Below are 72,089 nucleotides of genomic sequence, written 5' to 3'. Positions count from 1 at the left end.
AAGTGTCCCGCAATTCTTCTGGCCACCGACAGCATCTCTTGCACGCCCCTCTCGTTTTTTAAATAATTCTGCACCACCAAATTCAAGGTATGTGCAAAACATGGGACGTGCTGGAATTTGCCCATATTTAATGCACACACAATATTGCTGGCGTTGTCCGATGCCACAAATCCACAGGAGAGTCCAATTGGCGTAAGCCATTCTGCGATGATCTTCCTCAGTTGCCGTAAGAGGTTTTTAGCTGTGTGCGTATTCTGGAAAGCGGTGATACAAAGCGTAGCCTGCCTAGGAAAGAGTTGGCGTTTGCGAGATGCTGCTACTGGTGCCGCCGCTGCTGTTCTTGCGGCGGGAGTCCATACATCTACCCAGTGGGCTGTCACAGTCATATAGTCCTGAGTCTGCCCTGCTCCACTTGTCCACATGTCTGTGGTTAAGTGGACATTGGGTACAACTGCATTTTTTAGGACACTGGTGAGTCTTTTTCTGAGGTCTGTGTACATTTTCGGTATCGCCTGCCTAGAGAAATGGAACCTAGATGGTATTTGGTACCGGGGACACAGTACCTCAAACAAGTCTATAGTTGGCTCTGCAGTAATGATGGATACCGGAACCACGTTTCTCACCGCCCAGGATGCCAAGGCCTCAGTTATCCGCTTTGCAGCAGGATGACTGCTGTGATATTTCATCTTCCTCGCAAAGGACTGTTGGACAGTCAATTGCTTGGTGGAAGTAGTAAAAGTGGTCTTACGACTTCCCCTCTGGGATGACCATCGACTCCCAGCAGCAACAACAGCAGCACCAGCAGCAGTAGGTGTTACACGCAAGGATGCATCGGAGGAATCCCAGGCAGGAGAGGACTCGTCAGAATTGCCAGTGACATGGCCTGCAGGACTATTGGCATTCCTGGGGAAGGAGGAAATTGACACTGAGGGAGTTGGTGGGGTGGTTTGCGTGAGCTTGGTTACAAGAGGAAGGGATTTACTGGTCAGTGGACTGCTTCCGCTGTCGCCCAAAGTTTTTGAACTTGTCACTGACTTATGATGAATGCGCTGCAGGTGACGTATAAGGGAGGATGTTCCGAGGTGGTTAACGTCCTTACCCCTACTTATTACAGCTTGACAAAGGCAACACACGGCTTGACAAATGTTGTCCGCATTTCTGTTGAAATACTTCCACACCGAAGAGCTGATTTTTTTGGTATTTTCACCAGGCATGTCAATGGCCATATTCCTCCCACGGACAACAGGTGTCTCCCCGGGTGCCTGACTTAAACAAACCACCTCACCATTAGAATCCTCCTGGTCAATTTCCTCCCCAGCGCCAGCAACACCCATATCCTCCTCATCCTGGTGTGCTTCTACACTGACATCTTCAATCTGACTATCAGGAACTGGACTGCGGGTGCTCCTTCCAGCACTTGCAGGGGGCGTGAAAATGGTGGAAGGCGCATGCTCTTCACGTCCAGTGTTGGGAAGGTCAGGCATCGCAACTGACACAATAGGACTCTCCTTGTGGATTTGTGATTTCGAAGAACGCACAGTTCTTTGCTGTGCTTTTGCCAGCTTAAGTCTTTTCATTTTTCTAGCGAGAGGCTGAGTGCTTCCATCCTCATGTGAAGCTGAACCACTAGCCATGAACATAGGCCAGGGCCTCAGCCATTCCTTGCCACTCCGTGTGGTAAATGGCATATTGGCAAGTTTACGCTTCTCCTCCAACGATTTTATTTTAGATTTTTGAGTCCTTTTTTTACTGATATTTGGTGTTTTGGATTTTACATGCTCTGTACTATGACATTGGGCATCGGCCTTGGCAGACGACGTTGATGGCATTTCATCGTCTCGGCCATGACTAGTGGCAGCAGCTTCAGCACAAGGTGGAAGTCGATCTTGATCTTTCCCTATTTTTGGAACCTCAACATTTTTGTTCTCCATATTTTAATAGGCACAACTAAAAGGCACCTCAGGTAAACAATGGAGATGGATGGATTCTAGTATACTTATGGATGATGAGTGACTGCCGACACAGAGGTAGCTACAGCCGTGGACTACCGTACTGCATCTGCTAGTATAGACTGGATGATAATGATATAAAAAATATATATATATCACTACTGCAGGACAGGTATATATTATATAATGACGGACCTGCTGGACACTGTCAGCAGCAGACTCCTAAACTACTAGTATGAAGAAGATAGAAAAAAAAAAACCCACCACAGGTAGGTATACAATTATGGACGAGCACTGCCGACACAGAGGTAGCTACAGCCGTGGACTACCGTACTGCATCTGCTAGTATAGACTGGATGATAATGATATAAAAAAAAATATATATATCACTACTGCAGGACAGGTATATATTATATAATGACGGACCTGCCTGACACTGTCAGCAGCAGACTCCTAAACTACTAGTATGAAGAAGATAGAAAAAAAAACCCCACCACAGGTAGGTATACAATTATGGACGAGCACTGCCGACACAGAGGTAGCTACAGCCGTGGACTACCGTACTGCATCTGCTAGTATAGACTGGATGATAATGATATAAAAAATATATATATATCACTACTGCAGGACAGGTATATATTATATAATGATGGACCTGCTGGACACTGTCAGCAGCAGACTCCTAAACTACTAGTATGAAGAAGATAGAAAAAAAAACCCACCACAGGTAGGTATACAATTATGGACGAGCACTGCTGACACAGAGGTAGCTACAGCCGTGGACTACCGTACTGCGTCTGCTAGTATAGACTGGATGATAATGATATAAAAAATATATATATATCACTACTGCAGGACAGGTATATATTATATAATGACGGACCTGCTGGACACTGTCAGCAGCCTACTCCTAAACTACTAGTATGAAGAAGATAGAAAAAAAAAAACCACCACAGGTAGGTATACAATTATGGACGAGCACTGCCGACACAGAGGTAGCTACAGCCGTGGACTACCGTACTGCGTCTGCTAGTATAGACTGGATGATAATGATATAAAAAATATATATATATTACTACTGCAGGACAGGTATATATTATATAATGACGGACCTGATGGACACTGTCAGCAGCAGACTCCTAAACTACTAGTATGAAGAAGATAGAAAAAAAAACCCACCACAGGTAGGTATACAATTATGGATGAGCACTGCCGACACAGAGGTAGCTACAGCCGTGGACTACCGTACTGCGTCTGCTAGTATAGACTGGATGATAATGATCTAAAAAATATATATATATCACTACTGCAGGACAGGTATATATTATATAATGACGGACCTGCTGGACACTGTCAGCAGCAGACTCCTAAACTACTAGTATGAAGAAGATAGAAAAAAAAAACCCACCACAGGTAGGTATACAATTATGGACGAGCACTGCCGACACAGAGGTAGCTACAGCCGTGGACTACCGTACTGCGTCTGCTAGTATAGACTGGATGATAATGATATAAAATATATATATATATATATCACTACTGCAGGACAGGTATATATTATATAATGACGGACCTGCTGGACACTGTCAGCAGCAGACTCCTAAACTACTAGTATGAAGAAGACAGAAGAAAAAAAACCCACCACAGGTAGGTATACAATTATGGACGAGCACTGCCGACACAGAGGTAGCTACAGCCGTGGACTACCGTACTGCGTCTGCTAGTATAGACTGGATGATAATGATATAAAAAATATATATATATCACTACTGCAGGACAGGTATATATTATATAATGACGGACCTGCTGGACACTGTCAGCAGCAGATTCCTAAACTACTAGTATGAAGAAGATAGAAAAAAAAACCCACCACAGGTAGGTATACAATTATGGACGAGCACTGCCGACACAGAGGTAGCTACAGCCGTGGACTACCGTACTGCGTCTGCTAGTATAGACTGGATGATAATGATATAAAATATATATATATATATCACTACTGCAGGACAGGTATATATTATATAATGATGGACCTGCTGGACACTGTCAGCAGCAGACTCCTAAACTACTAGTATGAAGAAGATAGAAAAAAAAAAACCACCACAGGTAGGTATACAATTATGGACGAGCACTGCCGACACAGAGGTAGCTACAGCCGTGGACTACCGTACTGCGTCTGCTAGTATAGACTGGATGATAATGATATAAAATATATATATATATATATCACTACTGCAGGACAGGTATATATTATATAATGACGGACCTGCTGGACACTGTCAGCAGCAGACTCCTAAACTACTAGTATGAAGAAGACAGAAGAAAAAAAACCCACCACAGGTAGGTATACAATTATGGACGAGCACTGCCGACACAGAGGTAGCTACAGCCGTGGACTACCGTACTGCGTCTGCTAGTATAGACTGGATGATAATGATATAAAAAATATATATATATATATCACTACTGCAGGACAGGTATATATTATATAATGATGGACCTGCTGGACACTGTCAGCAGCAGACTCCTAAACTACTAGTATGAAGAAGATAGAAAAAAAAAAACCACCACAGGTAGGTATACAATTATGGACGAGCACTGCCGACACAGAGGTAGCTACAGCCGTGGACTACCGTACTGCGTCTGCTAGTATAGACTGGATGATAATGATATAAAAAATATATATATATATATCACTACTGCAGGACAGGTATATATTATATAATGATGGACCTGCTGGACACTGTCAGCAGCAGACTCCTAAACTACTAGTATGAAGAAGATAGAAAAAAAAAAAACACCACAGGTAGGTATACAATTATGGACGAGCACTGCCGACACAGAGGTAGCTACAGCCGTGGACTACCGTACTGCGTCTGCTAGTATAGACTGGATGATAATGATATAAAAAATATATATATATCACTACTGCAGGACAGGTATATATTATATAATGACGGACCTGCTGGACACTGTCAGCAGCAGACTCCTAAACTACTAGTATGAAGAAGATAGAAAAAAAAAAACCCACCACAGGTAGGTATACAATTATGGACGAGCACTGCCGACACAGAGGTAGCTACAGCCGTGGACTACCGTACTGCGTCTGCTAGTATAGACTGGATGATAATGATATAAAATATATATATATATATCACTACTGCAGGTATATATTATAATATAATGAATGACGGACCTGCTGGACACTGTCTGTCAGCAGAATGCGTTTATAGAATAAAAAAAAAAAACACCACACGAGTGTTTAACTTTTTCAGGCAGACAATATACTGGTGGTCACTGGTCAGTCACACTGGCAGCAAAAGTGTGCAATGTTATGTACTCCTGCTATAACTGCTCCCCAGTCTCCCCCACAATTAAGCTGTGTGAGCAGTGAGCACTCAGCACAGTCAGATATACATAGATGATATTATCATGCAGCACACTGAGGCTGAGCACAGATATGGTATGTGACTGTGTATCGTTTTTTTTCAGGCAGAGAACGGATTTTAAATAATAAATAAAACTGGTGGTCACTAGTATAACTATCAGCAAAACTCTGCACTCTCTGAGTACTCCTAATGCTCCCCAAAATTACTAAAATTAAATTACTAGTAAATCAAGTGTCTCACTCTCTATCTAAACGGAGAGGACGCCAGCCACGTCCTCTCCCTATCAATCTCAATGCACGTGTGAAAATGGTGGCGACGCGCGGCTCCTTATATAGAATCCGAGTCTCGCGATAGAATACGAGCCTCGCGAGAATCCGACGGCGGGATGATGACGTTCGGGCGCGCTCGGGTTAGCCGAGCAAGGCGGGAAGATCCGAGTCTGCCTCGGACCCGTGTAAAAAGGCTGAAGTTCGGGGGGGTTCGGATTCCGAGGAACCGAACCCGCTCATCTCTAATTTGACCGCCGTTATGGGGGCGCGGTCCAGCCAACGCAGTCGTGGCCGGACCAGGCGGGTGTGGGCCGCAGCAGCCGCATGATATCACACGCAACCGCTGCGATCAGAGGCAGCGACGATCAACTCTCGGCCATCCGCAGAAGCTGCGCTGGCCGGGAGTTACTCCACAAGTACAAAAGCATCGCCGCTGTGCGATGCTTTTGTACTTGTGCGGGGGGGCGCCTGACTGACATGCGGGGCAGACTTGCCCTGTGCTGTGCGTCCCCCCGCATGTCAGGGAAGATGATCGTAGCTGTGCTAAATTTAGCACAACTAAGATCAACTCAGAATGACCCCCTGAATTAGAAAGAGTTTCTGGTCTCACAACAAGTAATATTGTGAGTTTACTCTGATTAACATACTGTATGTGACTTTGCTAAATCAAATGTAAGCTAAACAATAAATGCAAGGGCCAATTCATACTATATGCCCTCAATGTGCTAAACTGGCAATCTTTCTGAAATATTGGTCTAAGCAAGGTCTGCTGTGACAAAATTAATTACATGACTGGCAGATTTGTTATATTTCACACTATAGGAAAACATATATATACAGTAATCAGCTCAAGTGCTATACAGATTTCATATATATGACAATATGCATTTACTGTACTTCAAATAAATATGTGTTTTTCTGAGAAATCTGAACTCTTTTGACAAGCAAGGGACAATAAGATGAGTGATGTGATTTGAGCATGTTCCAAACGTATACATTTGTTTGCAGTTCTTTGCATCTGAAATTAACTATAATAGCTCATTAACTGATTTGGTTAGATGTGATTGATCAATATACAGCATATGATTGCAACCAACTGTGGCTCTAGACCACAAAAGCAACACATGATTATTACATTGATGAGTACAAACGAGCTTCACTCATCATCTTGAATCCTCCTATTCATTATTTCATTGATATTTGCCAATTACTTGATTACTAAAATAGACAGAACTGTAGCATTACCAGAAGAGAGAGAGGGAGAGAGAAAAATATAGAGTGCATCCGGAACATATTCACAGCGCTTCACTTTTTCCACATTTTGTTATGTTACAGCCTTATTCCAAAAAGGAATACATTCATTTTTTCCTTCAAAATTTAACACACAATACCCCATAATGACAATGTGAAAAAAGTTGTTTTGAGATTTTTGCTAATTTATTAAAAATAAAAAACTAAGAAATCACATGTACATAAGTATTCCCAGCCTTTGTCATGAAGCTCAAAATTGAGCTCAGGTGCATCCTGTTTCCACTTATCATCTATGAGATGTTCCTACAGCATAATTGGAGTCCACCTGTGGTAAATTCAGTTGATTGGACATGATTTGGAAAGGCACACACATGTCTGTATAAAGTCCCACACTTCACAGGGTATGTCTGAGCACAAAACCAAGCATGAAGTCTAAGGAATTGTCTGTAGACCTCCGAGACAGGATTGCCTAGAGGCACAAATCTGGGGAAGGGTACAGAAAATTATGTGCTGCTTTGAAGGAATGCACTCGCCAGTCTTGTTTTAGGTTAAATACATTTTTATTCCAACCTCACATCAGCGGCAAGTAGGTACATGGTCAACGTTTCTGTCCTCATCTGGACCTTTCTCAAGACCAGTAGTATAGCAGACAGTGTCAAGACAGCAAACAAGACTGGTGAAATTGTACTATTATAGGGATCCTGGAGCAGGTAAACCAGGTACATCCCTGGATGATTGTACCCCAGCTGATGTGAATAAGATAAAATCTTGTGAGTGCGACTTCTCTATCATCACTATATATATATATATATATATATATATATATATGCCGCAAAGTAAGAATGTTTTCAATAAATTTGAATAGTTTAGTTTTAACAATTCACAAAATGCAATGTAAATTAACAGTAGAGAAAGTTTATTGAAATCAATATTTAAATTTCTAAATCAAACCACCTATTGCTTTAAAAACAGCATCAATTCTTCTAGGTACACTTCCACACAGTTTTTGAAGGAACTTGACAGGGAGGTTGTTCCAAATATCTTGGAGAACTAGCTAGAGATCTGTTGATGTAGGCTTGCTCAAATCCTTCTGTCTCTTCATGTAATGCTAGACAGACTTGATGACGTTGAGGTCAGGGCACTGTGGGGGCCATATCTTCACTTTCAGGACTCCTTGTTCTTGTTTACACTGATGATAGTTTTGCTGGGCAGCAAACTCTGATTCAGTTAATGCATGTTGAATTAACAGAAATAAGAAATGGTGAGCAGGAGTGAAAGGTGCTACAAAAGCTTTCCCTGGCAGATGACAAAGAAGCATGTTTGAGTACCTTTGAACGCACTGCTGCGTGGTTAAAATGGCCTGAGGAGGAGTCGGCTGTCAGATTAGCTCCCTATCTCACAGGGGAGTCACAGATAGACTATGTTGATTTAAAGGTATCTGAGGCAAGCTCCTATCCTCGCTTGAAGGAGGCTATACTCAGCAGGATTGGGGTGACAGGTCCCAGCAAAGCCTAAGAATTTAATAAGTGGTGGCTGAACCCACTAGAACCTCCAGGGGTCCAACTAGCAAAATTGGCCTGACTAAGCAAAACCTGGCTACAGCCAGATAAAAAACTCTGCTCAGCTTGTAGTGGAAGTAGTGGCTCTAGACCAGGCTATCTGGATATTAGACTGCGGGGTACAACACTGGGTGCTGCAGGCTGACCCGCAGACATTTGAGGAGTTAGCAGTAGTGATTAAGCGTACCCAGGGAAAATTGAATAAAGCCAAGCAAGGGTTACATCCAGTACCTAAGCCCAGAACTTAGGGCCCTATTGTTAAACCAAACAACCTGCCTCCAGCTGTATACTTTGAGTTCAATAAGCCCAGGCATGTATTGCAGGACTGCCCAAAGCAGGGTGAGTCGCTGGATTGCAATGCAGGGGAAACAGTGCAACCTGTAGTCAGCATAGTGGCTGAAAGTATTTCCCCAGCTGAAACCTCCCTGATTCGTCTGATGGTACAGATTGAAAGCTGGGATATCTGGACTTTGGTTGAAACTGGCAGTGAATTGTCCATCATCTCTGTAACCTGGTTCCTCCCGGGACTGACCAGGTTTTACCCCCGGTAAAGGTGCTTTGTATACATGGGGACATAGAAGTGTGCCCACGAGTGCAGCTGCTGGTGGTCATTAAAGGATGACCAGTAAAAATGGTAGCCGAAGTAGCATCCAAACCTCCTTATCCGCTATTCCTGGGCTGGTACTTCCCGCTGTTACAGGAGGTGGTTACCTGGCATGGCATTGTCAAACAGACAGAGACTGAGCTGTCCCAGGGGCCATAATCTACTGGAGGCCAAGGTTGTATCACTGTAAAGCCCTCTATTGCCAGTAAGCAGCAGGGGGAAAGTGAGATTGTGGCACATTGGTCTACTATTGGTGAAAGTGTGTCTTTGCAGGACTTTGGGAGACAGAACGATGGCAACTTGTACAATGCTTTTTAAAATGTGGTAGTGGTAGTCTCTGCTTTACCACTTGAAGGTGTACTTTACAGAAGACTGATGTTGAGATCGTGACATCAATGGTAGAATCCCAACTGTTGGCATCTCGAGCTTAATTATGCCTGGGAGGGTTAGGCTGCACGGGGGAAGGGGGGGGGGGGTAGGCATTAGAGGGAGGGTTAAGTATAGGCTGCGAATGGGGAAGTTTAAGTTTGGACTGCGGGGAGGGAAGGTTAGGGTTAGGCAGTAAGTGGGGACGGTTAGGGTTAAACTGTGGGGGGGGGCTTGCTGCAGGTAGGGAGGGGGTTACAATACATACGTAGCAGGTGTTGGGAGTCTGCACTTCAGGATGCCGCTGTCAGTATTCTGACTGCCAGCATCCCAAGCACCAGGATCCCAATACCATCACTTAGACAAACTGTAATCTAAATTAAAAAAGCAGGAGGTCATTGGATGACTCCTGAAAATATGTTAATCAACATCTAATATTTGTTGTAGTGGACTAACAAGGCATACATCTCATCTAATCTTGATAAACTATTATAGTTATCACCTGTTTGATCTGGGTAGACAAGATTTTAGCTAAAATCTTAGCATCCATAGGGATCAGGGAAATATAGTAGGTCGATATTAGTCAAATTCTTCCTGGGCTTAGGCAGCACTTCAATCACTGGCATAGACATTTTGGAGGAAAAGGAATTTTTCAAATAAAGGTCATTATAAACTTCAAAAAGTTTGGGGATGTAGAACATACAGATGTGCCTGCACTCATCCTACATACAGTACAATCAATTGCCACATATGGACGCATTGCGCCAGAGATTATATGCAGCTTGCCACAAGTATTCACAGCATGCATATGCACCATGCTTTCCAATGGAAACTGGTGCAAACAAACGGGTCCACGCGCAGCCACGGGCATGCTATCCACAGCAAACATGCCGTGAATATCCGCAGCTGGCTGTAAGCTCAGGATGAGCACATCACATCTGTAGCATACTTTATATATAGCACCAGAGGAATTTTTTCCAGGCCTGAATCTTTACTGTACCTCCAGGGAAGGAATGAATGGCAGTATCCTTTAAGGTCAAGGCAGCATCCTACATACCAGGATCCAATGAAGATTTCCTGGCCTGGCTGAGCAGTTCCAGCTGTTACTCTGATCCAAGTAAGCTTTGGCTGACTTAGATGACCGATGCTGCCAACATGTCGATTGATGGTGATCTGATGCTGCAACTTCCGATGCTGCACTTGGATCAACGATGATGGCAAGAGGAATATTTTTGCTTCTTTGTTCTGCATCCATCTCTCAATCAGGCTCAATACAAATTGAACTGTTTTCTCATTAAGGACAGAAGTCCCCTTCCCCTACCAAGGGGAATGTATGAGAAGCATGATATGCAATTCCTGTTTTTATAAGGGAAAGTACAGTAGCTTAACCATATTTAAACAAGTTTCAGAAAGACAATCAATATCAGTGCTGTATTGTGTAAGCTGCTTGATGACTAAGAAGGAGTGGCAGAAGTACTGGAGACAATGGAGTTAGTCACCTCCGGGTGCTAGCCCTAAAGGGGCACATCCTCCATAGATCCAGCATCAGGGCCAGATTACTTGCCCTATGGGCCCTGTAGAAAGACTCTGAGGCAGGTCACCTGCTGACCCTGAAGCACATTAAGAGATCTGTGCCTTCAGACAGGGGATGTGGTATGGGCATAGTGGCAGCTCCCACTATGCCCACACTATGCCCCAGTATAGAGACACTAATCTCTCTTTATGCTTCAGGCTCAGCAGGTGATTTTTCCTGCAGCGAGCTGAGATATGCAACATTGAGGAGCAGGCATCAGTGTAAGGGGGGCGGGGACTAAGGAAGGGGGAAGGGGGGTCTATGTGAGTTTGGAGCAGTGTGTGTTTATGTCTGTATGACGGGGTAGCAGTATGAGGGGGAGAGAACTGATTAAGGAGACATGTGTCTTTGTGTGTGGTGGGAGGGAGAGCTATGTGAGGGGATCTAAAAATCTACTGTATGTGAGTGGGGGAGAAAACTGAGGGAGGGAGAGCTGTGGGGGGTTTCTCTGTGAGGAAGGGGCATCTATGTAATGTGGTATCTGAGTGAGGAGGGAGAGCTGTGTGAGGGGATCTGAGTGTGAGGAGCTGTGTGTGTGGAGGGATTGTGTGAGAAGGAGAGAGCTACATAAGGGAGATCTCAGTGAGGGATAGATCTGAGTGAAGGAGAAAGCTGTACAGAATGTATATGTATATATATATATATATATATATATTATACATACATTAATATGGAGCAATATATTACATAGGGCCCTGTGGGGTATTTTCCAGCTCTGTCCAGTCTCACCAATATTCACCCCACTTAGGGCTGTAAAAATGACTCCAGGGTGTACACCAGGACTATCCACCATACCTCTTTCCAGCACCTGACCACCCAGAGAGGTAACTGCTACAGAAAGAAATTCACTCTCAAACTAGAGTCATACTGTAAACTACCAAACTCTGCAGGCAATAGGTCCAATGAGTGGGAATAACCACAAAACAACAGGGAACTCTGCTGCATTAAGGACCATAGAAATATGAACAAAAATAATAGAACTCAGAAAGGTAAAGGTGCTCTCAGTGGAACTGGTTAGCTAAGGAAATAGCACAATAGGAACACATACTACACATCATTTTAGCATTGGGAAATGCAATGAACAGTGGGGGTTATTCCACGTTGATCGCTAGCTGCCGTTGTTCGCAGCGCAGCGATCAAGCTAAAAAACTGCATTTCTGCGTATGCGTATGCACCGCAATGCGCACGCATGATGTATGGGTACAAAGTCCTTTGTGGTTTTGCACAGGTTCTAGCGACGTTTTCATTCGCACTGGCGGCCACAAGAAGATTGACAGGAAAGGGGCGTTTCTGGGTGTCAACTGACCGTTTTCACGGAGTGCTTTGAAATATGCAGGCGTGCCAGGGTAAATGTAGGCGTTGCTGGGCGAACGCTGGGCGGGTGTGTGACGTCAAAAGCCAACCCTCCAACGTTAGAATGCACACGAAGAGTAAGTTCAGGGCTGGTCTTGTTTTGCACAAAATGTTTTTGCAGGCGCTCTGCTGCACAGGCGTTCGCACTTCTGCAAAGCGAAAATACACTCCCCGGTGGGTGGCGACAATGCGGCTACTAAAAACTGCTAGCGAGCGAACAACTCAGAATGACCCCCCATATGCAATTGGTATAATTATGTGTCATAGACAACAGTGGTGCAGCAGGTATAAAATATCAGTCAACTACCACCTGCCTTTTGGTATGTGATGATCCAGCAAGACACAGCCTCATGTGGTAACATGAAGAATTTTGTCACCCCATCCACTACAATTTTCAGATTGGATGGACAGAGTATTGCATAGGGCAAGTTCAATATCAGAATCAACACTTAATGGGTACAAACTGAGCCCTCTCTTTTTGAACTTCCGCAGCAAAATCAGGACACATGTTTCAATTGAACTTTAGTATAAGCCAATCCGAACCTCGGTCTTGACATTTAAAGTAAAGAAAGTTGGCAATAAAGGTTCATGGAGGAGCAACAGGTGAGACATAGTACTCGCTTCACAGAAAATTGGAAAGTAAAGGCATCACATCCATAAGATGTGATCAACAATTTTTTCCAAAAAGTCCCAGGGAAAAAACCCTTCTTATTTTTCCAGGCTACCCAAAAATTTCACATTATTGTGCCACAGATAACCTTCCATCATATAAATTTTGTGCTGTACAGCTGACATCGTAAACAGTGTAATCATTTGTCACTTTTGTTCTATGACAATCAGTAAGTATACTCTGAAACTCAGTATAATGTTCAAATATGGAAATAAGGTTTATTGGTGCATAGAAATTATGTTAACAAAGCAGTATGCAGTTCAAGAATGATAAGCAAACAATATCAATACTCAACTTGTACATGAAAGCTCTTGAATATGTATTTTATATCTTCAGACATCTGAGGAGGACTCGTTATCAAATGATACTCAGAATAGATAGTCAATCTCACTGTAGATACATATCGGATGGCTCTCCATCTTAGTTGAATCCCAATTAAACGAAGGAAACACTCCCATCATATACAGATATAGCCACCGTCATCTATCCCGTGGCATGGCCGCACAAGTGTGTGTAAGAGGGTCAGTGGAAAGAGCCTTTAGTAGAGGTAAGCATCAGTGCAAAACAGAAAGCGTGGGGGATGGACATTGGACTCTTGTTGATTGAGATTTTAAAAAACTGCTTAAAACCTATGATTACTATGGACACTCCGCGCACCCAATGATGCTGCATCGGCAGCTACTTACCAGGGACGTGCAGTGACTAAATGGCTCAGGAGGCACTGGCTAGTACCAGAGCCAGATTTACACACAATATATGAGCCCAAGGGTGAATGTGGGCATTATACAATGGTGTAGCAGTTTATACTGCTGGAAATTTTGTGAGTTTTGATCAGAGAAGTGCAGAAAAGGTAGGCAGGAAGTCATGCACTGCCTCACCCGCCACAGACTTTTTACTAGTGATGTGCACCGGACATTTTTTGGGTTTTGTGTTTGGATTCGGTTCCGCGGCCGTGTTTTGGATTCGGACGCGTTTTGGCAAAACCTCCCTGAACATTTTTTGTCGGATTCGGGTGTGTTTTGGATTTGGGTGTTTTTTTACAAAAACCCCTCAAAAACAGCTTAAATCATAGAATTTGGGGGTCATTTTGATCCCATAGTATTATTAACCTCAATAACCATAATTTCCACTCATTTTCAGTCTATTCTGAACACCTCACAATATTATTTTTAGTCCTAAAATTTGCACCGAGGTCGCTGGATGACTAAGCTAAGCGACCCAAGTGGCAGACACAAACACCTGGCCCATCTAGGAGTGGCACAGCAGTGTCAGACAGGATGGCACTTCAAAAAAATAGTCCCCAAACAGCACATGATGCAAAGAAAAAAAGAGGCGCAATGAGGTAGCTGTGTGACTAAGCTAAGTAACCCAAGTGGCCGACACAAACACCTGGCCCATCTAGGAGTGGCACTGCAGTGTCAGACAGGATGGCACTTCAAAAAAATAGTCCCCAAACAGCACATGATGCAAAGAAAAAAAGAGGCGCAATGAGGTAGCTGTGTGACTAAGCTAAGCGACCCAAGTGGCCGACACAAACACCTGGCCCATCTAGGAGTGGCACTGCAGTGTCAGACAGGATGGCACTTCAAAAAATAGTCCCCAAACAGCACATGATGCAAAGAAAAAAAGAGTCGCAATGAGGTAGCTGTGTGACTAAGCTAAGCGACCCAAGTGGCCGACACAAACACCTGGCCCATCTAGGAGTGGCACTGCAGTGTCAGACAGGATGGCACTTCAAAAAAATAGTCCCCAAACAGCACATGGTGCAAAGAAAAAAAGCAATGAGGTAGCTGTGTGACTAAGCTAAGCGACCCAAGTGGCCGACACAAACACCTTGCCCATCTAGGAGTGGCACTGCAGTGTCAGACAGGATGGCACTTCAAAAACATAGTCCCCAAACAGCACATGATGCAAAGAAAAAAAGAGGCACAATGAGGTAGCTGTATGACTAAGCTAAGCGACACAAGTGGCCAACACAAACACCTGGCCCATCTAGGAGTGGCACTGCAGTGTCAGACAGGATGGCACTTCAAAAAAATAGTCTCCAAACAGCACATGATGCAAAGAAAAAAAGAGGCGCTATGAGGTAGCTGTGTGACTAAGCTAAGCGACCCAAGTGGCCGACACAAACACCTGGCCCATCTAGGAGTGGCACTGCAGTGTCAGACAGGATGGCACTTCAAAAAAATAGTCCCCAAACAGCACAAGATGCAAAGAAAAAAAGAGGTGCACCAAGGTTGCTGGATGACTAATCTAAGCGACACAAGTGGCCGACACAAACACCTGGCCCATCTAGGAGTGGCACTGCAGTGTCAGGCAGGATGGCACTTCAAAAAAATAGTCCCCAAAGAAAACATGATGCAAAGAAAAATGAAAGAAAAAAGAGGTGCAAGATGGAATTGTCCTTGGGCCCTCCCACCCACCCTTATGTTGTATAAACAGGACATGCACACTTTAACAAACCCATCATTTCAGCGACAGGGTCTGCCACACAACTGTGACTGAAATGATTGGTTGGTTTGGGCCCCCACCAAAAAAGAAGCAATCAATCTCTCCTTGCACAAACTGGCTCTACAGAGGCAAGATGTCCACCTCCTCCTCATCGTCCGATTCCTCACCCCTTTTCACTGTGTACATCCCCCTCCTCACAGATTATTAATTCGTCCCCACTGGAATCCACCATCTCAGGTCCCTGTGTACTTTCTGGAGGCAATTGCTGGTGAATGTCTCCACGGAGGAATTGATTATAATTCATTTTGATGAACATCATCTTCTCCACATATTCTGGAAGTAACCTCGTACGCCGATTGCTGACAAGGTGAGCGGGTGCACTAAACACTCTTTCGGAGTACACACTGGAGGGTGTGGAGGGTGGGCAACTTAGGTAAAATAAAGCCAGTTTCTGCAAGGGCCTCCAAATTGCCTCTTTTTCCTGCCAGTATACGTACGGACTGTCTGACGTGCCTACTTGGATGCGGTCACTCCACCATTCTTTCAATGGTGAGAGAATCATATGCAGTGACAGTAGACGACATGTCAGTAATCGTTGCCAGGTCCTTCAGTCCGGACCAGATGTCAGCACTCGCTCCAGACTGCCCTGCATCACTGCCAGCGGGTGGGCTCGGAATTCTTAGCCTTTTCCTCACACCCCCAGTTGCGGGAGAATGTGAAGGAGGAGCTGTTGACGGGTCACGTTCCGCTTGACGAGAATTTTCTCACCAGCAGGTCTTTAAACCTCTGCAGACTTGTGTCTGCCGGAAAGAGAGATCCAAAGTAGGTTTTAAATCTAGGATCGAGCACGGTGGCCAAAATGTAGTGCTCTGATTTCAACAGATTGACCACCCGTGAATCCTGGTTAAGCGAATTAAGGGCTCCATCCACAAGTCCCACATGCCTAGCGGAATCGCTCTGTTTTTGCTCCTCCTTCAATGTCTCCAGCTTCTTCTGCAAAAGCCTGATGAGGGGAATGACCTGACTCAGGCTGGCAGTGTCTGAACTGACTTCACGTGTGGCAAGTTCAAAGGGTTGCAGAACCTTGCACAACGTTGAAATCATTCTCCACTGCGCTTGAGTCAGGTGCATTCTCCCTCCTTTGCCTATATCGTAGGCAGATGTATAGGCTTGAATGGCCTTTTGCTGCTCCTCCATCCTCTGAAGTATATAGAGGGTTGAATTCCACCTCGTTACCACCTCTTGCTTCAGATGATGGCAGGGCAGGTTCAGGACTGTTTGCTGGTGCTCCAGTCTTCGGAACGCGGTGGCTGAATGCCGAAAGTGGCCCGCAATTCTTCGGGCCACTGACAGCATCTCTTGCATGCCCCTGTCATTTTTTAAATAATTCTGCACCACCAAATTCAATGTATGTGCAAAACATTGGACGTGCTGGAATTTGCCCAGATGTAATGCACGCACAATATTGCTGGCGTTGTCCGATGTCACAAATCCCCAGAAGAGTCCATTTGGGGTAAGCCATTCTGCGATAATGTTCCTCAGTTTCCGTAAGAGATTGTCAGCTGTGTGCCTCTTCTGGAAAGCGGTGATACAAAGCGTAGCCTGCCTAGGAACGAGTTGGCGTTTGCGAGATGCTGCTACTGGTACCGCCGCTGCTGTTCTTGCTGCGGGAGGCAATAAATCTACCCAGTGGGCTGTCACAGTCATATAGTCCTGAGTCTGCCCTGCTCCACTTGTCCACATGTCCGTGGTTAAGTGGACATTGGGTACAACTGCATTTTTTAGGACACTGGTGACTCTTTTTCTGAGGTCTGTGTACATTTTCGGTATCGCCTGCCTAGAGAAATGGAACCTAGATGGTATTTGGTACCGGGGACACAGTACCTCAATCAAGTCTGTAGTTGCCTGTGAATTAACGGTGGATAACTGAAACACGTTTCTCGCCGCCCAGGCTGCCAAGGCCTGAGTTATCCGCTTTGCAGCAGGATGACTACTGTGATATTTCATCTTCCTCGCAAAGGACTGTTGGACAGTCAATTGCTTACTGGAAGTAGTACAAGTGGTTGCAGTGGCGTAAGTTTGTCCCAGTTGCCCGGAGGCAAGAAAAATATTGGTGCCCCCCCAATAAATATATATATATATATATATATATATGTATATACATATATATATATTTTTTTTTCTTGCTCCTACATAGCAAGCCTGCAGATTCTAACTACATGAAGCTACTACAAATCCGTTGCAACTAGGCAGATCTTTGTAGGGGTCCAGCCACACACTACATAGATCTGCTCAGTCCCTCCCAATGCTTATCATTTCTCTGACAATTAATTTGCAAGTGTCATACCCAGGATTAGAACCCACAACCTATTACACTGGTAGCATGCACCTTACTGATGGAGATATCTGCTATTGCATAGGAAGTATGAGACTTCTAACTACATGAAGTTACTTGTAATTGTCTGAGAAATAACTTCATATAGTTAGAATTCTCATGCCTCCTTTATAGGAGCGAATAGCTTCATCAGTAAGGTGGAACAGGAGGAGAGGTGCCCCCCTTCAAAGCAGGAGCCCGGCGGCATCTGACTCCATTGCCTCCCAGAGTTCTGCCTCTGAGTGGTCTTCCTACTTCCCCTCTGGGATGACAATCGACTCCCAGCAGCAACAACAGCAGCGCCAGCAGCAGTAGGCGTTACACTCAAGGATGCATCGGAGGAATCCCAGGCAGGAGAGGACTCGTCAGACTTGACAGTGACATGGCCTGCAGGACTATTGGCTTTCCTGTGTAAGGAGGAAATTGACACTGAGGGAGTTGGTGGTGTGGTTTGCAGGTGCTTGGTTACAAGAGGAAGGGATTTAGTTGTCAGTGGACTGCTTCCGCTGTCATCCAAAGTTTTTGAACTTGTCACTTACTTATGATGAATGCACTACAGGTGACATATAAGGGAAGATGTTCCGAGGTGGTTAACGTCCTTACCCCTACTTATAACAGCTTGACAAAGGTAACACACGGCTTGACACCTGTTGTCCGCATTTGTGTTAAAATAATTCCACACCGAAGAGGTGTTTTTTTTTGTAATTTGACCAGGCATGTCAATGGCCATATTCGTCCCACGGACAACAGGTGTCTCCCTGGGTGCCTGACTTAAACAAACCACCTCACCATCAGAATCCTCCTTGTCAATTTCCTCCTCAGCGCCAGCAACACCCATATCCTCATCCTGGTGTACTTCAACAGTGACATCTTCAATTTGACTATCAGGAACTGGACTGCGGGTGCTCCTTCCAGCACTTGCAGGGGGCGTGCAAATGGTGGAAGGCGCCACCTCTACCCGTCCAGTGTTGGGAAGGTCAGGCATCGCAGCCGACACAATTGGACTCTCCTTGGGGATTTGTGATTTAGAAGAAAGCACAGTTCTTTGCTGTGCTTTTGCCAGCTTAAGTCTTTTCATTTTTCTAGCGAGAGGATGAGTGCTTCCATCCTCATGTGAAGCTGAACCACTAGCCATGAACATAGGCCAGGGCCTCAGCCGTTCCTTGCCACTCCGTGTCGTAAATGGCATATTGGCAAGTTTACGCTTCTCCTCAGACGCTTTTAGTTTTGATTTTTGGGTCATTTTACTGAACTTTTATGTTTTGGATTTTACATGCTCTCTACTATGACATTGGGCATCGGCCTTGGCAGACGACGTTGATGGCATTTCATCGTCTCGGCCATGACTAGTGGCAGCAGCTTCAGCACGAGGTGGAAGTGGATCTTGATCTTTCCCTATTTTACCCTCCACATTTTTGTTCTCCATTTTTTAATGTGTGGAATTATATGCCAGTATCAATAGCAATGGCCTACTATTATATATACTGCGCACAACTGAAATGCACCACAGGTATGGATGGATAGTATACTTGACGACACAGAGGTAGGTAGAGCAGTGGCCTACTGTACCGTACTGCTATATATTATATACTGGTGGTCAGCAAACTGTGCAAAACTGAAATGCACCACAGGTATGGATGGATATAGTATACTTGACGACACAGAGGTAGGTAGAGCAGTGGTCTACTGTACCGTACTGCTATATATTATATACTGGTGGTCAGCAAACTGTGCAAAACTGAAATGCACCACAGGTATGGATGGATAGTATACTTGACGACACAGAGGTAGGTAGAGCAGTGGCCTACTGTACTGTACTGCTATATTTTATATACTGGTGGTCAGCAAACTGTGCAAAACTGAAATGCACCACAGGTATGGATGGATAGTATACTTGACAACACAGAGGTAGGTAGAGCAGTGGCCTACTGTACCATACTGCTATATATTATATACTGGTGGTCAGCAAACTGTGCAAAACTGAAATGCACCACAGGTATGGATGGATAGTATACTTGACGACACAGAGGTAGGTAGAGCAGTGGCCTTCTGTACCGTACTCCTATATATTATATACTGGTGGTCAGCAAAATTATGCACTGTACTCCTACTATATACTACAATGCAGCACAGATATGGAGCGTTTTTCAGGCAGAGAACGTATAATACTTGTGGTCACTGGTCAGCAAAACTCTGCACTGTACTCCTCCTATATAATACTGCTGGTCCCCAGTCCCCACAATAAAGCAGTGTGAGCACAGATATATGCAGCACACTGAGCACAGATATGGAGCGTTTTTCAGGCAGAGAACGTATAATACTGGTGGTCACTGGTCAGCAAAACTCTGCACTGTACTCCTCCTATAATGCTGCTGGTCCCCAGAATAAAGATATTTGCAGCCCCCTGAAAGTTCTGAAACAAAGTGAGAGGACGCCAGCCACATCCTCTCACTATCATTTCCAATGCACGAGTGAAAAATGGCGGCGACGCGCGGCTCCTTATATAGAATCCGAATCTCGCGAGAATCCGACAGCGGGATGATGACGTTCGGGCGCGCTCGGGTTAACCGAGCAATACTGGAGTATCCAAGTATGCCTCGGACCCGTGTAAAATGTGTGAAGTTCGGGGGTTTTCGGATTCCAAAAAACCGAACCCGCTCATCACTACTTTTTACTTCAGGTTTTTGAGTATATAAATGATTAGAATAATCCAAAGAAGATATTTCTAATGTATTCTTTGTATTTTTCATATACTTTATACAGTCAAATCTCTGGTACAGACGTTATTATGACAGAAAAGGCTCTGCCTCACCTGCCTCACCCCACCACACGTCACTGCTACTTACCCACCCCATCCTTCTCCTATTGGTCCGGTGGTGGCTACCTTCCCACCTCATTGTAGGTGCGACTACACATTCCCATGCTCCCCACCCACCCCTGGACAGTCTTGAGCAGAAGTGGGGTGGGATGTTCACCAGCTTACACTATGCTATGTAAACTGCTTTGATCGGTGGCATGCCCTTCTGTCACGCCTGCCACAGCGCACGGGGCACATGTCATGCCCACCCCACCCTATTTTAGATTCTGTGCCCTCCATTATCTTGTCTCTCCTGTACTACTACTCTGTACAATAGAAGGGGCAGCCAGTGGAGCCCAGTTTCATGCTACATGCTAATTTCAAATCACATTTTAACAACAGCCAAGAAGACGTGCTCTCTGACATGTAATATGTGATGCACAACACTGATCTTACTCTTGAAAGCTTGATCCTTTTTTTAAACTGACTATGAACACAAAATTTACCTTCTAAAAAATGTTCTTCCTAAAACAGTTTTGTTATTAATAAAATAAGTTATTATTTTTTTATGTATTTATTTTACATTACGTGTCATTCTAAACTTATTAAATTCCAATCTAAAATTAGTTTAATAGCATCCAGAATTTTTTTTCCCCTGTTAAAATATAATTAGTCGGAATGTGATCTATGGACCTGTAAGTTCCAGAAGATGTAATGTGCGGTCAGTGGTATCAAAAAGATATTTCATTCCTCCCTAATTGCTACCCTTGAAAGTACTGTGCCTTTTGATATTTAAATCAGCTCCTTCATCTTTTTTGTACAAGAGTGAGTTAAGGCAAGGTGAATAAAGGATGTCATGTAGTCAGCAGGGGTACATACTGACAAGTTCTACAAGCCAAATGTACTCATGAAAGTTGAAACCTCAAAGATAGGAATAAAATAATATCCACGGGAAATGCTGACAATCAAACATCACTCATCATCTCGTAGAGTGTTCTTAATCAAAGTAGCGTCTGGTAAATTTAATGTAGGGAAAAAATAAAGATTCTTATTAGCAAAAGGTCAAGTGACTCATATTGTTTGTCAAAATGAATTCATAAAAAGGTGAACAAAAATTCTTGAATTATAAATAGCTTATTTAGCATGATATAACTTGGTGCTAGACTGTTGAGTCCAGTTAATAAAATAAATCTCATTAAAGAAAAACTGCATTGTTTGAAGTACTTTCTGTTAGAACTTAGCACCAAGTTATGCAGTATTCAGCGAGTGATGAACCTAGTAATATGAAAAAATAAAAAAATAAAAATAAAAAGATTTCTTTAAAGTCAAACTTTTACAGTTGCCAACAAATATTTCATGAATGTGTTCCATAGCAATTACATTACATTACATTACCATTGGACATGTGGCGGTTAGTTTCAAGTATATGGCTACCGATGTAGTCAAGTTACAACCATGTAGAACTAATCTTCCCTGCTGTTTTACTGTTCTCAGCTAATTCATAGTTGTCCAAACTCCACCACTGTAGTCCAGGTTTTAAGGATATCCATGTTGGAGCCAAGATGGTTAAATCAAATTGACTAAGGTACTAATTACTGTAAGTCATCTGTGCTTAAACATAGATATCCTGAAAACCTGGACTGTAATGGTGGAGTTTAAAAAACTGAGCTAAATCAATTAATTGAATGCAGTTGGTTTATGGTGCTTTACTTCAGACATCTACATACTGTAAAAATGCCCATGGAGCCAGCTGTTTGTGAAACTTTAGCTCATTGGATTACTGATAATAATAATAATAATAATAATAATAATAATAATAATAATAAAAACAGGTCCTATTAGGGTTTCAGGCTAATTGAAATCTCATATTGCAGGTATGTTATCCATTGTTATAGACAGAGATACAAAATAGTATCCTGTATAATTTAGCTAAATAATGTAATCATTTTTTCTAAGTCATTCTAAAAAAGAGTCAATCTAAACATATAATTGTAAAATAGTCTTTATGGATGACAATCAATTAGCAGCTAGCTGTCTCCAGAAGTTGTTCTGGCAGCACTGTGGGATGTGTCTCAGAGCTAATTTGTGCCTCTAATCCAGGGATGGGGAACCTTTGGCCCTCCAGCTGTTGTTGAACTACACATACCAGTATGCCTTGCTACAGTTTTGCTATTTGGCCATGCTAAAACTGTTGCAGGGCATGCTGGGATGTGTTGTTTAACAACAGCTGGAGAGCCGAAGGTTCCCCATCCCTGCTCTAATCTATGGAGCTGTGAGTAGAAATCAGCCACTGCAACGGGCCAATATGTGTGCAGTGTGAGCTACTGGTAATAGCTTGTGGCTACTCAATCTAGCCCATGTCTCGTTTATTAATAATCTACATAAAGAACTTCCAGTAGTTCATACATGAACATTTGAAATTCAGACAAACTTTTGAACATACAAAGCGTAGTGTCTAAATATTTTTTTATTATCTCTTGACTCTAAATAGAATTTTTATGTAGTAACCTACTGTAATTATTTGCCAATGTTATAAAACACGAGCCATATTTATTTATTTTGTATGTTCTTTAAGACCCCCCTTTTTTTCCATTTAAAACTGCATTATTATATTTTTACACCAGTAAATCCACATTACTCTGCAAACAATGTTTATCTTATCCAGTGGTTCTCAAACTCGGTGCTCAGGACCCCAAACAGTTCACATTTTCCAGGTCACCTAGCAAGTGCACAGGTGTATTCATTACTCACTGACACATTTTAAAAGGTCTACAGGTGAAGCTAATTATTTCCCTTGTGATTCTGTGAGTAGACCTGGAAAACATCAACTGTTTGGGGTCCTGAGGACTGAGATTGAGAACCTATGAGCTACAATAATCCGACAAACAAATACTCAAAGGAACATAAAAAAGGAATTGTAAACATGTGCAAGTTATCAAAGTGTTTGGTGCATACCCTGTAGTCAAATACAGTACCGGATATTGGCCCTCATTCCGAGTTGATCCCTAGCTGCTTTTGGACGCAGCGCAGTGATTAGGTAAAAAAGTGGCACTTCTGCACATGCGTATGGGGCACAGTGCGCACGTGCGACGTACTTTCACAAAAGCCGATGCAGTTTCACACAAGGTCTAGCGACGCTTTTCAGTCGCACTGCTGACCGCTGAGTGATTGACAGGAAGTGGGTGTTTCTGGGCGGTAACTGACCGATTTCGGGGAATGTGTTTAAAAACGCAGGCATGCCGGATAAAAACGCAGGAGTGGCTGGGGAAACGTAGGCGTGGCTGGCTGAATGCAGGGCGTGTTTGTGATGTCAAAACAGGAACTAAATAGTCGGAAGAGATCGCAAGGTAGGAGTAGGTCTGCAGCTACTCAGAAACTGCTTGATAAAATTTAGACGCCGTTCTGCGATCCTTTCGGTTGCACTTCTGCTAAGCTAAGATACACTCCCAGAGGGCAGCGGCTTAGCGTTTGCACTGCTGCTAAAAGCAGCTAGCAAGCGATCAACTCGGAATGAGGGCCATTGTTGGAAGTATGTGTGTATAGGCTTGGAGATGTAGCAGAGATTCTGTACACATTTGCGGAAGCCTTACAACTACGAACAGCCCAGTTACTTAACCAGTGGAGCAGTAGTAATGAAGATAAATAAGGTACAGCTGTACTCACTGTTATACACACTGGTAGATGGAGCAAAGCTTGAGCAGAGCGGGGTGTCATACAGCTCACCAGCCGATGTGTGTATGTAGATACTGGGTAGTAGTGCAGGATGATGGAAGACAATGTGTGTCAGCAGATAAGCACAGGTAATTGTCATGAGCCACTGCTGTGGTTCATTCCTGTTTTCTGTGTAACTGCAGCTTGTCTCCTGTGTGGTCTGTGAAGATTCACCTGTCTGATAATTAGGCCATTACCTTGTGTCATTACCTTGTGTCATTAGGCCATTACCTTGTGTTCTCTAGCAGTTAATCTGTTTCTATTGGATTAGCTTGCCATGTTTTCCTGTATTCTCAGTGCATTTCATATTCCTGCAGGTTCCCTGTCTGTTCAGCCTCAGCTGCAGTATAATTGGGAGTTTTGTCTGGGTGTGTAGCTGAACAGATGCATTGAGTCTCCTCATCAAAGGGCATAGTTTCCCTGGCTGCTTGGATTGGGGCTTGCTCCCTTATTACCCAGCTTGCCCTTCACCTTACGTTGGTGATAGGTTTTTGTTCCTGAGAGTACCTTTGTCCGATCCCTGTTCCTTGGTGAATCTAGAATCTGTATAGTCATGCTCTTACTTTACTTGTGATACCCATACCCAGTCCAGTTTGAATCCTGTGTACCCTGTCCTGCCTGCATCCTGACTTCAATGCCGTCACCTAGTTCCTAATTGTGCATCTGAGACCTGGCCTGGAAGTACTTTCAGATAGCTTCTTGTGAGCCAGGTTGCCAGACTCTTGTTAGTCTCAAGTTTCAGCTTGTGAATCCAGGTGTTCTTGCTCCCCACGTCCAGTCAGAGGGATTGTGTCCAGCTTGCCTCCTGATGGGCTTCCAGTGGAATTAAGCCTTGTTCCAGAGCACCTCAGAACTCTGGTTGTTTCTGCATACACCTCTCGTGGCACCGTGAGTCCAGCGGCTCTGCCGCATATAGCGACATAGGTCATATCTTCCATTTCTATTTCAGTTGTATTATTTCTGTGGTGGCTTCCGCACAGCCTTTGTTGTTTATTTGCGACGGTGTCGTATTATGCGGTTTAGCCGCTTGCTTTAAATCCTGTGTTAGGGTTTGGCCGGCCACGCCGCACATAGGGGGTCATTCCGAGTTGTTCATTCGTTATATTTTTCTCGCAACGGAGCGATTAGTAGCTAATGCGCATGCGCAATGTCCGCAGTGCGACTGCGCCAAGTAAATTTGCTATGCAGTTAGGTTTTTTACTCACGGCATTACGAGGTTTTTTCTTCGTTCTGGTGATTGTAATGTGATTGACAGGAAGTGGGTGTTTCTGGGCGGAAACTGGCCGTTTTATGGGTGTGTGCGAAAAACGCTACCGTTTCTGGGAAAAACGCGGGAGTGGCTGGAGAAATGGAGGAGTGTCTGGCCGAACGCTGGGAGTGTTGTGACGTCAAACCAGGAACGAAACTGACTGAACTGATCGCAGTTGCCGAGTAAGTGTGGAGCTACTCAGAAACTGCTAAGAAGTGTCTTTTCGCAATTTTGCTAATCTTTTGTTCGCAATTTTGATAAGCTAAGATTCACTCCCAGTAGGCGGCGGCTTAGCGTGTGCAAAGCTGCTAAAAGCAGCTTGCGAGCGAACAACTCGGAATGAGGGCCATAATCTGTTAACTGTTTTCTCAGTATTTCTCACCCATTAGTAGTCACGCTAGTCTTAGTTAGCTTCCCCTTATTCACTCTCAGTCTCGGTTGGTGCTTTGTTACCTTGTAAGACTTGGGGGCATCGGAGACTGGGCGGACCTAATTCGCCCATTCAAACGTGGCTGTTAAAAGAGAAGACTAGCTCTGCAGGTGCCAACCGATCACTGGGAGGAATAATGGAGTCAGTGGCTAGAGTAGGTGTAGCTGCAATTACTCATTCCCAGCCGCAGCTCCACACGTGAGTTCTGAAACTCTCTAGTTGCCACCCAGTCTCCAGAGTTCCAGATACTCAGTTAATAACAGTAATCACTCCCCTTTCAACAGATATGAGATCATGGTTAAAAAGAGCAAATCACGGCCCCCATTTAGCAAGCCTTAGAGAGTGATAAATAGCACAGTGAAAAAAGTACCAATCAATCAGCTCCTAACTGCCATATTACAGGCTGTGTTTGAAAGTGACAGTTAGGAGCTAATTGGTTGGTACTTTATAACCGTCCTATTTATCACTCTCCAAGGCTTGATAAATCTGGGCCTAAATAAGTTAAAGTTGGTAGACTTTTGAGAATAAACTAGATAGGAATTTTCAAATATCACTACTAAACCTTCCAAATTTGAAAGAGAAGAGGGCTTGCACTTTCAGACCATAGATTAGATGAAAGCACTATGACACTGCAATATTATTTCTTATCTTGTATACATATACTGTATCTATCAAACACATGTTTATTTTGAGGTTCAGAAATATATACATATACTGTACATTCATAAGGCAACTCGACTGAACTGATTTACATTTTGCAGTAGGAATTTCAGTGTAATACAAGACAGTTTACTTTTATGATGTAATCAAAACTTCCATGAACTGTAGATAACATATATATATATATATATATATATATATATATATATATATATATATCAAATGTCGTTCTAATAGAGAGGGGTATGCATCCATCCACTCATCATGTATATAGAACAGGCGGCACTCTCAGGTCTTTGTGAAAAAAGTGTATTATCAAAAAAATTCAATGAAATAATTGGCACATAGCGCCAACGTTTCAGCGCCACGCAGGGCGCTTTTTTCAAGGCTGTGTGCAAAAGGCTACAAGCAAACCAAACCCAAACAGTGTATGTTCTTACCTTATGTAGGTGAAAGACCGCGATGTGGAGCTGCGAGGACTGGCGTTCGGCGGGGCTTCCGGTGAGTGTTCCCCTCGCGTAACCAGGAAGTGACGTCACTGGTTGCTGGGTTACCGCGAGCGTCCCCGCCGTCGATGTTAACCTGCTGCTCCTGGCGGAAGATAATGTAAAGCAGTGAAAGATCGTGTCCCTGAGTGCTGCAGTATATGTACACGATCATAGATGTTAAAACCAAATAAGTGCAGAAAAGATCTGTGTTTCCCATTGTGGGGAACAAAACCTAAATGTGGTAAGGTGCACCCTGTGCAAGAACGAAAAAGTGACTATCACATGATTAAAAATTCTGACCCAGCAATCGGATGCCTGATATAGCAACAGTGTGTGTATGGCAACTGTACTAGTTATATTATATAATGGTGTTCTAGATGACATGACGTGTAGGGGATCATGCTGAGGGTTGCTATATAGAAGATAGAACCACCAAGAGTATGAGGAGGAGGTTAACATTCTATATAAATATAGGTATGTAACTATTTATAGACGTGACTCCCTATATATGTGACGCATGCAAAAAAAAGCCCGCAGGGGCATGGTGCAGTATATTGCTTACGGAGGGATTAAAAGAAACTTTTAACTGTAGCACCCTTGAATGGCAATTAAGTTTACAGCCGTTATGTATATGGTGCCTGTCAGTGTTCATTGCCAAAAGACACTCCAAGCTACATGTTCATTAAGTCCATGTGGAGTCAATGTGGACAAGCGATGTATCCATTCTATCTCCCGTTGGGCCAATGCCCTGGCTCGATCTCCTCCTCTTGCGTTGGCCGGTATGTGGTCCACAATCATGTGTCTAAGATGTTGTAGTTGATGTTGGGCTTGTTTGAAGTGGCGCGCCACTGGTTGGTCATTGGGTTTTCCCTCCAGGGCGGCCTTAATGGCCGATCTATGTAAGGCCATTCTCTCCCTGAAAGTGCGGACAGTTTGGCCCACATAAAGTAAGCCACACGGACAGGAGATGACGTAAATGACAAATTGTGACATACAAGTGACATGGTGACGAATTTTAAATGTCTTATGGTTTTTTGGATGGACAAACATCGGGCCTGTGTCCATGTGCTTACAGGTGGTACACGTCAAACATCTTTGGCATCCTGTTTTAAAAGCTATTTGTTTTTTCTGTGTCACATCGGTTTTTACTAGGGTGTCCTTGAGGTTACGACCTCTTTTGAAACAAGGCATGATGGTGGTATTTTTAAAGGCAGGTAGTGACGAATCTGTGCTCACTATGGGCCACAGTGCCCTCGTGGCTCGGGTGGTGATGGAGCTGGCTGTGGTGTATTCTGTGATGAATGGTATTTTGTTAGTAGATTCATGTCTCATGGAACCAAATAGTTTGTTCCTCGGAATAAGTAGAACTTCCTGTTTGATGCGTGCCAGCTGGCGTCTGTCGTACCCCCTTTGTGTAAATTTGAGAACCACTTGATCAAGGGCGCTGTCCAATAGTTCACTGTTGCTTGTGATGCGGGCCACCCGTAGCATTTGGGATCTGGGTAGGCCCCTTTTCAATGCTGGGGGATGGAAGCTGTTGTTTCTCAATAGTGTGTTACGGTCCGTGGGCTTTTGGTATACAGAGGTAGAGATGATGTCGTCTCTTATGTCGATTTGGACATCCAAAAAATGTATGGACTCTGTGCTGCTTTCCATGGTTAATTTAATTGGAGTGTCACTGGTATTGATTTGGTTGAGCAAGTTGTCTAATTCTCCAGCACTCCCCGTCCAAAAAAGTAAGAGGTCATCTATGTAGCGTTTATACAGGAGTGTTTTAGCTACAATGTTCTCTGACCTCAGATGTGTACGTTCAAAGGCATACATATATATATTGGCGTAGCTGGGGGATACATTGGATCCCATCGAGCATCCTGTGAGTTGCAAAAAGAATTCGCCATTGTGTAAGAAATAGTTATGTGTCAAAATGTATTCCAGGAGTTTCATAAACAGGGGTATGTGTAGGGCTTCAAATTCCTCGGTTTACAAGAATTGTGACATTGCAGCCAATCCCTGTGTGTGCGGAATTACTGTGTACAAACTCTGTACATCCATTGTGCACAAGATTGTGTTGTTGGGTACTTTTGATATCTCCTGTAGTATGAGTAATAAGTGCGTGGTATCCTTCAAGTATGTGTCTTGCTTGGTGACCAACGGTTGAATTAGAGTGTCCAGAAATATGGGCCCTCATTCCGAGTTGATCGGTCGCAAGGCGAATTTAGCAGAGTTACACACGCTAAGCCTACGCCTACTGGGAGTGTATCTTAGCTTCTTAAAATTGCGACCGATGTAATCGCAATATTGCGATTACAAACTACTTTGCAGTTTCTGAGTAACTTCAACCTTACTCTGCCTGTGCGATCAGTTCAGTGCTTGTCGTTCCTGGTTTGACGTCACAAACACACCCAGCGTTCGCTCAGACACTCCCCCGTTTCTTCAGCCACTCCTGCGTTTTTTCCGGAAACGGTAGCGTTTTCATCCACACGCCCATAAAACGCCGTGTTTCCGCCCAGTAACACCCATTTCCTGTCAATCACATTACGATCGCCGGAGCGATGAAAAAGCCGTGAGTAAAAATACTATCTTCATTGTTAAATTACTTGGCGCAGTCGCAGTGCGAATATTGCGCATGCGTACTAAGCGGATTTTCATTGCGATGCGATGAAAAATACAGAGCGAACGACTCGGAATGAGGGCCATGGAGATTGGCTGTATTAGTGATCCTCTGGCTGAGGTGATTGGACGCCCGGGTGGATGTGTCGGATTCTTGTGTATTTTCGGGACCGTGTACAGTACTGGAACCATGGGGTGAGGTTGCATAAGGGATGTTGCCATTTTTGAGTCCAAGTGACCGTCTGTTACTGCCTGTTTCAAAATGTGGTCTATTTCAGATTTAAATTGGACAGTGGGGTTATTTCGTAGTTTTTTGTATGTGGTGGAATCTGTCAGCTGTCTGTCGATCTCAGCGATGTAATCGTTTCTGTCTTGTATGACAATCGCTCCCCCTTTGTCCGCCGGTCGTATAATGATATCCTTATAGGAACTTAAGTTTTTAATGGCTTGTTGTTCCTGCATAGTTAGGTTACTGTGTAAGACCGGAGCTGCTTGGTCGTATTTTTTGATTGAAGTGTCCAGCAATCTGGAGAAAGTTTTTATAGCTGCGTTATTGGATGGGGGGTCGAAAGTGGATCTCGACCGGAGCTTGCTGCGTTCATCAGTATTTTCAACTGTGGTTTGATGCTGAAAAAACTCCTTGAGTCGCAATGTCCTGCTGAATCGGTGCTGTTCGACTGTCCATTTAAAATCATCGTGTGGGTTTGTGGGTATGAATGAAAGTCCCTTTTTGAGGACTTGATTCTCTGTGTCGGTTAGAATTCTGGATGATAAATTGAACACTAGGTCTTCTTCCTGTTCCTGACTCCGCGCGGAGGTTTTCCAGATTCTGTGATTTTGTCCTCCCCGTCTAGTTGGCCTTGGCCTCCTGGTTCGTGTCACGTCTTGGTAGCTACCCCTAAAGGGGCCTGTTTGGGAGATTTGGATCCGTCAGAGTCCTGGCAGCGAAAATCACTATCCGAATTAGAAGATAGTGATTTTCGCTGCCAGGACTCTGACGGATCCAAATCTCCCAAACAGGCCCCTTTAGGGGTAGCTACCAAGACGCGACACGAACCAGGAGGCCAAGGCCAACTAGACGGGGAGGACAAAATCACAGAATCTGGAAAACCTCCGTGCGGAGTCAGGAACAGGAAGAAGACCTAGTGTTCAATTTATCATCCAGAATTCTAACCGACCAGGAGAATCAAGTCCTCAAAAAGGGACTTTCATTCATACCCACAAACCCACACGATGATTTTAAATGGACAGTCGAACAGCACCGATTCAGCAGGACATTGCGACTCAAGGAGTTTTTTCAGCATCAAACCACAGTTAAAAATACTGATGAACGCAGCAAGCTCCGGTCGAGATCCACTTTCGACCCCCCATCCAATAACGCAGCTATAAAAACTTTCTCCAGATTGCTGGACACTTCAATCAAAAAATACGACCAAGCAGCTCCGGTCTTACACAGTAACCTAACTATGCAGGAACAACAAGCCATTAAAAACTTAAGTTCCTATAAGGATATCATTATACGACCAGCGGACAAAGGGGGAGCGATTGTCATACAAGACAGAAACGATTACATCGCTGAGATCGACAGACAGCTGACAGATTCCACCACATGCAAAAAACTACGAAATAACCCCACTGTCCAATTTAAATCTGAAATTGACCACATTTTGAAACAGGCAGTAACAGATGGTCACTTGGACTCAAAAATGGCAACATCCCTTATGCAACCTCACCCCATGGTTCCAGTACTGTACACGGTCCCGAAAATACACAAGAATCCGACACATCCACCCGGGCGTCCAATCACCTCAGCCAGAGGATCACTAATACAGCCAATCTCCATATTTCTGGACACTCTAATTCAACCGTTGGTCACCAAGCAAGACACATACTTGAAGGATACCACGCACTTATTACTCATACTACAGGAGATATCAAAAGTACCCAACAACACAATCTTGTGCACAATGGATGTACAGAGTTTGTACACAGTAATTCCGCACACACAGGGATTGGCTGCAATGTCACAATTCTTGTAAACCGAGGAATTTGAAGCCCTACACATACCCCTGTTTATGAAACTCCTGGAATACATTTTGACACATAACTATTTCTTACACAATGGCGAATTCTTTTTGCAACTCACAGGATGCTCGATGGGATCCAATGTATCCCCCAGCTACGCCAATATATATATGTATGCCTTTGAACGTACACATCTGAGGTCAGAGAACATTGTAGCTAAAACACTCCTGTATAAACGCTACATAGATGACCTCTTACTTTTTTGGACGGGGAGTGCTGGAGAATTAGACAACTTGCTCAACCAAATCAATACCAGTGACACTCCAATTAAATTAACCATGGAAAGCAGCACAGAGTCCATACATTTTTTGGATGTCCAAATCGACATAAGAGACGACATCATCTCTACCTCTGTATACCAAAAGCCCACGGACCGTAACACACTATTGAGAAACAACAGCTTCCATCCCCCAGCATTGAAAAGGGGCCTACCCAGATCCCAAATGCTACGGGTGGCCCGCATCACAAGCAACAGTGAACTATTGGACAGCGCCCTTGATCAAGTGGTTCTCAAATTTACACAAAGGGGGTACGACAGACGCCAGCTGGCACGCATCAAACAGGAAGTTCTACTTATTCCGAGGAACAAACTATTTGGTTCCATGAGACATGAATCTACTAACAAAATACCATTCATCACAGAATACACCACAGCCAGCTCCATCACCACCCGAGCCACGAGGGCACTGTGGCCCATAGTGAGCACAGATTCGTCACTACCTGCCTTTAAAAATACCACCATCATGCCTTGTTTCAAAAGAGGTCGTAACCTCAAGGACACCCTAGTAAAAACCGATGTGACACAGAAAAAACAAATAGCTTTTAAAACAGGATGCCAAAGATGTTTGACGTGTACCACCTGTAAGCACATGGACACAGGCCCGATGTTTGTCCATCCAAAAAACCATAAGACATTTAAAATTCGTCACCATGTCACTTGTATGTCACAATTTGTCATTTACGTCATCTCCTGTCCGTGTGGCTTACTTTATGTGGGCCAAAATGTCCGCACTTTCAGGGAGAGAATGGCCTTACATAGATCGGCCATTAAGGCCGCCCTGGAGGGAAAACCCAATGACCAACCAGTTGCGCGCCACTTCAAACAAGCCCAACATCAACTACAACATCTTAGACACATGATTGTGGACCACATACCGGCCAACGCAAGAGGAGGAGATCGAGCCAGGGCATTGGCCCAACGGGAGATAGAATGGATACATCGCTTGTCCACATTGACTCCACATGGACTTAATGAACATGTAGCTTGGAGTGTCTTTTGGCAATGAACACTGACAGGCACCATATACATAACGGCTGTAAACTTAATTGCCATTCAAGGGTGCTACAGTTAAAAGTTTCTTTTAATCCCTCCGTAAGCAATATACTGCACCATGCCCCTGCGGGCTTTTTTTTGCATGCGTCACATATATAGGGAGTCACGTCTATAAATAGTTACATACCTATATTTATATAGAATGTTAACCTCCTCCTCATACTCTTGGTGGTTCTATCTTCTATATAGCAACCCTCAGCATGATCCCCTACACGTCATGTCATCTAGAACACCATTATATAATATAACTAGTACAGTTGCCATACACACACTGTTGCTATATCAGGCATCCGATTGCTGGGTCAGAATTTTTAATCATGTGATAGTCACTTTTTCGTTCTTGCACAGGGTGCACCTTACCACGTTTAGGTTTTGTTCCCCACAATGGGAAACACAGATCTTTTCTGCACTTATTTGGTTTTAACATCTATGATCATGTACATATACTGCAGCACTCAGGGACACGATCTTTCACTGCTTTACATTATCTTCCGCCAGGAGCAGCAGGTTAACATCGACGGCGGGGACGCTCGCGGTAACCCAGCAACCAGTGACGTCACTTCCTGGTTACGCGAGGGGAACACTCACCGGAAGCCCCGCCGAACGCCAGTCCTCGCAGCTCCACATCGTGGTCTTTCACCTACATAAGGTAAGAACATACACTGTTTGGGTTTGGTTTGCTTGTAGCCTTTTGCACACAGCCTTGAAAAAAGCGCCCTGCGCGGCGCTGAAACGTTGGCGCTATGTGCCAATTATTTCATTGAATTTTTTTGATAATACACTTTTTTCACAAAGACCTGAGAGTGCCGCCTGTTCTATATACATGATGAGTGGATGGATGCATACCCCTCTCTATTAGAACGACATTTGATATACATTGGACCTTAGGACGGCACCCAGGCAGATGTCCACATAAGTGAGTGCCGACCTCATCAGTTTTGTATATATATATATATATGTAACCCTGATTTAGGGTTTAAACAACACTTATACTGAGGTAGTTATAATATGGTGACTAAAATGGAGTATAAGCATATATATTATTCATATAAAAGTTAATGGATGTTGTAATACTGTATGCATGTTTTGAGGTAAATAATACAGTTCACATCTATGTAATTGTATGTACATTGATGTAAATGTAGTGGTGAATACAATTAAGGCTTATTTTATGGTTTCACAGTGTATCTAAAGGGTTAATGTCCTTGTGCTCCTAACTGTCAATCACCTAGTGGGGTGATTGCCAGTGGGCGGGGCATCACCTCAGAGTGGGTCATGTGACTACTAGAGAGGGGTGGAGAGGTGCTGTGAGTGTAGCTGGGGGAGAGACTGCATATCCCTTGGTGAGAGGACATAGTTTTTTGCTGCTCCGGCCGTCGCCCGCATTAGAGCTGAGCGGTATACATTGCGGCGGCCGGAGGGGGCTTAGTGTGTGTAGCCAGAACAGGGCTTCCTTACTGTAAAGGTGGTGACAGCAGCATTGAGACTCAGCACTGTTCATAGAACCCGGCATCAGCGCTAGTCAACTCACCCAGCAGTATTGGAAGGGCGCATCTGTGACAGGGAGACAGAGAGGGTTCCTTCCTACCTATTACCGGCACAGACTCTGACAGCCACAACAAAGAAGCCAGGACCAGCAGCAGAGGCTCCATTCTGTGTGGCTGTAAGTGTAAGGGAGGAGTCGGGGGAGCAGCCTGCAGCAGCATCACTAGATCGTAGAAGTGTGAGTGTATAATCCAGCCATTTATATTACCCCTACACTAAGCACAGCAAGCCATAGGTGACTATGGTATATAGTCAATTTCATATTGGGACTAAGGACTCCAGGGCTAGGCCGCAATAATGGCTATTAAGCAGGAGGATAGTAATGGGTCACAGTAGTCAGAGTGACCTATAATTACAGTTCCATGTATGGCTTAATCATAGTACTAAGGAGAAGGTAGAAAGCACTGGATATATATATGTAACAGGAGGAGTGGAGTGAAACTTGAACTGTTTAACGCTTCATAAATAGTTTTAAAGCTCCCCCATATATCAGCATCACATCAGTCAAAGAAGAGCCAGAGACATTGTTCCGCAGCGCTAAATAGAAAGTAACACCCAAAAGCTGCCACCTAATGTGTGTATTTATGCCCCTGAATTAGCAGAATTAGAGTCAAGGACATTAAAGGTAGCCATACTACAGTGACATTGGATGAATGTTAAAGCCTCTTAGCCACAAAGGATTAGAATATCATCCCGATTCAAGGACTTGCTTGTGGCACTTTAATACAACTGTGTTATATGTATATTCGTGAACCCGTAAGAAGGACTGACACGTAAGAGACTATTAGTTTTAAAGTTAAAGGATTTGAGCTCGCTGTGACTATGATAAGAGAAACCATCTCTTGCAGATATATTTAATATAGACTCATCCTAAGAGACAACAATAATTTGAGGCATACAGGAATCGAAAAGCTATGTATGCTCTGAAATCTAGAAAGCATCAGCTACTTCAAATGGACACAAGGACGCAGCATAACAAAGGTTTATCATACCAGCTTCTTAGGAGTTTACTTTAATACTGGACAACTACGGTAACATTTTTACTGAGGAAAGGATACAGATTCCTTGGTAATCAACTGTTGATGTTACTATCTATGAGCTAAATAGATACTTTCTGTTATCTGCCAAGGAGGAACTATAAGTAACCTTATAGGAGAAAGTAATCGCTACCATAAGTAGACTGAGCCAAACATCTTTCTCTTTAACTGAAGGGAGAACTGATAGTTGATACTAAAACATAGTGTCAGACATTCTGTATTAACTGCTGTTATTTCCATGGAAGTTTATGGGCCCTTATAGTGCACTATCATATTAAGAGTACCCGGGTCACTCTAACACCTAAGGGTGTCTTGAAAAGAAAAAGGATTTGTTGTATTGCATGCAGGTACTGTGTATAGGCCTAATTGGCAGGAGGTTAGCATGGATTAATGACTTAAAGGGGAATGTGTAATTGATGAAATGTTAATGTATACTTAATCCATTTGGTACTGGTCATTAAAGTGTTATACTTGCCATGTGTGTCTGGTCCGTCTGGAAGTTGATCTGAAGATCCAGGAAGAAAGAGACAGGTATATTAGATAATATATCTATGATATAAGGCAGGCCTGGCCAACCTGTGGCTCTCCAGATGTTGTGAAACTACACATCCCAGCATGCCCTGCCACAGTTTTAGCATTCCCTAATAGCAAAACTGTGGCAAAGCATGATGGGACTTGTAGTTTTACAACAGCTGGAGAGCCACAGGTTGGCCAGGCCTGATATAAGGGAATCATCCCCTAAGGATAGAGATCAGGCTTACTCAAGCAAGCCTTAACGGTAGTTAAATACTACACATAGCTTGAGTGGAGGCACAACTATTAGGTAACCATCCCTTAATAGAATACATAGACAGCTCTCGTTCAAGGTATTGAGGGTAGGGTTACATATATACCAGGAGACCTGCCTCATTGCTTTTCTTTTCTGAGTGCCGCAGCAGGGTGATTATGTGCAAATAACACTGTCGTCCAGCAGTGTGAAACTGGGGGCACCAGAGTTAACATACCATATGACACCTGCAGGGGTGAGTGTCGGAGTATATGGAATATAGCCTGATTTTATATATATATATATATATATATATATATAGAGAGAGAGAGATACTGTATAAGAAAATGTGTGCTGTAATTTTATTCTCTTATGGAAAAGTGATAAAATTGTGGCCAATAATTTCTTACATGCAGTCAATTTCATTATGCTGCTTTCATTGATCTTAATGGATCACCGAACATTATATAAAAGCACATCAATCAGTGGGCTGAAAGAGGGTTACATTTAAAAGGAAGGAAGTAATTCATACAGAAATCCCATGTAATCAGATGAATGATTTATCAACAAAATTAATTTTACATAAGTCATTCCACTGAATTGATAAGGATAAGCGGCTATTGTGTCTTACATAGGAATGAGTTTCAGGATCACTGCTTAAATGCTTTGAAGTGTGAAACAGTCTATCTGGATTGCTGCATTTTATATTTTTTCTCTAACACAAAAGGTCACTGAGCTGCTTGTTAGGCCTTTGAGGTATTTTTGTGTATGAATGAGCTAATACTTAGACTGTAACCTGTACTAAAGTTTAGCTATTATCAGCAAATATATACTCACAGTCATTCACAATGAAACTCTTTTTATTGAGCCAGTAACCTAGGATTATACTTCAAATGCCTGTTGCCTGTGCTGTAGCACAACTGGTGTAACATCAAGCAAGAATAAGTGGACTGTCATTTTTTTTGTCTGAAAAGCTGTACATTTTTAATGGAGATTGTTATTGTATGAGTAGCTTCTGGCATACTGGGAATAGGCAACATATTGCAATACTGCAAAACAAACCTTAGCACGTTTATAGGGTAATAATCAGTGCTGTGATACTGCAACTGTGGCAGTACACATCTTAGCACTTCTGCTACCAAGTACCAACTGCAATTAGGCTATATCCTATATACTGTTCCCTCACAAAGATGCCTTAATAAAGTCTGATTTCAGATGAAGTTTAATGCTATGGCATTGTACTGTATGCCTTGATACTGAACTCTGCTTTTCCCTCCAACTACTCCACAGTGCCTTTCACTTTTAACCTATTTCCACCTGCAATATTATTACAATTACCGTTCGTTATTTATAGTATATGATGCCACCATATTCTGTTGTGCTTAACAATTGAGGACAAAACATTAATAAGACAAGAGAAATATAGTAAGTAAAGCACTAAACCTTCTGGATGAGCCCAAACAGATGAACCGATTGTCTAATATTGATAACAGCAGTGACTGCTGTCTCTGATAATCAAGGAAGAGATCTCAGCAACCCCTAAATGAGTGAAACATGCAATAAAAGAGCTATCAGAAGGGTTATTACGTCATAGGGGTGTATTCAATTCAAGTCAGATCCTTTCCGACAAGCAAGTCGGAAAGGATCCGACAAAGCACTATTCAATGAACGGCCAAATCCTGTCGGATTTGGCCACTCTCGACAATGCCAATCCGATGCTGTGCTCACTGCAACTAACTCTGCTCCAAGCTCACTTCCAGCCAGTCCCCGCTCACCTGTTGTCGGGCCATGGTTCCCGAGCTGTAATGTAAGTGGTGCCGGTGCTGTGTCCTGTCCTGTTACGCCGGGTGACCTGCATGTAACGCTGTCATTCCGGGTGACCTGCATGTGTATATGTGTCAGCAGATGGTCTCATCTCCTCAATCCAACTTTTTTTTAAAGTCGGATTGAGATTGTCGGAAATGGGGCCAAAACCTGTCGGATTTGGCCGCGTTTCCGACAAAAGCATGTGGATCAGCGGCTAATCCGCCGATCCACGTGTTTTCAGACAAGACGGGAATTCCTGACTTGTCGGAAAAAATTAAGCCCAATTAAATAGGTCGGAACCCCTTCCAACCTAAAGTAGTCGAAAATTGCTATCTTTTTTTCGACAAGACGGCAGTTTCGACTAGAATTGAATACACCTCGCAGTCTGTATAAAGAACATATCCACGTGGCCATTGTATCTAGACAATTGCATAAAGTATCCAGAGAATGCTAGCCATTGGGTTTGCAGACAAATAGGATTCGGTTCCGGCATTCTTTCCTTCATAATGTGACATCAAAGGGCATCCATTTAATCCAATGAGGAACAGTTACAGGAGAGTGTGGATTTGGTGCCAATGTTCACGTAGATGAGAGACTGTTGCCTACTGTATGTGCACGAAAATTCATAAAAACTCCTATGGCGCTTATGTTACACAAAGACACTGTTGTAATCGAGATGCCCAGTAACAGAAATGTTTTTGAACAGTGCTGGGCTCTCCTGGGAGGTGACTGGTAGTGGCTCAGCAGACGCATGGAGATAGTCTGTTTGTTGGGAGTGTTATCTGAGTGTCACAGGTGTCAGGGAAAGTGGTTGTAGACACAGATGCTCAACCACTCACATAAAAGGTCATACTCAGATGGATAAACTGAATTTGTCACAGGGCTAGTGAAAAATTTTATGGTGCGACCGGCGATACATCTAAAGACACACTAATCGGTATTTCAGCACCTACAAATGCTGAAAGTGGGTGTCTCAGTCCTTGCACATTCAGATGCACCGATTTATACCAGGGAAGGGCTTTGTAGTGGCAATTGTATGTAGACAGGTGATCACCAACAGATGCAGCTGCTGCCATGTCTCTATCCACCTCTCAGTCAGGCCCTTTCTCTCTTTTCTTTTGTAGAGTTCTCTTAATTTTGAACTTAGATACTCAAATAAACAATAGAAATGAAAACAAATGTTACGTTACCTTGTTTAATCTATGTACTGTAATTATCATTCTGAATTCTTTCTGCAAAAACACAAAATCAGTTATTCATCTTTCTTTGTTTAATAGATTGACTGCTAAGAGTTTAGGCACATTTGCATCTCTCTCTCCCCATCTTTGTCTCTCTGTGGGCCTGATTCTGATTTGTAAGGTATTGCCCAGGTGCAGCAACGTGGCTGTGCAATACTGTACAAATAAAATGCATATGCAGCAGGAGGTGCTTATATAAGTTAGAAGCCTCCTGCGTGTATCTGCAAGATCCGATTGCTGCGTCAGAGAATGCAGCATCGGATCACCATCGCAGATCGGTTGCAACTCGCAATAGTAGCAGCCATTGATCAGTCTGCATCAGCCGAAGCTTTCTCAGACTGGCAGACAGATTCTCTGCAGCAAGTTTGCATCTGATGACACAGACCCTTTGCCTGGTACCCTGCAAAAAGAGTACGTTCCACTCCCTTTTTATATAGACGGACCCAGTCACCACTCCCGCTCCGCCCCCCTCAAATGCTGCAGCATGAGTGTGGGGGGGGGGGGGGCTCTGAGTCATATCACAGGACCTGTTTGTGTGTAGACCATTGGGTATGCATACAAATCAAAATTCTCTCTCTGAAAGTAATTGTACATTAATGTTTTTTATATTGAAATAATATCCCTTTACCCAGATAAATGACTATTTGCAGACATGTCATTATGTAGATATTACGCGGATACTGGCAACATTTTCCCTTTTCTAACTTTGTCCAAGGCATATTTTTTATCTTGCATTGTTGCTTCGTATTTACTGCTTTTCATAGTTGACTTGTGCTTGGGATTGCATAGGGACCTGTCTGTGTTTTATTCAGAGACTGTCTGATTGATGGAAATGAATTATTGCTAGGGCAGCACATCATCAGCACAATCATCAATAAAAACTAAAGCAGTCTGGCAACCAGAAATAAAAGAAAAATTCACAGCAAGGGCTAGCACATTAAAAAGAGAAAACAATCTTTAATGATTTGAACTCATTTTCCAAGATAATTTTAGGTAAATTATTTGTATTCTCCATGATATACCACTGAGTAAATTACTGTCAATCGGCAATGTTTTTATACAATTATTTTCACCATACAAAGCAGTTTGCTGATTCCCAGCAGATATGCTGTGAAGTGGAAAGCAGCTTGCCCTGAAAGCTACATTTTCTTCTTACTTTTTAGTACAACACACAAAGTTCTCTATATTGCTGGAAACTGCTGCAAGATATAGACAGACAGACAGACAGATCGATAGATAGATAGAAAGATATGGATATAGACAGGCAGACAGACAGATAGATAGATAGATAGATAGATAGATAGATAGATAGATAGATAGACTTTTTATCTCCTACAATCAGATATACTGTTGGTGGCATTACCAGTACAAGCTACAGTATGTGTGCTATGTGACATAGTTTGTAACAAAAGATTTACAAGCCTAAAGGTTGTCATTTGCCTAGTGTTGAATGATATACTACACTACAAAGCCTTTGTTCTTACATTGTCAAGTGAATTTATTTTGTTCCTTGTAGGAATTATACTGTCAGTACTACTGTACCCTTCTGTAGCTTTTTCTACTCTAATAGTAGCTCCGGGGAATAATGACTTCCTGAATTAAGATGATATGCTGTAAATAGTCTATTCCCCACCTCACCTTAGCATTCTTATATAACCATAGTTACTATATACTTCAAAGAACTGATTTTGAATTTGAAAGCTTGGAGAACATAAGAACAGAAGGCTTGGTGAACTATGTATGTTATTACACTTTTGTACTGTATGAAAATTCACATTAGCAACATTTTATGCAATGGAACACTGTTATCAATGTAAATGTATTTCTTTAGAACTTCAGTCTTTGAACACTGCAAAGCATTTGAATACTTTGTTTTTCACTTTGATGGTTCTCTATATTCATTTCACAAAAATGGAGTTGTATAGAAAAAGAAACATATATGCACTTTAGTCAGTTTACGGTGTTTACAGTGGGCAAAGCAATTTAAAAAATGCATTCACAAAGAAAGAGATAGTATATGAAAGATAAACAAACTGGCTTTCTTGTCTCTTGCACTATCCATGTAATTGGTTTAGCATCGCTATTTGTTTTCTTCATTGTTTTGAGACACTGAACTCGACAGGTAAATTATCCATGTTTGAATTAAATTTTCTCGCTCTGCATTGTGTTATTTATTTATTAATACCTATTTATATAGTGTGTATGTATATATATATATATATATATATATATATATATATATAAAAAAAAAAGCACTTTTCAGAGAATATTTAAATATTCACAGCAGTCCTACTCCTGGTGAAGCTTACAATCTATTTTGCCTAGCACACAGACACACACCCTCGGGTTCAATTCATGAGAGGCCAATTAGGCTAATAGTATGTCTTTTGTATGTGGGAAGAAACTAGAACATCTGGAAAAAAAACCCATAATAGACACAGTGACAATATGCAAAAGTCGCACAGATAGGGCCATGGTTGAATCAAACTATTATTTTTAATATTAAAATATTTGGAGTGAATGCATTTTTGTTTTAAAGCTTAATACAGTAATTCTGGAAATGCTGAAATTGAAAATTTGAGTTTGCAGAAAAATGGTATACGATGGAACCTGTTTAGTATATTTTCTGAAAATAGCACCCAAAACATATAAAAATCTCTGTGTCCCTATTACGCCTCTTTGTTCTTAGAATGCTCCTTCTTTAAAACTTGATCAAATAATAGTATAAAACATGTTCTCAAAGCTTTTTTAAAGCTACATTCAGTAATTCTGGAAATACTGAAAATGAAAACCTATAAAAATCAGCTACATTTGTTTTCAGATAATTTTTACAAAACAGGCCTGTGTAATTTCACTACTGTAAAAATAATAAATAGAAGCACTCAATTATCTAGGGAAAGGCAGGCAGATGTGCTGACTGAATGGTGGTGCTCTGCTGTCAAGGATAGTGCAGGATAAGAACCAAGAGGATTGTGGGCCATCCTCATGCTTACCATATAAAAGCGAATATTCTTGGCCACTGCCATTTTTATTTTTTTTACATCATATGCTACAAAATGTCAGACCAGCATCAGAAATATTGTTTGCAGTACTTAGCTCTAGTCCAAAAAAGTTTCAAAAAGTAATCTAAACAATTTGCAGCATATCTTTTGTACAGTACCTAGTGTAAGGTAATTGGAAATCCGCACTAATGATGATGATAAGTAATAAACCAGGCATGGCCAGAGTTGCAAACAACTCAACATATACTGTAGATGAATATTTTTCTGTGCAGCTTCTTTTGGAGAAAGGTGTGCCTGAATTACTTGCAACTCATCAGGCCAAATGTGAAATTTGACAAAAAAAAATCCATTCTCAAACCTTTGCTTGAGAATGCAATATTTAGACTACTGCAGTGTGTGATAGACTGAAAAAAGTACTAGGCGAACTGAATATTTTCTATGTTAATTAATATTAATCATCTTACAGTACATCATTTAAATCTTGTGTTGTGTAATTTAGCAGAGTCAAACGCATGTTTGAAATACTAGATGATAGAAGAGACAATTCATTTTTAATATAAAAGTGATACACTCATGGTCGTGTTTACAATGGGTGCAAGGTCTGCTGTCCATGGGGGCCCACTTCTCACACCGTGCACCCATACAAAATTCCCACCTCTCCACTTGCTCCGCAGGTATCAACAGCAACATGGCTCAAGCGCCATGTTTCCGGAGATTTGCGCATGCACACTACAGAAATCGCAGTGTAAAAGGTACCTGAAATTTTCCTTGTTATGTCTGGCTATCCCACCCCACATTTCTGTCTATCATCCTTTCACACTCTCTCTCTTACCTCACTTCTGTCCTCTCTCTCTCTCTCTTCCACAAAACTCCCAGTCTATCTCTCTGCCTCTTCCCCCACTCCCCATTCTCTTTCTCACTCTCTTTCGCTACTCACCGCCCATTTTGTCTGTCTCTCTTACACTATCACATCCTCTCTCTCCATCCCATCCTCTCTCTCTCTCTGTCTTGCTCTAGTTCTCTCTCTTCTTAGCTCTTTGACCAACCCCAGTGCTCTCGCTCTTACCCTTTCTTCTCTATCCATTACAGTATAAGAGGATAAATGTACAGACCTCATGTATAACATTTTATTGTGGCCAACTTTAGATTTTTTCTTCCCCTTTCTCTGTAACTGCCCATTTTACATGTCTGGTCCCCTTTACCCCTTCTCTCTGTGTCCATCTCCTCCTGTTCTCTCCATTATCTAACTCTTTTATTAATTACCCCTTTACCTATCTCTTCCTCTGTCTTTACTCATGATCCCCCATCTACCTAATGCCCACTTACCTGATATATTTTATTACTCCTCTCCTTCTCCTTTCTCTTCCCTGCTGTCCATTTTCCATTGCAACACAGTAAATCAGTTCTGACTGATTTATCATCCTGGATGCAGTCAATAATGCAAATGTTTCAGGGTGTATGCCAGGGAGGTGAGTGTTCTGGTAAGCGTTCTGTAACTTTTGAACACCCATGAGATGGGGCAGGTGAGATGCCTGCTAATTGTGGGAAAGGAGATCTGTGGTATCTGGGCATCTGCCACTAAATGCTGTGAGGGGAGGCACGGGGCAGGTCTCTCCATGTTTCTATGCAAAGTTGCTGGACACATAATACAATTCTTTGGCAGTGTAAAATGAAGCTGCCAAATAATCTATTAGATAATATTTAAATTAACATCTTTATTTTTACAAAGTAATTTAGATATGATAAAAGGTGTTTACTTAACCCAACTCTAGATCTGTCTACACCAGGGGTAGCCAACCCTGGTACTCGAGAGCTACCAACAGTTCATGTTTTCCAGACCACCTAGCTGGTGCACAGATGTATTCATTACTCACTGACACATTTTAAAAGATCCACAGGTTGAGCAAATTACTTCACTTGTGGTTCTGTGAGGAGACCTGGAAAAGGTTAACTGTTGGTAGCTCTCAAGTACCAGGGTTGGCTACGCTGGGTCAGGTTCCAGTATGAATGGTCAACAATGTTAAGGTCAACAGTCATTAGGTTGACCACTATTGGTTGACATTGACATGGTTGACATGGACAAATGGTCGACACATGAAAAGGTCGACATGGATTTTTGAACTGTTTTTTGTGTCATTTTTTCCGTAACATGACCAGGAACCCCAATTAGTGTACCACATCCCTTGAGTGGCTCACTTATTTATTTATTTATTTATTTATTAACAGTTTCTTATATAGCGCAGCATATTCCGTTGCGCTCACTTCACTAGCCATGCTGCAGGAAAGGTGCCTTGCTCTGCTACTGATGCGCTCAGCACAGATTACTATTCACAATCGTTAATATTTTTTTTTTAAAGCCATGTCGGCCTTTTCAGGTGTTGACCTTTTCATGTGTCGACAATTTTCATGTGTCGACCATTTGTCCATGTCAACCATGTCAATGTCGACCAATAGTGGTCGACCTAATGAGTGTCGACCTTAACATTATCGACCATCTGAACGGATACCCCATGGTCTACACCTATTAACAGCATAACATGTAGTTGCCAAGGGATAAATTTGAGCATTATATCAGGTTTTACTACATAAATGGTAAGTTTCATAATATTGTACTGAATTAAGTTTTCTTTAAATGCAATTCATTTGCAAAAAGAAATTGCAAAACTGAGAAACACATATAAAGGGAGGAGTTCAACTCGCTGCATTAAATTACTATGGCTAATTGATCTCCAATTCAATTATCCCTGGTAGCCAGCACTAAAAGGGATTTTGTTTCACTTTGCCACGATCGCGAAAGCACATGGATCTCAAAACTTCTCCTGCATCCATGTGTTTTTCACACAGAAAAGGGTAAAAGGATCCATTAAAAAGAAAAGATATTAATTGAATTGCCCGGAAAAAAAACATTGGGCAAAAAAAATGTTTTTTTGCGGAAAAATTTACTGCGACAAATTGAATTTCCCCCATGGTATGTATCCCATTCATTCTATAACACATAGAGGTTCATGTAGACTTGGAGAAATTTGTGCCCCAAAAACACACAGGTGAAGACGAACAACAGAAAAAGTGCATAAATGTCCATGTGTTTAAATTGACTCAACTAAATAAACATCCTACTGTAAAACAGTAGCATTTGCTCCAGACATATGTCAGACGTAAATGTGAATATACTTATGCCTCACAAATTCACAATACCATACAGCGCAGAGGTTCGACAGTGTTAGTAGTACTTGTAAAACATCCTTACACAAAATACTGTAATAAAGTAAGGAAGTGTTTTATACATATTTTCTTGCCAATTTTTAGTAAAAAAAAAGTAACATCAATATAAAATTAAATTAAATGTAAATAAAATGCAAAATACATAATAACGTCTACTACATTTATTTAAAAGTAGATTACAGTAGATGAAGGTTAGGTTATTTTGCATTTAAAAATTAAATACTGTAGGAATCTTCTTTCTTTCAGTTGTCCAGATGGAAATGTTGATTTGAATAATGCAAACAGACAACTGCTACAGTAGCTGCATCGCTTGATGATTTAGTAAATACAAGCTACATGGATCAAAGCAAGCAAGCAAAAAAAAGCAATCAACTGTACAAAACCATGTTACATTGCAGGTGGAGTAGATGTAACATGTGAAGAAAGATTTAGATTTGGGTGGGGTGTGTTCAAACTGAAATCTAAATTGCAGTTTAAAAATAAAGCTGTCTAACATTTGTGAACTACATGCAAAAACAGCCAGTATTTACCCTGCATAGAAAAAAAATAAATGTATTTGCTCACCTTGCATGCCAACATGGGCCCTCATTCCGAGTTGATCGGTCGCAAGGCGAATTTAGCAGAGTTACACACGCTAAGCCTACGCCTACTGGGAGTGTATCTTAGCTTCTTAAAATTGCGACCGATGTAATCGCAATATTGCGATTACAAACTACTTTGCAGTTTCTGAGTAACTTCAACCTTACTCTGCCTGTGCGATCAGTTCAGTGCTTGTCGTTCCTGGTTTGACGTCACAAACACACCCAGCGTTCGCTCAGACACTCCCCCGTTTCTCCAGCCACTCCTGCGTTTTTTCCGGAAACGGTAGCGTTTTCAACCACACGCCCATAAAACGCCGTGTTTCCGCCCAGTAACACCCATTTCCTGTCAATCACATAACGATCGCCGGAGCGATGAAAAAGCCGTGAGTAAAAATACTATCTTCATTGTTAAATTACTTGGCGCAGTCGCAGTGCGAATATTGCACATGCGTACTAAGCGGATTTTCATTGCGATGCGATGAAAAATACCGAGCGAACGACTCGGAATGAGGGCCATGGTTTGTTCCAGACACAAAGTTACTTGTTTTTTTTTGTTTTTTTTAATTTACTTACAAATTTGAATATGGCCCAATATGCAATCGCCAAGTCAGGACCAGCTAGATAGTGCTGTGTATCAGTGGCGTCATGAGGGGGGTGCGGGGGGTGCTGCCCGCACCCGGGTGTCACCCTTCCATGGGGTGACACCAAATAGAGCCGCACCCCCGCACCGCCATCAGCACATCCTCACCCAGTGTCACGTCCGCGGCAGTGTGCACACCCCGCCTCCCCAGCAGTAAGCGCCGCTATCAATGCCGGTCCGCCAGACACACGCGAGCTAGTTTTAAAAACAGCTACTGAGCTACACACCCATCCAGCGCCTACAACCCTGCAGAACACCGCCGCGGCCGGGTCTCGGAAAGCGCACACAGCGTCATGTGATGACATCATCGCGCACGCTAGTGCCGCGTGCCATGCTGGGAGGGAGAAGTGGGAGGGGACTGTGAACTGTAGAAGGAGTGCAGCCGCTGCGTTACAAGAGGAAGGACCGGCTCTGCAAGTGCGCACCTCAGTCTTCAGCAGCTATCACTCCCTGGATTCTGGCTTCTGCCGTTGAGTGTGATCAAAAGTTAGTATTCACAGTAAAAAAAAATACACTGTCAATTAAATATATATATGTATATATATATATATATATATTTCCCCCCCCCCGCTAAAGATTGTATTGAAATCAGTACCCTTTATTTGTACCAAATAAACTGTTAATTTCAATATAATCCAGTATTACTTCAAGTTTAATATATATATATATATATATCTATCAGTGGCGTCATGAGGAGGGTGCGGGGGGTTGCTGCCCGCACTCGAGTGTCACCCTTCAATGGGCTGACACCAAACAAGAGCCGCACTTGCACCTGCTGGGGTGGGGGTGGGGGGGAATGCAATCATAACTGTGCAGCGGCGGAGTCTTCTTGTTGCAGGCGGGGGTATAAGATTTTGAGTCAGCGAGGGTGCGATTGTAACTGCAGTGCCCTGTTTGCCATCCGGCACCAAGCACTACACTTACGATCGCACCCCCGCCGACTCAAAATCATATACCCCCACCTGCAACAAGAAGACTCCGCCGCGGCACAGTTATGATTGCATCCCTCCCCCTGCAGGAAGAAGACTCTGCCGCGGCCGGGTCTGTACATCATCGCGCCGCCACTCTGCCTCTTGCGCTGCTGGGACTCAGGGAGAACTGGGAGGTGGCTCTTGCGGCTTGCTATTCTCCTCACCCCCGCCAGCCACATTCTGCACACTGCAGCCGCCCACGTTCTCCGCTGCCCAGGGCCTTCAACTCTGCACCGCCGCCGACTACACCCCCCTCCACTGCTCAGGTACTCTTACCCTGTTTCCCTATGTCCCTGTCCCTCTCTCTGTCACTGCTGTCCCACTCTCTGTCACTGTCTCTCTGTCACTGACCCTGCTGTCAATCTCCCTGGCCCTGAATTGTGGATCATACCGTGTGGCATATGTGAATTTTGTCTTCATCTATGTTGCGTAATGTGAATTTCTGCTCATTCGGTGTGCTATAATGTGAATTTCGGCTCAGTGTGCTATAATGTGAATTTCGGCTCATTCTGTGTGCTATAATGTGAATTTTGGCTCATTCTGTGTGCTATAATGTGAATTTTGGCTCATTATGTGTGCTATAATGTGATTTTCGGCTCACACTGTGTAGTATAACTTCACCCGGCTGCATAGCAGTGCATGGTAATATGGACGAGATTGTCCATATTGGCCTGCAAACATAAGCGACCTGGCACCAATGATGAACGAGCGTGGGGCCGCGAATCATTCATCGTTGGTGCCTACATACTGAATGATATGAACTAGTTCTCATTCATTAATGAACGAGAACGTTCATATTGTGCAGTTATATCGCCTAGTGTGTAGGGCCCATTAGCTGTTTATGGACCTAATTCTGGTCGCATTTCATTTTAGCAATAATCGCAAATGAGCGATTTTTGCAAAAATATGCCACGGTAACAGTGCGCATGCAATCAAAGTGCGCTTTCATCACTGAAGGACTGCACTTTCATTGACAGCGGTGGACAGTGCCGTAACTACGTGTGTGTCAGGTGTGGCTGGCACACAGCACAGTCTCCCTGAGGGCGCAATGGCCCCCATTCCCTAAAGTCAGCAGCTTGTAATGAGTCAAATTGACTCATTACAAGCCGCCTGTGCCGGAGGAGGAGAGGAGCAGCAGCGGAGAAGGAAGAGGAGGGAAAAGGTGGAGGGAAGGAGCTGCAGCAGCGCTATGTAATTGGTGGCAACGCCGCTGCAGCTGTTCCTCTCATTCCACATAGGCTGGCTGCCGCTGCTGTGAATGCTGGAATGCGCTTCCCTCATCTCAGCATGCACAGCAGCGGCAGCCAGCCAATGCGGGAGGATAGGGACAGCTGCAGCGGCGCTGCCGGCAATTACGGTGCACTGCTGCGGCTGCCTCCCTCCTCTTCCTTCTCACCTGCCCCCGGAGCTGCCAGCACCGAGGAGCCTGACTGACTGAGCCAGCGGAGAAATGGTAAGTATAATCTATTCTGTCTGCCGTAATGTGTAAAAAGGAGGCGCTGTCTGCCGTAATGTGTAAAAAGGGGATGCTGTTTGCCGTAACGTGTAAAAGGGGGATGCTGTCTGCCGTAATGTGTAAAAAGGGGAATCTATCCACCATAATATGTAAAAGGGGCTCTACCTGGTGTAGTGGCGCTACTGTGCGGCATAATTTGAATAATGGAGACTACTGTGCACCGTAATATGAATTGGTATTATTTTGTGGCCACACCCCTTCCCCATGAAGTCAAGCCCTTATAATTTTTGCACGCGCCTACGTTGCGCATTGCCCCTGTTTCACATACAGATTGGTGCCAATGCCCTATCTTGCACACAGCATTAAAATGTCTAGTTACGCCCCTGGCGGCGGGCATTGGGGGCCGGCGTAACTGCGAAAGGGGTCAGAGCTTTTTTGGGGAGGCTACATGACATCACATGCGCCCACTGCAACCCAAAAATTGGCGATGCATCGCCTGCATACGCAGCCTAGCTACGTCTGCAGGGGGTCATCCTTAGTTTCTGCTTCAGTGATGGGATCTCAATTATTTTGCGATCACATCGCTGGATGCCAATTAGCATGCTGGACGCACCCCAGCATGCTACAGAAATGATTGCAGATTCTGCTTTTAGCAGAATATGCAAACCAACCTGAATAGTGTCCTATGTCACTACTATTGCCATCGCATTCAGTGATATACAGGAATTATGATTTACAAGTAAAACTAGTACAAAAACAATACTAAGGATTCCGTGTGGTGTGATATGGAAGGAAGTCCATGGGGGGTGACACCATGAATTACCACACCGGGTGACACCAACCCTAGTGACGCCTCTGCTGTGTATGTGGTTGTAATTGCCCCGATCAGTGTGCCAATGGTGCGTCTTTGTACACAAGTGGTGGGTTAGAAATGCAGCCTGTGGGTGTTTCTGTGCATATTCCAGTGGTAGCGGCAATAGCATATTTTTGCAGAAACACTGTGGACAAAGATGCAGTTACAAGCGATTTTTGCCCACTTCTGAATCAGGCCCTGTACATTGTACAGTATGAATACATTCATTTAGCCAAAGAGTTGAAAGTTTGGAACGATAATCTGTAGGTGTGTGGTCAGCTTTAGTTTCAGCCAGTCTCCTTGATTTTCTTGCACAGCCAAATGTAAGGGTGTTGAAGGAGAAATAACTCCATACAGTATACTGTATGTTGGAATGTGTACTATCTAATTTGATGCAGAAAGTATCATGGGATATTAACAGTGTGACCCCTCAACAATACAACACCCAGGCAAATTGTTTTACCATCCAAGCATAGTGTCTAGAAAGACTTGAGAGCAAAAGCAGAAAATCTTTGGATAGCAGATATCAGCAAATTTTCCTGACATGGGCACCGCCATAGCTAGATATTACAGGGTTGTATTATTAGAAGTATATACAGGGTACTCTCAAACGATACTTGGAATCAAAGGCAGTTGAAGGCAGCAACTCAGTACTTAGGTAAGACAATGATTGGAACCTTGGACAAAATAGCTATTTTGAAGACCTCAGGCAAATCAGTCATCTCAGAGAACTCATGCAATTAATTTGATGTGGAGATCTTGGAAAAAGTAGTAATATCTGAGATGTCAAAGAAGATGCTAATCTCTGAGACCTTTGTCAGGGCAGCAACTGGAACCTTGGGCAAAAGACAGACTAGAATCTCGAGCATGGCAGTGACTGGAAACTTCTGATGGGCAGTTATCTCTGAGACTTCAGTCAAGACATTGACTAGAACCTTGGACACAATTTTCTCTGGTCAATCTCATTCTTTATAACCAAGAGGATACTTTTAATATCCATTTGGGCTGCAACTTAATTGGAATCTTTCAATGTTTCAGTATTGATACATGTTTACTAGTGTACCTCTATGAGTTTAACTTCTGTATTTTATGCTTATCTATTGTTGATGTTACTTTTAGTTTTATAACTTTATAATCAGTGTTGGACTTGGGCATGAAAGACCCACCAGGGGAATGCAGTGGTAGGTGCTTATACTTTGAGGTATGTTCAGTTGACTCAGGTGGTAAGGCCAGCCCGCACAAAGGCTTTGAAAGCCATTAGAGACCATCTCCCAACTCAACCTCTTCACTCCGCACAAGATCTGAGTCTCTCATCTGCAGCCAGATCTGTGTTCATTTCCTCATATGCTGGGGGCCTCCCAGCACAGAGCAAGGCCACCCAGCATGTGTGAGGCTGCCACACGATGCATCACACAGGCAAGTTCCATTGTGCAATGTCCTAAACCTTAGAAGATGTGAGCAGCTCTACTATCTGTTGGCTTACCTCAGCCTTTTCGCTCCTATAGTAGGAATGAAGAACCAGACACTAAAGGGAAGAGGGGTGCTCTCGACCAGCTTAGAAAACAAGAGCAATAAGGGGTGAGGGTGATGGATTTGGAAGGACACAGGAGGGAGGAAGTGGCTGGAGAAACAGAAGTGATGAGGCAGCAGAGGTGCAGGGTAGAATGAGGTGGGTGAGATACAAGTGGGATGGCACTGAAGACATGCAGGGAGTTGAGGCTGGAGAGATGCAGGAAGAACCAGGTGGGAGAGATTCAGGTAGGATTGTGTCAGGTTCATCCTAAATTCTATGCATGGAAAACATGACTAATTTGCTGCAAATAGTGTGTCCACTTCCGTAGGAATGCATGGTGCGTATGCATGCCGCAGTTAGTCATGGCAGGCTGCGTGCAATCTCTGCATAACATGTGGCAGATGAATACCCGCAAAATAAAGGACACATCTGTAAAAAGGGCCTCAAAATTCCTGAATCTGGCCAAGCAGCAATTGAGCTTAAGACACCTGCAGCAGGATCAAGTAGTCAAAGCAGCAAGAACAAGATGGAGAGAGAGGCACAGGGTTAGAGGGCAGTCTCATGCTTATAGAGGCCCCCACAGTAGTTAGGATACACATCCTGTCCATAACACATCCTCACAGAACAAGATCCCCACATCACTAGTCACACCTCCATGGACCTGTCACCAGGCATGCGGTGACACACAATAGGCCCTTTATTAATTGAATTTCAAAGCAGAGGCAGACCTCAATTTGGCACTGACCTTGTGAACCTTTAAGTGAATAGGTTGAAAAATATTTTCAGTTAGTCCATTAATATGTTTATGCTCCTTTGATCTTCTCTTCTTTATTGTAAACCATAGTCTGGATAGATGTGATAGCAAATGCCAGCAGTCAGGATGCCGGTGGTCACATGCCAGCATTTAGACTTTTAGAGTGTCAACAGGGGATGGGGTAATTAATCTATCCCTTCCCTTGTCCCCTACCCTAACCCAATTTGGGTTCTATCTTCCGCTCAGCATGTAGGACCTGGAGCTAATTACTCCTTTGCTACACAGATGGGGCAGGAGGGAGAACACTAAACTGTAGATGGGGCATTGGGCTGGATGAAGGGTACTTGGTACATGAGTTCCAGGGTGGTAGGGGGTGTTTAATACACAGGGAAGGGGTGGATAGTGGAGTGGGCTTAATATTCATCATTTTCTGCGGGGGAGGGCAGCTTGCTTGACTGCAGATATTTCAAGTTCCTGAAAATAGATTTCTAAGCTTTAATGGAAATAAACACTAAAGAGTCCCACCTTTTAGGAGATACTGGGGACTTGGGGATCAGAGTTCAGGAGCCAGAGCAATCCACCAACGAAAATATAAAACTGCATATCAGGCATGTGGAGCAGGAACCAGCTACTTGAAGGCTGATATCTATGGTTCTGGTCATAGCAGAAACAAGCTGCCAGTGTCCACTAAAAGGGGAGAATCACAGCTTTTGGATTATACCCTCAGAAAAATTCTAAGTCAGACAGAACCCGAGATATCTGGCTGGGAAGAGCAATTAACAGGCTTGGATGGGGACCACTGCTTTGAAGTCGGATATCTCTGGTTTCCCAGGACCGATTTTCAAAAATCTGGTACCCCTGGGCACTTATACTACTGATGCCCTTGGGCAAGTGCCCATTGAGCTCATATGAAAAGATGGCCCTGACTGCAAGGGGGGCAGATATAATCATTTGCTGAGAGAGTTAGATTTGGGTGGGTTATTTTGTTTCTGTGCAGGGTAAATACTGGCTGCTTTATTTATACACTGCAATTTAAATTTAAGTTTGAGCACACCCCACCCAAATCTAACTCTCCCTCACATGGTTTTGCCCAACTGCTAACAAATTTGCTGCTGCAATCACCTCTGAATTAGGCCCCATGTGCACTGCAGGAGGGGCAGATATAACATGTGGAGAGAGAGTTAGATTTGGGTGAGGTGTGTTCAAACTGAAATCTAAATTGCAATGTAGAAATAAAGCAGACAGTATTTACCCTGCAAAGAAACAAAATAACCCACCAAAATCTAACTCTCTCTGCACATGTTATATCTGCCCCACCTACAGTACACATGGGGGGATCATTCGGATTTGATTGCACTTAGCAACTTTTTGCTGCCCGTGTGATCAACTAGACGCCACATATAGGGGAGTGTATTTCTGCATAGCAGGGCTGTGAACGCTTGTGCAGCCCTGCTATGCAAAAAAAGTTTCCTGTAAAAGAAGACCAGGGTAGAGTTACTTACCTCGTGCGATCGATCCAGCGATGCAGGTCCCGGAATTGACATCAGACATCCGCCCTCCAAAGCTTGTGTTGGACTCACCACTCCCCGAAAATGGTGAGTTGCCGCCCGGTTCCACCTTTCTCCTGTCAATCTCTTGCGATCGCCGCTGTGACCGCTTTCCTCGCTAGCTGCGTCGCTACCTGGCGACGGCCGTCACCGGGCAATGACACGCTTGCACAATGCGGCCGCCGTGCAAGCCCCTTTCCAACCCAATTGCACAGGTGCGAGGAAGTGCAGCGTGCGATCGAGTCGGAATGACCCCCATGGTTTTGTCCAACTGCTAACAAATATACTGCTGCGATCAACTCGGAATTACCCCGTGTGTTCAACAGGCTTGAGTTGCATGCTACTTTTGTGTCTATAGCCCACAACTATATCTAGATCCTTAACTGAAGCCTAACCCCTGTCAATACTGAATGTCGACATGATGCACACCAATATTATGAGCATGTCGACATTCTGAATGAATATATGTCAACATTCTAAATGTCAATTTTCTGAACCTGTCATTACAGTATTGAAATTCTGAGTGTCAACATTCTAAACATCACCTTAGTAACTACAACATGCAGTACCTCCATCATATACTACTAGATATATTTCATAAGCTGAATGAATATGATTAGTTGTAAGTGCATCACCTCATATTTACTATGATGAACTTACAGAACCATGTTGCTGCCCATAAACCAATTTATCTACAGTAGTTGTCTTTCTAAGGATAGGTCATCTATTATAGACTATTAATATGCCACATAATTTTTTGGCATTTTTAAACACAGAGAAAATGCTATTAAATAAATTTATAAACAAATGGAACATAATTAGTAACACAGCATAACCCTATGTATGGGATCAGTATGAAATACCTACAATCAAAATCCCGACGGTCAAAATCCCGACAACAATTGACCGACAGTCAAAATCCCGACAAGGTAAAACTACTGACAAGGTCAAAATACCAGCATTTAAAATATTGACAAGGTCAAAATACAGATGTTTAAAATGTCGACAGGTCAATAAGTCGACACATTTTTTTCCATTGTTTTTGGGTGTTTATGTTGACATAGGTTGACATGGACACTGTATAAGTGTACCGCATCCCCTCGCATGGCTCGCTGCGCTCGCCATGCTGCGCTAGGTGCACTATTATATTCCCCCTCCATGTTCACTGGGATGGTAAAGTATGAACAAGTCGGTTTCAATAAAAAAATCATGAAAAACTCATGTCCACTTTTTGACCGGTCAACATTTTAAATGTCAGTATTTTGAACTTGTCAGTATTTTAAATGTCTGTAATTTGACCTAATCGGGATTTTGACCTTGTCGGGATTTTGATTGTATGTAAATTGACCGTATCCCCTATGTACAAATGTACACTGCAGTAATTTCCTACAAATCTGCAGTTTAGTCTATGCAAACTTTCACCATATATCTGATCTACTTACAATGCAACCATGTTTGTCTACTTTTAAACGTCAGATCTGGAAGTTCTAGTACAAAACAGAGAACATGTTAACTTTTCTTTCCTCTCTTTCCACAGCCAAAATACTTTAACAATCAATACAAATAATATTCAAATTTCAGCCACTCCCAAAGATCCCTGTTTAGAGTTTTTCCCAATTGTATACTCTTTCCCTCTTTGGAGTAAATACTTACATTAATCCCTCATCACCCCATCTCATCTCAGACTCACGATTCGGAGGTACTGTAAGTACTGCATATAGCAAACTTAATTACGCAGTGATTAATCAAACTTAATCACGCAGTCAAATGAGACAATAAACACACTGCATGCTCTAATATTCTATCTAAAATTTACATTAACTGTTTTATGGTGTATCTCAAATCTGTGATGAATCTGTAGTTAGACTTATATACCTTTACTCTAATTAATTGAGTTTCCTTCCCCTCTGATCGTCTCTGCATGCATGCAATATAGTTGAAAATTCTAATTATAAAATAAAAGGCCTCAACGATTTTCACAACTTTTTATCCCATATCTCACTCCCACCCATATGTAACGTTCACCGCATAGGACCTCATTAAATTCATCTGGAAGGTCATACCCTTATGGATCCTTGTGATCTATTCCATTGTAGACCCCAATTTGTGACATTTTCAGCATGGGTGTGATCATGAGTGCATGAATTGTGTTTTTAAACTAGAGATGAGCGCCGGAAATTTTTCGGGTTTTGTGTTTTGGTTTTGGGTTCGGTTCCGCGGCCGTGTTTTGGGTTCGACCGCGTTTTGGCAAAACCTAACCGAATTTTTTTTGTCGGATTCGGGTGTGTTTTGGATTCGGGTGTTTTTTTCCAAAAAACCTAAAAAACAGCTTAAATCATAGAATTTGGGGGTCATTTTGATCCCAAAGTATTATTAACCTCAAAAACCATCATTTCCACTCATTTTCAGTCTATTCTGAATACCTCACACCTCACAATATTATTTTTAGTCCTAAAATTTGCACCGAGGTCGCTGGATGACTAAGCTAAGCGACCCTAGTGGCCGACACAAACACCTGGCCCATCTAGGAGTGGCACTGCAGTGTCACGCAGGATGTCCCTTCCAAAAAACCCTCCCCAAACAGCACATGACGCAAAGAAAAAAAGAGGCGCAATGAGGTAGCTGTGTGAGTAAGATAAGCGACCCTAGTGGCCGACACAAACACCGGGCCCATCTAGGAGTGTCACTGCAGTGTCACGCAGGATGTCCCTTCCAAAAAACCCTCCCCAAACAGCACATGACGCAAAGAAAAAAAGAGGCGCAATGAGGTAGCTGTGTGAGTAAGATAAGCGACCCTAGTGGCCGACACAAACACCGGGCCCATCTAGGAGTGGCACTGCAGTGTCACGCAGGATGTCCCTTCCAAAAAACCCTCCCCAAACAGCACATGACGCAAAGAAAAAAAGAGGCGCAATGAGGTAGCTGTGTGAGTAAGATAAGCGACCCTAGTGGCCGACACAAACACCGGGCCCATCTAGGAGTGTCACTGCAGTGTCACGCAGGATGTCCCTTCCAAAAAACCCTCCCCAAACAGCACATGACGCAAAGAAAAATCAAAGAAAAAAGAGGTGCAAGATGGAATTGTCCTTGGGCCCTCCCACCCACCCTTATGTTGTATAAACAGGACATGCACACTTTAACCAACCCATCATTTCAGTGACAGGGTCTGCCACACGACTGTGACTGATATGACGGGTTGGTTTGGACCCCCACCAAAAAAGAAGCAATTAATCTCTTCTTGCACAAACTGGCTCTACAGAGGCAAGATGTCCACCTCATCATCATCCTCCGATATATCACCGTGTACATCCCCCTCCTCACAGATTATCAATTCGTCCCCACTGGAATCCACCATCTCAGCTCCCTGTGTACTTTGTGGAGGCAATTGCTGCTGGTCAATGTCTCCGCGGAGGAATTGATTATAATTCATTTTAATGAACATCATCTTCTCCACATTTTCTGGATGTAACCTCGTACGCCGATTGCTGACAAGGTGAGCGGCGGCACTAAACACTCTTTAGGAGTACACACTTGTGGGAGGGCAACTTAGGTAGAATAAAGCCAGTTTGTGCAAGGGCCTCCAAATTGCCTCTTTTTCCTGCCAGTATAAGTACGGACTGTGTGACGTGCCTACTTGGATGCGGTCACTCATATAATCCTCCACCATTCTTTCAATGTTGAGAGAATCATATGCAGTGACAGTAGACGACATTTCCGTAATCGTTGTCAGGTCCTTCAGTCCGGACCAGATGTCAGCATCAGCAGTCGCTCCAGACTGCCCTGCATCACCGCCAGCGGGTGGGCTCGGAATTCTGAGCCTTTTCCTCGCACCCCCAGTTGCGGGAGAATGTGAAGGAGGAGATGTTGACAGGTCGCGTTCCGCTTGACTTGACAATTTTCTCACCAGCAGGTCTTTCAACCCCAGCAGACTTGTGTCTGCCGGAAAGAGAGATCCAAGGTAGGCTTTAAATCTAGGATCGAGCACGGTGGCCAAAATGTAGTGCTCTGATTTCAACAGATTGACCACCCGTGAATCCTTGTTAAGCGAATTAAGGGCTCCATCCACAAGTCCCACATGCCTAGCGGAATCGCTCCGTGTTAGCTCCTCCTTCAATGTCTCCAGCTTCTTCTGCAAAAGCCTGATGAGGGGAATGACCTGACTCAGGCTGGCAGTGTCTGAACTGACTTCACGTGTGGCAAGTTCAAAGGGCATCAGAACCTTGCACAACGTTGAAATCATTCTCCACTGCGCTTGAGACAGGTGCATTCCACCTCCTATATCGTGCTCAATTGTATAGGCTTGAATGGCCTTTTGCTGCTCCTCCAACCTCTGAAGCATATAGAGGGTTGAATTCCACCTCGTTACCACTTCTTGCTTCAGATGATGGCAGGGCAGGTTCAGTAGTTTTTGGTGGTGCTCCAGTCTTCTGTACGTGGTGCCTGTACGCCGAAAGTGTCCCGCAATTCTTCTGGCCACCGACAGCATCTCTTGCACGCCCCTGTCGTTTTTTAAAAAATTCTGCACCACCAAATTCAAGGTATGTGCAAAACATGGGACGTGCTGGAATTTGCCCATATTTAATGCACACACAATATTGCTGGCGTTGTCCGATGCCACAAAGCCACAGGAGAGTCCAATTGGGGTAAGCCATTCCGCGATGATCTTCCTCAGTTGCCGTAAGAGGTTTTCAGCTGTGTGCGTATTCTGGAAACCGGTGATACAAAGCGTAGCCTGCCTAGGAAAGAGTTGGCGTTTGCGAGATGCTGCTACTGGTGCCGCCGCTGCTGTTCTTGTGGCGGGAGTCCATACATCTACCCAGTGGGCTGTCACAGTCATATAGTCCTGACCCTGCCCTGCTCCACTTGTCCACATGTCCGTGGTTAAGTGGACATTGGGTACAACTGCATTTTTTAGGACACTGGTGAGTCTTTTTCTGACGTCCGTGTACATTCTCGGTATCGCCTGCCTAGAGAAGTGGAACCTAGATGGTATTTGGTAACGGGGGCACACTGCCTCAATAAATTGTCTAGTTCCCTGTGAACTAACGGCGGATACCGGACGCACGTCTAACACCAACATAGTTGTCAAGGCCTCAGTTATCCGCTTTGCAGCAGGATGACTGCTGTGATATTTCATCTTCCTCGCAAAGGACTGTTGAACAGTCAATTGCTTACTGGAAGTAGTACAAGTGGGCTTACGACTTCCCCTCTGGGATGACCATCGACTCCCAGCAGCAACAACAGCAGCGCCAGCAGCAGTAGGCGTTACACGCAAGGATGCATCGGAGGAATCTCAGGCAGGAGAGGACTCGTCAGAATTGCCAGTGACATGGCCAGCAGGACTATTGGCATTCCTGGGGAAGGAGGAAATTGACACTGAGGGAGTTGGTGGGGTGGTTTGCGTGAGCTTGGTTACAAGAGGAAGGGATTTACTGGTCAGTGGACTGCTTCCGCTGTCGCCCAAAGTTTTTGAACTTGTCACTGACTTATTATGAATGCGCTGCAGGTGACGTATAAGGGAGGATGTTCCGAGGTGGTTAACGTCCTTACCCCTACTTATTACAGCTTGACAAAGGCAACACACGGCTTGACACCTGTTGTCCGCATTTCTGTTGAAATACTTCCACACCGAAGAGCTGATTTTTTTGGTATTTTCACCAGGCATGTCAGTGGCCATATTCCTCCCACGGACAACAGGGGTCTCCCCGGGTGCCTGACTTAAACAAACCACCTCACCATCAGAATCCTCCTGGTCAATTTCCTCCCCAGCGCCAGCAACACCCATATCCTCCTCATCCTGGTGTACTTCAACACTGACATCTTCAATCTGACTATCAGGAACTGGACTGCGGGTGCTCCTTCCAGCACTTGCAGGGGGCGTGCAAATGGTGGAAGGCGCATGCTCTTCACGTCCAGTGTTGGGAAGGTCAGGCATCGCAACCGACACAATTGGACTCTCCTTGTGGATTTGGGATTTCGAAGAACGCACAGTTCTTTGCGGTGCTTTTGCCAGCTTGAGTCTTTTCAGTTTTCTAGCGAGAGGCTGAGTGCTTCCATCCTCATGTGAAGCTGAACCACTAGCCATGAACATAGGCCAGGGCCTCAGCCGTTCCTTGCCACTCCGTGTGGTAAATGGCATATTGGCAAGTTTACGCTTCTCCTCCGACAATTTTATTTTAGGTTTTGGAGTCCTTTTTTTACTGATATTTGGTGTTTTGGATTTGACATGCTCTATACTATGACATTGGGCATCGGCCTTGGCAGACGACGTTGCTGGCATTTCATCGTCTCGGCCATGACTAGTGGCAGCAGCTTCAGCACGAGGTGGAAGTGGATCTTGATCTTTCCCTAATTTTGGAACCTCAACATTTTTGTTCTCCATATTTTAATAGGCACAACTAAAAGGCACCTCAGGTAAACAATGGAGATGGATGGATACTAGTATACAATTATGGATGGACTGCCGAGTGCCGACACAGAGGTAGCTACAGCCGTGGACTACCGTACTGTACTGTGTCTGCTGCTAATATAGACTGGTTGATAATGAGATGTAGTATGTATAAAGAAGAAAGAAAAAAAAAACCACGGGTAGGTGGTATACAATTATGGATGGACTGCCGAGTGCCGACACAGAGGTAGCTACAGCCGTGGACTACCGTACTGTACTGTGTCTGCTGCTAATATAGACTGGATGATAATGAGATGTAGTATGTATAAAGAAGAAAGAAAAAAAAAACCACGGGTAGGTGGTATACAATTATGGATGGACTGCCGAGTGCCGACACAGAGGTAGCTACAGCCATGACCTACCGTACTGTGTCTGCTGCTAATATAGACTGGTTGATAATGAGATGTAGTATGTATAAAGAAGAAAGAAAAAAAAAACACGGGTAGGTGGTATACAATTATGGATGGACTGCCGAGTGCCGACACAGAGGTAGCTACAGCCGTGGACTACCGTACTGTACTGTGTCTGCTGCTAATATAGACTGGTTGATAATGAGATGTAGTATGTATAAAGAAGAAAGAAAGAAAAAACCACGGGTAGGTGGTATACAATTATGGATGGACTGCCGAGTGCCGACACAGAGGTAGCTACAGCCGTGGACTACCGTACTGTACTGTGTCTGCTGCTAATATAGACTGGATGATAATGAGATGTAGTATGTATAAAGAAGAAAGAAAAAAAAACCACGGGTAGGTGGTATACAATTATGGATGGACTGCCGAGTGCCGACACAGAGGTAGCTACAGCCGTGGACTACCGTACTATACTGTGTCTGCTGCTAATATAGACTGGATGATAATGAGATGTAGTATGTATAAAGAAGAAAGAAAAAAAAAACCACGGGTAGGTGGTATACAATTATGGATGGACTGCCGAGTGCCGACACAGAGGTAGCTACAGCCGTGAACTACCGTACTGTGTCTGCTGCTAGTATAGACTGGATGATAAATAATGATATAAAAAATATATATATATCACTACTGCAGCCGGACAGGTATATATTATATAATGACGGACCTGCTGGACACTGTCTGTCAGCAGAATGAGTTTTTTAATTTTTATAGAATAAAAAAACACCACACAAGTCACACGACGAGTGTACTTTTTCAGGCAGACATTCAATCACAATATACTATACTGGTGGTCAGTGTGGTCAGGTCACTGGTCACAGTGGTCAGTGGTCAGTCACACTGGCAGTGGCACTCTGGCAGCAAAAGTGTGCACTGTTTAATATGTACTCCTGGCTCCTGCTATAACCTATAACTGCTCCCCAGTCTCCCCCACAATTAAGCTGTGTGAGCACAGTCAGATATTATACATAGATGATGCAGCACACTGGGCTGAGCACAGATATGGTATGTGAGTGTGACTGAGTCACTGTGTATCGTTTTTTTCAGGCAGAGAACAAGAACAGAACGGATTATTAAATAATAATAAATTATAAAACTGCACTGGTGGTCAGGTCACTGGTCATCAGTCACTAGTATAACTCCTCCTAAGCTCCAGTAAGTAAATGAAGTGTCTCACTCTCACTCTCCTATCGATTTTAATTTCTAAACGGAGAGGACGCCAGCCACGTCCTCTCCCTATCAATCTCAATGCACGTGTGAAAATGGCCACGACGCGCGGCTCCTTATATAGAATCCGAGTCTCGCGATAGAATCCGAGCCTCGCGAGAATCCGACAGCGTGATGATGACGTTCGGGCGCGCTCGGGTTAACCGAGCAAGGCGGGAAGATCCGAGTCGCTCGGACCCGTGTAAAAAAACATGAAGTTCGGGCGGGTTCGGATTCAGAGAAACCGAACCCGCTCATCTCTATTTTAAACCCCACATACATGTCTCCTTTACCCCCCCCCCCCCTCCCCTCCATATCTTGTAAGAAGCAACACAAAGTTTCTGAATATAATTTCTACATAGTACAAAATAAAGTCTCCGGTACACATTTTTCTTTCTGTTCTGGCTTATCTCGAGAACTGCTGGATGGATTTTAATTGGTTTCACAATTTAATAGAGCATTTGACGTGGAAAGTTTAGGTGTATAAAACATTAATCTATGACAAAAAGGAGCTGAGCAATGACGATTTTAATGAAGCAAGACAGTATGAGAAGAATAGTAGGGCTCTACAGTGCCACACAATGATCAAGAGTGGTACTGCAGTAGCTGTGTTCAGTTGTTTACATTAGAACTAAAGCAGTCCAGATACAGTACCTGTATCCAAGGGAGAAGCTACTGTGGGTGCAGGAACCGAGGTTACTATGAGGCTAGCATCACCTCCGGGGCCCGCTTCCCCCTGCATCCAGCTCACTACAGGGGACATGGCAATGATGACAGAGAGAGAACAAAGTGGCTGTTGCGCAGGCTGCACCATGCAGCAACTTGTTGATCAAAGGCAGCTGTGTCCTCCCACTCTTGGTTACTCCCATTATGTAACTATGGGGGTGGGTACTGCTGGGGGCAACATTTATTGTGGGATAGTGAGTGGGTGTGTTATATCAGGAATGCATGAGTGATGATCCCTTCTGCGAACTGCTAGTTAGTGATAGGAAGCAGTTTTCTGCAGGGATCATCATAGAAGGCTTCAGGTTGCAACTCTGCACTAGGGAGAAAATCATCACAACTCATCTTACACATATGTCCCCACCCCCATCTCTCCTTAATTCTCCTCCTTCACATGCTTCCACGAGTCATTAGTAATATAGGCAAGTCTGTCCCATGAATGACTCTGCACCCTGCCTCTTCAAGTGTGCCTCTGACCCCCCGCCCCATGAGAGACTCTGCCTCTTACCTTCCCATGTGCACCTATCATCTCCTCTCTCCGTATGTACTGTACCTTCTGCCACCTACCTCACCAAGTGTGCCTCTGTACCCCAACCCAGTGAGTTCTTCTGATGTCCTTCTCATGAATGCCTCTGCCCCCTGCCTCCCCATGTAAACCTATCATCTCTCCTCCCCATATGTACCTCTGCCTCATGCCTTACCAGGCATGTCTCTGCACCCTCCCCATAAGTGCTTCTGACCCCCTTCCCATGTGCACTTATCTCTCCTCCCCATATGTACCTCTGCCTCATGCCTTACCAGGCATGCCTCTGCTCTCCTCCTGATGATTGCCTCTGATCCCCCTCCTCATGAGTGCCTATGCCTCCTACCTCCCCATGTGCACCTATTATCTACCCTCTGCTTATGTACCTCTGCCTCCTGTCTCAACAGGCATGCCTCTGCCCACTTTTCAATGAGTGCCTCTATTCCCCTCCCCATGAGTGCCTCTGCCTCCAACCTCCCTATGTGCACCTATCATTTCCCCTTCCCATATGTACCTCTGCCTCTCCTCCCCATGAGTGCCCCTGACAACTGCCTCCCAAAGTGTGCCTCTGACCTCCATTCCACTTCCCATATGTGCCTCTGACCTCCCCAAGAATGCCTCCGACCCCCTTTCCATGTGTACCTCTGTCTCTTCCTCCTCATTTGTTCCTCTGACCACCTTTCCCCATGTGTCCCTCTGACACCCTCCCTATGTGTAACTCTGCCTTGGCCACCGTCCCTACTGTGCCTTTTCCCCTCCCTGAGGCTGATGGCTGCTGACCAGAAGTAGCATGAATGAAAGGAAGCAAGTCCATGTTCAGAGCCACATAATTGAACCTAAAGATGGCAGGTAAAAATTCCTTTTAATAATGATTAACGGTATTAAGCCGATTCAGGCCTGATCACTAGGCTGCATTTTCTCACAGCCTGCGATCAGATCTTTACTGCGCATGTGTATGCACCGTAATGCACAGGCCCAATGGACCACAGCAACGGGGATCGCTGGTCAGCGATGGGATAGTGCGAAAATTCCAAACGCACTGGCGATCACATGGAGATTGACAGGAAGAGGGCATTTGTGGGTGGCAACTGACTGTTTTCAAGGAGTGTTTGGAAAAATGAAGGCGTTTCCAAGCATTGGAAGGGAGGGTATCTGACGTCAAATCCGGTCCCGGACAGGCTGAAGTGATCGCAGCGGCTGAGTAAGTCCTGGGTTGCGCAGAGACTGCACAAAATCAGTTTGTGCAGCTCTGCTACACATGCGATCGCACACTTGCACAGCTATAATACACTCCCCCTCTAGGCGGCCACTATCCGATCGCAGGGCTGCAAACATCGCTGCCCAGCAATCAGGTCTGAATTACCCCCTAAGTTGTAGGTAACGAGTTTAAGGAGCTCTGTGGGGTTTTTTTTTTTTAGCAAATTCACTGTTAGATTAAAAGTATTGGTGGCCCCTTTAAATTTAGCTATGGGGCCCACAACATTCTAGCTACGCCCCTGCCTGTATCTCTGCATAGTATAAATAAAGTCCCCGGTAAGCGTCTGTTTGGTCTAATCTCCAGACCACTGGATGGATTTTGAAGCGATTTTCACACTCCTATAGATAATTTCAGTCAGCTCCCATGCGAAGCCGGGGTGCGTCGCTAGTATATGTATAAATAGTCAGTTCTGATGTCATCACACCATAATGTGTTCATTAGAAAAACAGTGCATTACCACATAATGTACTCCTACTGTAAATGAATATGTATACTGGAAGTCACACAAGCAACATTAATATTTATAGCAGCATCAGTATTATGTTGTTTTAAAGTGACAAAATCTATACATTTTTAAATCACAGACTGTTCAAATTATTTCTCTATGGTATCCAAATAATCTAAAGAAACACTGCATTTTTACAATATCGTGGCATATAAAAGGGCAGCTCAGGTTAGCATTTTCGCCATTGTTACCATGATGGTGATAGTCTTAACACATCAAATATTACAGTAATTATGTGGGATGAAAAGGCTTTTTTCCAAGAGGGTCGTTCAGTGATGGGTTATTTTACAAAACTTAGCACATTAAACTCATAAGAGAACATAAAATGAAGTACTGCTTTCACTAAATGCTATCATTCAGTTTCCCTTCAAGAGCTGCTCTATTCACACAAACTATATTCAGACTTCATTTATAGATAGGAGCAAAAGCAATTAAACTAGGGTTCGAATGGATGTTTGTTCATATTAAAAAGTACATCATATATAAAAACTTTCTTTCTTTGTAATGTACAAAATGAACAAATATATCTAACAGCCCTACAAACCCAATTAGAATATTGTTACATTGCCAAGATTCAATCAAAGGTGATTATTTTACACAAATATTGTTTTCAATAGCAGGTATTTTAATAAGATAGAATCAATTAGTTTATGACGAAGCCTTATCAGACTTGCTAGTCAAGCAGAATCTGATCTTACCTGTTTATTACACTGTTTATCTGCCTTTCATTCTATCTGAGCAAGCAGCATTGCCTCCTTAATATACAGTAACATTTATTCTCACAGTCCATTGCCATAAATCAAACAAGGTTTGCAATCTGAACCAAACTGATATGTGCAAGAACACTGAAACATGTCTCCAATTCAGGAAAAATAGTTTATGTCTAAAAAGAAAACACTTTGTTAGAGATGTGCACCGGAAATTTTTCGAGTTTTGTGTTTTGGTTTTGGGTTCGGTTCCGCGGCCGTGTTTTGGGTTCGAACGCGTTTTGGCAAAACCTCACCGAATTTTTTTTGTCGGATTCGGGTGTGTTTTGGATTCGGGTGTTTTTTTCAAAAAACCCTAAAAAACAGCTTAAATCATAGAATTTGGGGGTCATTTTGATCCCAAAGTATTATTAACCTCAATAACCATAATTTCCACTCATTTTCAGTCTATTCTGAACACCTCACACCTCACAATATTATTTTTAGTCCTAAAATTTGCACCGAGGTCGCTGGATGACTAAGCTCAGCGACCCAAGTGGCCGACACAAACACCTGGCCCATCTAGGAGTGGCACTGCAGTGTCACGCAGGATGGCCCTTCCAAAAAACACTCCCCAAACAGCACATGACGCAAAGAAAAAAAGAGGCGCAATGAGGTAGCTGTGTGACTAAGCTCAGCGACCAAAGTGGCCGACACAAACACCTGGCCCATCTAGGAGTGGCACTGCAGTGTCAGGCAGGATGGCCCTTCCAAAAAATACTCCCCAAACAGCACATGACGCAAAGAAGAAAAAAAAGAGGCGCAATGAGGTAGCTGTGTAACTAAGCTCAGCGACCCTAGTGGCCGACACAAACACCTGGCCCATCTAGGAGTGGCACTGCAGTGTCAGGCAGGATGGCCCTTCCAAAAAACACTCCCCAAACAGCACATGACGCAAAGAAAAAAAGAGGCGCAATGAGGTAGCTGTGTGAGTAAGCTAAGCGACCCTAGTGGCTGACACAAACACCTGGCCCATCTAGGAGTGGCACTGCAGTGTCACGCAGGCTGGCCCTTCCAAAAAACACTCCCCAAACAGCACATGACGCAAAGAAAAATGTAAGAAAAAAGAGGTGCAAGATGGAATTGTCCTTGGGCCCTCCCACCCACCCTTATGTTGTATAAACAGGACATGCACACTTTAACCAACCCATCATTTCAGTGACAGGGTCTGCCACACGACTGTGACTGAAATGACGGGTTGGTTTGGACCCCCACCAAAAAAGAAGCAATTAATCTCTTCTTGCACAAACTGGCTCTACAGAGGCAAGATGTCCACCTCATCATCATCCTCCGATTCATCACCGTGTACATCCCCCTCCTCACAGATTATCAATTCGTCCCCACTGGAATCCACCATCACAGCTCCCTGTGTACTTTGTGGATGCAATTGCTGCTGGTGAATGTCTCCATGGAGGAATTGATTATAATTCATTTTAATGAACATCATCTTCTCCACATTTTCTGGAAGTAACCTCGTACGCCGATTGCTGACAAGGTGAGCGGCGGCACTAAACACTCTTTCGGAGTACACACTTGTGGGAGGGCAACTTAGGTAGAATAAAGCCAGTTTGTGCAAGGGCCTCCAAATTGCCTCTTTTTCCTGCCAGTATACGTACGGACTGTCTGACGTGCCTACTTGGATGCTGTCACTCATATAATCCTCCACCATTCTTTCAATGGGGAGAGAATCATATGCAGTGACCGTAGACGACATGTCCGTAATCGTTGGCAGGTCCTTCAGTCCGGACCAGATGTCAGCATCAGCAGTCGCTCCAGACTGCCCTGCATCACCGCCAGCGGGTGGGCTCGGAATTCTGAGCCTTTTCCTCGCACCCCCAGTTGCGGGAGAATGTGAAGGAGGAGATGTTGACAGGTCGCGTTCCGCTTGACTTGACAATTTTGTCACCAGCAGTTCTTTGAACCCCAGCAGACTTGTGTATGCCAGAAAGAGAGATCCAAGGTAGGTTTTAAATCTAGGATCGAGCACGGTGGCCAAAATGTAGTGCTCTGATTTCAACAGATTGACCACCCGTGAATCCTTGTTAAGCGAATTAAGGGCTCCATCCACAAGTCCCACATGCCTAGCGGAATCGCTCTGTGTTAGCTCCTCCTTCAATGTCTCCAGCTTCTTCTGCAAAAGCCTGATGAGGGGAATGACCTGACTCAGGCTGGCAGTGTCTGAACTGACTTCACGTGTGGCAAGTTCAAAAGGTTGCAGAACCTTGCACAACGTTGAAATCATTCTCCACTGCGCTTGAGACAGGTGCATTCCACCTCCTATATCGTGCTCAGTTGTATAGGCTTGAATGGCCTTTTGCTGCTCCTCCAACCTCTGAAGCATATAGAGGGTTGAATTCCACCTCGTTACCACTTCTTGCTTTAGATGATGGCAGGGCAAGTTCAGGCGTTTTTGGTGTTGCTCCAGTCTTCTGTACGTGGTGCCTGTACGCCGAAAGTGTCCCGCAATTCTTCTGGCCACCGACAGCATCTCTTGCACGCCCCTCTCGTTTTTTAAATAATTCTGCACCACCAAATTCAAGGTATGTGCAAAACATGGGACGTGCTGGAATTTGCCCATATTTAATGCACACACAATATTGCTGGCGTTGTCCGATGCCACAAATCCACAGGAGAGTCCAATTGGGGTAAGCCATTCTGCGATGATCTTCCTCAGTTGCCGTAAGAGGTTTTTAGCTGTGTGCGTATTCTGGAAAGCGGTGATACAAAGCGTAGCCTGCCTAGGAAAGAGTTGGCGTTTGCGAGATGCTGCTACTGGTGCCGCCGCTGCTGTTCTTGCGGCGGGAGTCCATACATCTACCCAGTGGGCTGTCACAGTCATATAGTCCTCAGTCTGCCCTGCTCCACTTGTCCACATGTCCGTGGTTAAGTGGACATTGGGTACAACTGCATTTTTTAGGACACTGGTGAGTCTTTTTCTGAGGTCTGTGTACATTTTCGGTATCGCCTGCCTAGAGAAATGGAACCTAGATGGTATTTGGTACCGGGGACACAGTACCTCAAACAAGTCTATAGTTGGCTCTGCAGTAATGATGGATACCGGAACCACGTTTCTCACCGCCCAGGATGCCAAGGCCTCAGTTATCCACTTTGCAGCAGTATGACTGCTGTGATATTTCATCTTCCTCGCAAAGGACTGTTGGACAGTCAATTGCTTGGTGGAAGTAGTAAAAGTGGTCTTACGACTTCCCCTCTGGGATGACCATCGACTCCCAGCAGCAACAACAGCAGCGCCAGCAGCAGTAGGCGTTACACGCAAGGATGCATCGGAGGAATCCCAGGCAGGAGAGGACTAGTCAGAATTGCCAGTGACATGGCCTGCAGGACTATTGGCATTCCTGGGGAAGGAGGAAATTGACACTGAGGGAGTTGGTGGGGGTCAGTGGACTGCTTCCGCTGTCGCACAAAGTTTTTGAACTTGTCACTGACTTATGATGAATGCGCTGCAGGTGACGTATAAGGGAGGATGTTCCGAGGTGGTTAACGTCCTTACCCCTACTTATTACAGCTTGATAAAGGCAACACACGGCTTGACAAATGTTGTCCGCATTTCTGTTGAAATACTTCCACACCGAAGAGCTGATTTTTTTGGTATTTTCACCAGGCATGTCAATGGCCATATTCCTCCCACGGACAACAGGTGTCTCCCCGGGTGCCTGACTTAAACAAACCACCTCACCATCAGAATCCTCCTGGTCAATTTCCTCCCCAGCGCCAGCAACACCCATATCCTCCTCATCCTGGTGTACTTCAACACTGACATCTTCAATCTGACTATCAGGAACTGGACTGCGGGTGCTCCTTCCAGCACTTGCAGGGGGCGTGCAAATGGTGGAAGGCGCATGCTCTTCACGTCCAGTGTTGGGAAGGTCAGGCATCGCAACCGACACAATTGGACTCTCCTTGTGGATTTGTGATTTCGAAGAACGCACAGTTCTTTGCTGTGCTTTTGCCAGCTTAAGTCTTTTCATTTTTCTAGCGAGAGGCTGAGTGCTTCCATCCTCATGTGAAGCTGAACCACTAGCCATGAACATAGGCCAGGGCCTCAGCCGTTCCTTGCCACTCCGTGTGATAAATGGCATATTGGCAAGTTTACGCTTCTCCTCCGACGATTTTATTTTAGAATTTTGAGTCCTTTTTTTACTGATATTTGGTGTTTTGGATTTTACATGCTCTGTACTATGACATTGGGCATCGGCCTTGGCAGACGACGTTGATGGCATTTCATCGTCTCGGCCATGACTAGTGGCAGCAGCTTCAGCACGAGGTGGAAGTCGATCTTGATCTTTCCCTATTTTTGGAACCTCAACATTTTTGTTCTCCATATTTTAATAGGCACAACTAAAAGGCACCTCAGGTAAACAATGGAGATGGATGGATACTAGTATACTTATGGATGACGAGTGACTGCCGACACAGAGGTAGCTACAGCCGTGGACTACCGTACTGCGTCTGCTAGTATAGACTGGATGATAATGATATAAAAAATATATATATATCACTACTGCAGGACAGGTATATATTATATAATGACGGACCTGCTGGACACTGTCAGCAGCAGACTCCTAAACTACTAGTATGAAGAAGATTGAAAAAAAAAACCACCACAGGTAGGTATACAATTATGGACGAGCACTGCCAACACAGAGGTAGCTACAGCCGTGGACTACCGTACTGTGTCTGCTAGTATAGACTGGATGATAATGATGTAAAAAATATATATATATCACTACTGCAGGACAGGTATATATTATATAATGACAGACCTGCTGGACACTGTCAGCAGCAGACTCCTAAACTACTAGTATGAAGAAGATAGAAAAAAAAAACCCCACCACAGGTAGGTATACAATTATGGACGAGCACTGCCGACACAGAGGTAGCTACAGCCGTGGACTACCGTACTGCATCTGCTAGTATAGACTGGATGATAATGATATAAAATATATATATATATCACTACTGCAGGACAGGTATATATTATATAATGACGGAGCTGCTGGACACTGTCAGCAGCAGACTCCTAAACTACTAGTATGAAGAAGATAGAAAAAAAAACCCACCACAGGTAGGTATACAATTATGGACGAGCACTGCCGACACAGAGGTAGCTACAGCCGTGGACTACCGTACTGCGTCTGCTAGTATAGACTGGATGATAATGATATAAAAAATATATATATATCACTACTGCAGGACAGGTATATATTATATAATAACGGACCTGCTGGACACTGTCAGCAGCAGACTCCTAAACTACTAGTATGAAGAAGATAGAAAAAAAAAAACCACCACAGGTAGGTATACAATTATGGACGAGCACTGCCGACACAGAGGTAGCTACAGCCGTGGACTACCGTACTGCGTCTGCTAGTATAGACTGGATGATAATGATGTAAAAAAATATATATATCACTACTGCAGGACAGGTATATATTATATAATGACGGACCTGCTGGACACTGTCAGCAGCAGACTCCTAAACTACTAGTATGAAGAAGATAGAAAAAAAAACCCACCACAGGTAGGTATACAATTATGGACGAGCACTGCCGACACAGAGGTAGCTACAGCCGTGGACTACCGTACTGCGTCTGCTAGTATAGACTGGATGATAATGATATAAAAAATATATATATATCACTACTACAGGACAGGTATATATTATATAATGACGGACCTGCTGGACACTGTCAGCAGCAGACTCCTAAACTACTAGTATGAAGAAGATAGAAAAAAAAAACCCACCACAGGTAGGTATACAATTATGGACGAGCACTGCCGACACAGAGGTAGCTACAGCCGTGGACTACCGTACTGCGTCTGCTAGTAAAGACTGGATGATAATGATATAAAAAATATATATATCACTACTGCAGGACAGGTATATATTATATAATGACGGACCTGCTGGACACTGTCAGCAACAGACTCCTAAACTACTAGTATGAAGAAGATAGAAAAAAAAACCCACCACAGGTAGGTATACAATTATGGACGAGCACTGCCGACACAGAGGTAGCTACAGCCGTGGACTACCGTACTGCGTCTGCTAGTATAGACTGGATGATAATGATATAAAAAATATATATATATCACTACTGCAGGACAGGTATATATTATATAATGACGGACCTGCTGGACACTGTC

This window comes from Pseudophryne corroboree, chromosome 2 (genome assembly GCF_028390025.1).
Source record: "Pseudophryne corroboree isolate aPseCor3 chromosome 2, aPseCor3.hap2, whole genome shotgun sequence".
In the NCBI taxonomy this organism is placed as follows: Eukaryota; Metazoa; Chordata; class Amphibia; order Anura; family Myobatrachidae; genus Pseudophryne; species Pseudophryne corroboree.
This window is presented reverse-complemented; position numbering follows the sequence as displayed.